Source organism: Cebus imitator, unplaced genomic scaffold, assembly GCF_001604975.1.
Source record: "Cebus imitator isolate Cc_AM_T3 unplaced genomic scaffold, Cebus_imitator-1.0 Scaffold406, whole genome shotgun sequence".
NCBI lineage: Eukaryota > Metazoa > Chordata > Mammalia > Primates > Cebidae > Cebus > Cebus imitator.
Window position 1 is genome coordinate 2,946,236 of NW_016107721.1, and position 71,807 is coordinate 3,018,042.

At 47.4% G+C, this 71,807-nt stretch overlaps 2 long non-coding RNA genes across 2 annotated transcripts; one reads left to right on the forward strand and one right to left on the reverse strand.

The window, feature by feature from the left end:
• The first annotated feature begins 25,105 nt into the window (after nucleotides 1-25,105).
• Nucleotides 25,106-26,569, forward strand: LOC108289611. The gene is made up of 2 exons (XR_001819242.2): nucleotides 25,106-25,189; nucleotides 26,307-26,569. It is a non-coding gene; the product is annotated as an uncharacterized LOC108289611 (long non-coding RNA).
• A 4,706-nt stretch (nucleotides 26,570-31,275) lies between these two features.
• LOC108289612 lies at nucleotides 31,276-38,093 on the reverse strand. Its single transcript, XR_001819243.2, has 3 exons — nucleotides 38,079-38,093; nucleotides 33,096-33,101; nucleotides 31,276-31,355 (listed from the first exon to the last, which is right to left on the reverse strand). It is a non-coding gene; the product is annotated as an uncharacterized LOC108289612 (long non-coding RNA).
• Nucleotides 38,094-71,807: the final 33,714 nt, after the last annotated feature.

Consider the following 71,807-nt stretch of genomic DNA (forward strand, 5'->3'; position numbering starts at 1 on the left):
GGAAGAAGTTGAGAGAAGCCAGGGAAAGCTAGGAAAATAAGAACTCTGGAAAGATAACCATCAGCTTGTCACTGGAAAGAGCCCAGGCTTCAAAGTCCAGCAGAGCTGGGATAGAGAAAAAGCTGGCTGACCTTAGGTAAGTCCCTCAAGCTCTCTGAGCTTTGCTCACCCACGGGCAAAAAATGGGGATAATCACAGAACCCCCTTCCTAGAGTTGTGATGAGGTCTGATATGGTTTGGCTGTGTCCCTACCCAGATCTCATCTTGAATCATATTTCCCATAATTCCCACATGTTGTGGGAGAGACCAGGTGGGAGGTAATTGAATCATGAGGGTGGGCCTTTCCTGTGCTGTTCTCGTGATAGTGGGTAAGTCTCCTGAGATCTGATGGTCTTACAAAGGGGGAGTTTCCCCTGCACGTACTCTGTCTCTTGCCTGCTGCCATGTGAGGCGTGACTTTGCTCCTTCTTTGCCTTCCGTCGTGATTGTGAGGCCTCTGCAGCCACATGAAACTGTGAGTCCTTTAAATCTTTTTTTTTTTTTTTTTTTTTTTTTTTTTTTTTTTTTTTTTTTTTTTTTTTTTTGAGACGGTGTTTCGCTCTTGTTACCCAGGCTGGAGTGTAATGGCGCGATCTCGGCTCACCGCAACCTCCGCCTCCCGGGTTCAGGCAATTCTCCTGCCCCAGCCTCCTGAGTCGCTGGGATTACAGCCATGCACTATCATGCCCAGCTAATTTTTTTTTTTGTATTTTTAGTAGAGACGGAGTTTCACCATGTTGACCAGGATGGTCTCGATCTCTTGACCTCGTGATCCACCCGCCTCGGCCTCCCACAGTGCTGGGATTACAGGCTTGAGCCACTGCGCCCGGCCTAAATCTCTTTTTCTTTATAGGTCACCCAGTCTCAGGTATGTCTTTATTAGCAGCATGAGAACGGACTAATACAGATCTAAGTGAAATCACACACGTAAGGGGGCTTGGTACAAAGCTGCTTTCTGTTGCCTTCCTCCAAAATTAGTATTTAACATCCAAGATTCAGACAGCACCCATATCCATTTGTGTCTTTTTCTAAAGTCAGGTTGCAATATTTAACAAACAGAACACCCAGCTAAATTTGCACTTCAGATAAACAACAAATAATGATTTAGTATAATTATGTGCCATGCAAAATTTGGGACATATTTAAAGTAAACAAGTATTCATTGTTCACCTGAAATTTAAATTTGAATATCCTGCAGTTTATCTGAAAACCCTGTTATGAAGGTTTACTGGTCCTAAGAACATTAAGAAAGAGTGTTTTTGCAATCCAGTCCAGTCTTGGTAAATAAACTGTGCACTTGTATCACAGGCAGTTTAATGGCCTTGTAAAAACTAAGCCTAGAACAGACCTGGCATATAGTAGGTGCTCAATAAAGGTATACTGGCTGAGCAGGTAAAAGATTAGAAGATCGTGTTACAAATCAATTCGATTTGGTACGTGTATACATTTTAGACATGCCTTCTAGATCAAGTATCTCCTTTATCTGAGGTAGGTGAGAACACAGGTCCCCACCTGCTACCCCAGCCCCCACTTCCCACAGCCAGAATCACCCAGAATCCAAAACAAGGACAGTTTCTAGCTTTTGTTGTCCCTCTCAGCCACCTGTAGCCATTCTGGAGCCAGGTTTGTGCAATTCACATCTGAGTTTCTCCCCTTAGCTCCCCCCATGGCTTCCCCCAAAATAACATGGGCTGCAGGAATATTTCCCACCAACTCATTTCACACCTTATTTTATCTAAAAAGAAGGTAAAACTTCCAAGTGCAGAATCCACTCTTTTCTCCCCCTTCCTTCTGGCAAATGGGGGTCGTGTGGGCTGGGAGCTGGGGATGGGTGGAGTTTCTGGCTGGGAGAGGCTGCTAGGGGAAGGTAAAGACAGGCGTGGCCTTTTGAGCCTCCCAGGCCGGCAAATGTCTACATTTCCTGGGAAGTGTGAGTTCGAAGGACTTCCCCGGGAATCTAGGCTGGACTTGTAAAGAAAGGATCCCAACATCAAGAAAAGAAGGTGGCCAGTAAATTCCTAGTGAACTCATTTTCTAAGACTTCTGAATGTGTTTTGAATTTTCTCTAAATTAAGATAATCATAAAAGGTTAAGATATTTAAACAGAGTGCCACCTGATCCCAGGGCTTGATTTGTATGCTTAATTAGTTCCCGAACATATGGTTCAGAGCTTCTTATAAAAACAGGGTAATGACTTGAGGTATATTTGGGTATTAGATTGAATGATGTTAAAGGGACATTCAGACCCATCTCAAAGGCCTTAACCTGCCCTTGATCTGTGCTGGAAGCTTTTGCTGACATCTGTTTCAAAGAGATATCAAAAAACTTTCCAGTGGCCTCATGATAAAACAAAAATCCATGTGGAGATAGATATCAGGCATTAAAATACTTAGGATTCAGCACAGCCTGAGGAATGTGTGGCCCTAGAATATAAGTGGGGCGGGTGGGGAGGGGGAGGTTGTGGAGGGGCTCCTGCAAAGATGCAGAAACGCTGAGAACTGCTGAGAGTGCAGTGCCTTGGTGCAGTGTGGAATGAGAGCAGATGGGTCACAAATGTCCCCAGGGCTCTTTGTTCTTTTGTGTGTTTCAGTCCCTGATAATAAATCAGGTGCTCCTGAGTGTGGAACATAATTCAGGTCACTAAGAGTCACTTCCTCAGTTCCTGCATAGCCCCAGTCTTCCCCTACCCCAACCTGGGAGGAGGACGTATGTCACTGACTCACCCTGAGTCTCTGATCTAGTTGTGTGATGTGCCTCTAACCCCCGTCACATCCACAGTGAAGGGATGTTATGTGTATGCATGTGTGCATGTGTGTGGGGGGTTTGTTTTTGTTTGTTTAGAAAGGGTCTTGCTCTGTTGCCCAGGCTGGAGTGCAATGGCACAATCACTCACTGCAGCCTCAACCTCTAGGGCTCAAATGATCCTCCCATCTCAGCCTCCCAATAGCTGGGACCACAGGCACATGCCACCACATTAGGCTAATTTTTTCTTTTGTATTGACAAGTTCTCTCTGTGCTGGCCAGGCTGATCTCAAACTCATGGGTTCAAGTAATCCCCCCACTTTGGCTCCCAAAGTCCTGGGATTACAGGTGTGAGCCACTGTGCCCAGCTATACTTAATGTTTTAAAACATATGCTTGGTCTGCATCATACAATATCCAGACAAGCCCACTCCCCAACTTCCAATCAGATTTCTGCCCCTAAACCTTCCTTATAGAGGTGAATGGATCTATCCTATTTGTGAAAATTTGGGCCACGTGCAGGAAACGGCTGTCTATTAGGCACAGTCATCAAGGGCCGTGAAATGGGTCCCTTGATGGGGCCATCCCTTTGGCTTCAGTACGCCACCGCTCTTCCCAGATTCACTCACTCATCCACCACTGTCCCATCCTTTTACCAAGTACTCATCAAGCTCCTGTTAAGTGTGGAGTACGAGGTGCGATGGAAAAAGCAGAGCTGATTTTGGTATTGCCCTGCCCTTTAGAAGCTCCCAGTCAAAGGAAGGAGACAGCAGATACAGGAAGACATGTCTGTGAGAGGTGTGATGATCAGATACAGGAAATACACACTTCAGGCAGAATAGTCAGGACAGCCTCACAGACCAGACACGGCATCTTCCCTGGGCTCTGAATGCTGTACCCATTTGGACAATGATAACCATAGGTGACAAGGAACTCCAGGTGGAGGAACCGTATGGTCCCCAAACAGCAAGTTGCTTTCTAGGTTACAAACAACATATACATCCCCATTCATCTGATCCTCAAACATCCTTGTGAAATCAAAGGTGTAATTATTTTCATTTCACAAATAAGAAAAGCAAGGTGCATACAGGTTTATGCATTTCCCAAGGTTTCACAGCCCAGATGCAGTGGAACCCATATTCAAATTCAGGCTTGGACTTCCCAGATCCACATGGGGCTGAAAGGTTAAGACAGAGGTCAGATTGCAGAAGGTCAGATTGCAGAAGATCTTAAATAAAGACTAAGGAGGTGGAGTATATTTGCTGCATAGTCCCTGGGAGCCATGGAGGACTTCGAGCAGAGCTGGAATATTCCTCAGGCAGCTGTAAGCAGAAAAAGCCTGGGGGTCAGCTATGGGGGTCCCTCAAAGGTCATTGGCGCCAAACTGGGCCAGGCACCACAGAAGGAGGAAAACACAAATGCAAGATGGGGCCAGGGCGGGGGGGCGGGCTCCTGTTATGCAGAAGGCAGAGAAGAGGCTCCAAGCACCATTGCAGCTGTGCTTCCAAGGGCTAACTCCTCCCAAAGCCAGCAGAGACTTCAGTGTCAATGATAGCTACAGTTTAGAGAGAGTCCAGTGAGCCAGGCATCCTCATTTAGTCCTCATAACAACCCTGTGGAATGCCCCTTCTTATCTCCATTTTACAGATAGGCAAACTGAGGCACAGAGTGAAGTCAACAAGGCAGGTATTACTAAGGAACTTGACCATGGTTACTCAGGGAGGAAAGGGAAACTCTTGGCCACTATTTCCTACTGCCCCCATTAGGCCTCACATGCCACTCAGATGGCTAGAGATGGGGGGGCTCCCCATCGTCTGTCAGACCACACCTTCCCTGAGATCCCAGGCCTATAAAACCCTACCCTCCCCAGTCTGGCCCAAAGTTACCTTGTTCCTTTGTTACCTCTCTCTGGGTCCCAGAGTGACCCCACTGCCACAGCCCAGCAGGCAGGAGGCCAGATCTGGGCTGTGGTACAGAGAGGGTGAGTCCCTGTGAGCTGGAGAGCCATCCTGGGCATCGCAGCAAGAGATCTCAAAGCCAGGCCAAGCTGAATGGGACTAACATCAAAGCCAGCGTGGCACAGCAACAAGGAACAGAAGTGAGCCTTGGCAAGGCCAGTCCCATAGGAACTTTGAGCAGGGGCCTCTCTGCAGGTCTAAGACATCTCAGCCCAGAACTCAAAGCAGAGGCCTCCAGCCCCAGCTATGCCAAGACCTCCTCCTATCCCTAAGTCCCCATGCCAGGGGCTGGGGAGCCAGTAAAATGCGGGTTGAGAAGTTGTCTATGAGTTAATGAGAAGTCAGGCTCCCAGCCCAGCTGCTGTGGCCTCTCCTCCCGGGAACCCCTTCAACCCACCGCCTCTCTCTCAGCAGCACGTTGGGACACTGTCACATCCACACTCTCGGGTATTGCTGCTTTCATCTTTCTGCACGAGTGTAGATCCCTCATGGCTTTGTCTGTCACAGTCCTCGGGGCTCCTGGCATAGCACCATGCTCATCGTAGGACTTCCAGAAATCCTTGAGAACCGTCTGACACGAGGCACATCCTCTGTGTGGCCAGAGTTCCATAAAAGTGTTCAGGAAGCCATTTCCTGAGAGGCAGGACGGAATACAGCATAGGAAGAGCACTGCCCAGGGAGCCCAAACCCAGAGTTCTAGCCTGGCTTTGCTACTGACTTCTTGAGCAACCTCAGACAGACCACATCGCCTCAGTTTATCTACCTGTGGCCCTAAAGCAAAGCTGGCTAGTTCTTACAAAGCTCGGACCTGCCAAGCCTAGGCAGAAAGTGTGCTTCTCCTTCCTTCACCTTGCCTCTTGAAAGAGCCGAGTGTTGGAATTTCTCATCTTTGCCTCCTGACCACCTCTTGGTCAGGCCTTAGTTCCAGACCACCTCCTCTAAGAAGCCTTCCCTGACTACCTGCTATAGCAACCCTCTCCCATCTCCCTGTAAGTCTTGACCATGTCACCCCGTTGGATGTTTCCATCCGACCTTTTCCTGTTTGGATTTTTTTTGCCTGCATTTGCTTCTTAGCTGCCTGCCCGGATAGGATGTAAGTTTCAGGACAGAAGGGAGTTGGCCTGAGCTGGCCTCTGCTCTTCCTTGCTCCGTCTCCAGGGCCCAGGGTAGTGCCTGTGTGAGACAAAAGCCACCATCTTAAGCACTCAATGCATGATAATTAATTCTAGTTATTCACTGTTTCCGATGAATAACTGTCATGTATTGAGTGCCTAAGGAGGTGGCTTTTGTTTCGCTATTGACTGTCTCCTGCAGTAAGCACGTCAGCTCCGTGGGAGCAAGGACCTTCTCTGTCTTGTGTGTCACTGTCCCCAGCACTGAGCATAGAGCCTGGCATGCAGGTTCTGTTCAAAGGTATTTATTAAATAAACTTAGTGTATTAATTTGAATAAAGGGCTTTCCTCTCCCAAAGAACACTTTCAATTATTTGGCCCTTCCCTCTAGTTCTACATTTTGAAAGTTGTTTGTCTACCAAGCCAAGGCACTTATTATGTACTGATTGTTTTCCCTGTATTAAAAACTTAATTCTAACTTGGCCAGGCATAGTGGCTCATGCCTGTAATCCCAGCACTTTGGGAGGCCGAGGGGGATGAATCACCTGAGGTCAGGAGTTCAAAACCAGCCTGGCCAACATGGCAAAACCCTGTCTCTACTAAAATACAAAAATTAGTCACGTGTGGTGGCGGGTGCCAGCTACTAGGGAGGCTGAGGCAGAAGAATCGCTTGAACCTGGGAGGTGAAAGTTGCAGTGAGTCGAGATCACACCAGTGCACTCCAGCCTGGGCAAGAAGAGTGAAACTCCATCTCAAAAAAGAAATTAATTCTAACCTAATTCTAACTGCAATCCTAGCTTTCAGGCAGCTTCCAAGTACCACAGGATGTTCAGCATCACCATGTCCAACTGATGTCATTCCAGATTCCTGCAAGGGAAGGCAACATGTCAGCCCAAGGGATCTTGATGGGAGTAACTATACCATCTCCATTAGATGTTAAGAAATTGCAAAAATGCTCAGGGGTCCGCAGAACAATCTCAGCCAACCCTGGAGCCCCAGGATCCCTGGACTGTCTCAACCCCATTCCCACCAGCAGTGCTGTGTCTCCAGAGCCTGAGACAGTGCCTGTGACAGACTGGGTGCTCAACTAATATTAATATTTGTTGAATGAATGAATAAACGAACCATGAGCACTTTTCTGTGTCATTAGACATTCTTTTATCCCTCATGCCTGAGAAACTACCAGGCCTTCATCCCCATCCTGTCTCACTGCTGCAGAATCCCACAGGCCAGGCTCAGCACCAAGTCAATGTAGAGAAGGGGAATAGGACAGCTTTGGGGTACTGTCCAGTTGGTGTCTGGCCCCCAAAACATGGAGCACCAGAAACCTGGCGGGGTATAGAAGTTGCTCTGGGACTGTGTGAAGCAAGTTCAGATGCATGAGATACAGCCTCACTGATGCCGTGAAACTCTGGCCATGCCCTTGGGATGCTCACATTGCTGCTCCATGTGTCCCTCCTAGCTATTGGTGCTAGCAATCTGACTTCCTTGGCTTGCGGCAGCTTAACTTCAATCTCTGCTTCCATTTACATATGGCATTCTCCTCTCTGTGTCATGTTTTCCAAATTTCCCTCTTCTTAGCATGACCCCAATCATTAGATTAAGAGTCACCCTAATCCAGTATGACTTCATCTTAACTTGATCACATCTCCAAAGGCCCTGTTTCCAAATAAGGTCACTCTCATGGGATCCAGTGGACATGAATTTGGGGGTGACACTGTTAAACTCAGTATCTCCAGCCCCAGAGAGAGGTTAGCTATGTTGGCACTTCAGCCTGAGGAGGAATCAGAATGGAGGTAGCAGTGAGACTCTTCTCTAGCAAGTGTGCTGTGAGCTTTGGCCTGAGATTCTAGAACTCAAGACCCTTGGAATAGAAGGGACAAGTTTCAGCCTATAGGAGACTTCTTTTGGACAGTCCAGTCTGGCTTACATAGGCAGTGCTAAGACTTGGGCCATTCTCATGGATTCTGATGTTTTTTTGCCTGAAGGACATTCAGAGCTCGTACCCATCATTTTCTCATCCTATAGTTGAAAACACCGAAGTCCAGGAAAATTAAAATATTTTCCTTAAGTTGCACAGTTGATGAGTGGTTGAATCAGGTCAAGAGCCCAGCCGTTTCACTCTGCTCAGCGCCCTTCACGTGTGGTCACCTGTCTTAAATATTAATTTTAGCAACAGTGGTGTCACCTATGGAATCAGGCACCTATGGGATCAGTTTTCAGGGATCAGGGAGACTTGAATTCCTCCAAAATCTTCATGTGCCTCTCATCAAAGAAACTTCAACTCAAATAATAATGTTATTTGATTACAAATGTGTTTTCAACCCTATAAAAGTGTGAATAAAAGCATGTTTAGAAAACTTTGTCTTTTTTATTGTAACCTATGACCTAAGTAAGCTGAGGCAGTAGGCATCATTTGCAAATGTAGCTTCAGGACACGACCCCTGGTTAACCACTTCCTTTTCAACCAGACTGCCCCCCAAACTCCTCCAGCATGGAATTCTAGAGTCTCAAAAGAATAATGGCAATGCCCACTGCAACCTCCTGAGTGCCTGGAATATTCCAAGCTCCATGCTAAGTGCTGAAGATGAATTATCTCATTTTTCCTTCCAATAGCCCTTTGAGGGAGGAACTTCTGTCTAGCAGATGGGGAAACTGAGGCTGAGTTTGGCTCACAGGCATGTTTTTATTTTCTATCTGAATGCCTCTAGGTAACCACTCTCCAGTTGTCAAAGGCTCCCTCATCCCGTTTTTATAACAACACTCACCTAAAAGAAGTTTTCTTTTAAATAGCTTTAAGTTATAATTCACATCCCATACAAGTCATTTATTCAAAGTGTATATAATTGAATGGTTTTGAGTATATTCACAGATATGTGCCATCATCACCACTGTCCATTTTCAAACATTTTCATGTCAAAGAAGTCCCATACCCTTGAGCTGTCCCTTCCCCATCCTCCTATCCCCTACCAGCCCAAAGCAGGAATCTGCTTTTTGTCTCTGTAGATTTTCCTATTCTAGATAGTTCATATAAATGAAATCATACAATAGATAGCCTTTTGTGTCTGGCTGCTTTCAGTCAACATATCCATGTTCACCACATGGTACTGTGTATCAGCACTTCATTTATTTTCATGGGTGAATAATATCCCATTGCATGAATAGACCACACTTTCTTTATCCGTTTGTCAGCTGATGGACATTGGGGAGATAATATTTTCTTGGTACTTTGTGACAGTCCCTGTTCTTAGTGCTTTATCTCATTTAATCCTCACAACAACCTTGTGAGATAGGTGCTATTGCTACTTCTATTTTACAGAGAGGGAAATAGGAGATGTTACCTAACTTGTCCAAAGTCACACATCTAGTAAAGATCTGGCTGGCCACGGAGTGTGATTCCCAGAGGCACACAGTCCTCTTTTTAGTCGTCTTCAGGGGTAATGTGTACACACCTCAGCCTGCTCATTTATCCCTAAGTGGAATCAGAAATGGCACACAGAGGGGTGGGTGTGGTGGCTCCCACCAGCACTTTGAGAGGTGGAGGCAGGTGGATGACCTGAGGTAGGACCTCGAGACCAGCCTGGCCAACAGGGCAAAAACCGTGTCTCTACTAAAAATACACACACACAAAATTAGCCAGGTGCGGTCGTGGGTGCCTGTAATCCCAGATACTCAGGAGGCTGAGGCAGGAGAATCACTTGAACCCATGAGGGGGAGTTTACAATGAGCTGAGATCACATCACTGCACTCCAGCCTGGACAACACAGCAAGACTCCATAAAAAAAAATGGCACACAGAGGACCTCCTCTCTTCATTACCTGCCCCCCAACTTGGCTCCTTCTCTGGACTGTCCATACTGAGTAAGGAACATTCTAGAAAATCATTCCTGCAATACAAGCATCTTCTTTCAACAAATGATGCTGGTCAATAAACCCCCTCAATGTGTGATATTTGGGCCCTGTAAAATCCTCAGTTTGGGGGACCTCACTAATTCAATATTTGTGATCTTTTCAAGAAGTTGGGCTGGGCTAGAGTTTGATTCTGTTAGCAAAATTTTTTTTAGATAATGGAAATTCATAGTATATACAGGATTGTAGAAGTCAGGTTTAAACAAAATGTTTTCAAGCCTTCTTGAAAATAGCAGAAGTACCAGGATCAACCCAAGGGCTGAGATGCAAGTTGCACACAATTCTTGTCTGTTCTTTAAGCAGGTCCCCTAAAGACCCCACAAGCAACCTTGCCAATGGGATTGTGAAAACGCTCTTCGTACTGAATGTACCATGATCGCCTCCCTTCGAAATATGTTGTATTTCAGACTCACCCTCGAATTCTCTGAACCTAAGAAGTCTTGGTCCTCAGTCTTATTCTTCTATGGAAAAGCTTTTTCCACCAATCAGATATTCAACAGAACTAAGTAGTGAGCCTCAAAATCCCCCTTGAGCCACATCGGGCTGAGAAACACTGAAGATTAGGTCCTAGCAAGGAGCAGCAGCAAAGAGGTCTGGAGGGAACTTCTGAACTTGAAGCCTCCTTCCTTTCACAAAATCCTGTTATTCTTTCCACAGAGAAATTCTGCCCAGCTGAAAAGCCTGAGAGCCGGGGTGACAGCCCCACAGCCGAGACAAGCCCTCAATACCTTAAGCCTATTGAGTCCTGGTTGCCTTTGATCTAGGCATTTCCTGTGGTCCAGCCAGTGAGAGAATGAGGAGTGTCTACTGATGCCAGTGTTTCCAAAATGAAAACTTCTAATTCTTTCTAGAATCTTAGACCCTGGATTGTAACAGATATGGGCTCAGGCTGCCCTACTCCATCCTGGTTTAGGGTTAATTATTTTAAAGTCACAAAGATTTCAGTCTTCTGCAGCCTTCAAAAAGATCTCTTTTATCCTGTCTGTAGAGCAGCTTCAGTGACGTTCTATTGCAGGGAAGGGACAACAGCAGAAACCCAGCAAAATACAGAGGTTTCTGACCCACTGCACCCTGGCTGTGACCAGCCCCATTTGTATGGATGCTGAAAATACTGGGCAGAGAAAGCCAGAGATCTGAGGCTGGGAACTGACCGTCTCTGATTGCTTTTATAGCTGACTTCTTCTATCTGGGTCTCTTTTTCTCCCTCCACAAAATGAAACATTCAACTAGGAGGGACTGCAAACAGCTTTCAACTGTTTTTGCTAATTTGGATCTATTGGTAGAGGCTGCCTGGAGTTCTGTGTTGAGGATTTTGAGGCTTAGCAGAAGAGAGAGCTGGGATCAATTAGTAATGTCTGCTGTGAGCAAGGGAAAGAGTACAGTGACACATTTACTTACTACATATTTGCCACTCCTGACATTGACATCCAAAGTCCTCTTTGGCTCAAATCTTGTGTGTTTTTATGATTCCTCTCATCTGTGCTGTTTTCTTTGCACTTTGCAAGGACCTCTTTCAGGGGCTGTTGCCACCTCCTCCAACCAGGAATTGACAGTGGTCTAGAGATGACTGCTTATAAGGTTGGGTCATGTAAGTTAGAGGCAGCCAAGGCCAGAGGAGGCCAGAGCTCTCCTTGAGACTAGAGCTAAGCCTAAAGGAGAGTGTTTCTCCAATCAATACTGAACTAAAGCCTACAGGGATAAAGCATAGCCAGTGTGGATAACGAAGATCACCCACCACTAGGCAAATGTAAGACGTGGCCTCTGGTATAGGCACAGAGGACTGAGAAAGCAAAATTCCACTGGAAAAAGTGAAAAGAATTTTGAGCAGAGACCTGCTGGGAATGGGGCAGTCTCCCAGTCTATAAAGTGGTGATGGCGACAGTACTTCCCCCAAGAGCCGCTGTGATGATGCAATGAGATAATGCATTCAAAATGCTCAACGCAGTGCCTGGCACCCAGTAATCAATGCCTAAGCAAAGCGATCCAGTAGTTCACGTAATTATCCTCTGGGCTCACTCTTTGGTGGCGCTGCGCCTGAGGATATTAAATCTATTCTGAAACTGGCCCTCCCATCAGCAGGGCGGGAGCTTGCTATCTCACCACTGAGGCCCTGCGTTCGCCAGTTCCAATAACACGATTAGTCATTTTTCATTCCTGAGATGTCTACCCATGGGTGGGTGCATGTGTGCATGTGTGAGTATATATGTGCCTTGCAGAGAAAGGGAAAATCCATATTCTCTCTCTTCTGACCGAATTAATCAAATAAATCTTCTATAAGGAGCTGCTAAATGAATCACAGATGGCTCTGCCCTTTTACAGGTTGCAGAAAGCACCCGTTACAGTTCTTTTAATTTATCAGAGGAAAAAAGATGCCCTCGTGTGCCCCTTCCCTCTTGCAATAATAATCAGAACCAGTCTATTTTCCAAGGGTCCGAGACTCATTTTCAAAAAATGTGTATCAATAGATGTAACAGCGGGAAGATTATTTTGCCAAGTTCCAGCCTCCAGCATGGGGAAGGTGCCCTGGCTGGGGAGAGCATTTATAAACCACATTTAATAAAAGAGAGTGTTATATTAAGTATGTTTGCTAGTGTATTTAAGCATATGGTTTCCATATCAGGCCTAAAGATGCCAAACACATGCTTTACCTTCTTCCTAACCTTTCCTGGAGACGTCCTTTCTAGGGGGTGGTGGGATGGGAGGAATTTTTGTGGATGTGAGTGAGTATGTTGTTTTGTTTTGTTTTGTTTTTTACAACTCTGGCTCACATGAAAAAGCACCGAGGAATGTTCAGAAAACATGTAAAGACTCTGCCTTTTCTACGTATGTAATTAGCCCAAGGAACTCGCCTCTCTTATTTTCTTCAAGTGTCCCAACATTCTCCCCAAGCTCCCTTTCCAAGGCACTAGGGGCTGGCTGATTTCAAAGTGTGAATCAATTTCAGCTGCAAAGAACTTGAGCTCCTGGATTTCAGACATGAACCCTTTGGTAAAAGCAAGAGCTCCAAGGATGGCTGCCCAGCTTTGTGTCCACAGGAGTCCCTGCTTGCAGCAACCCACCCGTCTGCCCAGAGATCCCCTTTTAGTTCCTGGGCTGAGCATTAGGGATTTTATCTTTTTCCTATAGGTCAGAGGCAACTGGTTATGGCCCTGTAGGCAGGGGGTCCCTGGAAAGGGAGCTCGAATGGGTATCCACAACCCCCCACCATAAAACAATCCCCAAATTCTGAGACCATCCGTGAAGCCAAAATGCCAAACTAGGAAGGGGGTGGGGAGGGGCATCTGTAGGGAAGCCGCCCAGCCCACCCCCTCACACCGGCAAGCAGATTTGCCTGGGCGAGTTATAAATCTACTGGTACCATTTCTTTTTCGTCACTTGCCTAATCCTGTGCCCTTCGTTTCATGTGCTGTAATTATTAACATCTGCTTTCTGAGCCTGGGCCGCATGGAGTTTGCAAAAGCAGTTTTCAGTCCAGAACAATGGTGACAGCTGTTTCATTTAGCCTCAGGCCAGCACTTCCTGTTCAGTCTACATCTGCCCTCCTGTGTCCAATTTCTGTTTCGGGGTTTTGTGTTTTGTTTTCTATTTTTTTTTTCACTTCATCTGACCTTGCTATATGTTTAAGAAGAATTTCTAACTTAGCACTGCAGCTAGGATTTCTAGCACATATGCTTATTACATTGGCGACAGCCAGAGAGAGACAGGAGAAAGCCCAGATTGTCTCCAGCAGCTAACACTGTGGAGGGCAGGGGCAGAAGGGAGGGCTGGCTGGGGACCCAGGAACCAGGCTCGAAGGAAATTCTTGGGGCTTGGAGGTAAGCACTCATGTGACCTCTCTAGAACTTAGACAGAGGAAAGATGGGCCCAGCTCATCTGTGCCCAGGCCCAGGGTCATCTCTGCAGCTTATTTGGCAAGGGGTCACCCAAACATCCCATGGAGAAAGCCCACATCTGTGGGTGGCCATCAGCATGCAAGGGCCCTTTTTTGGAAGCCAAGCAAATTACAGAGACCCAGATTCACTTTTTCCCATGGCGTCACCAGCGTGCCATCAAAATTCCTTTTAATTTGCACAGGGAGATCCACAGAATGGGAAAAGGAAATACTGTGGGTAGGAAAATAAAGGACTCCAGCTTTAAACAGTCTACCCAGACCCCTTTTGCATACCTGGCTGCATGTGGCTGTGTGTGACCAAAGAGAAGGGAGACTGCAGCCCACTCCTGCCCCCACCATCCACCCCACCCATCCTAACTCCATCTGATCCAGGCTCAGAGTCCCCAGCTCGGCTGGCATACAGATGTCGAGTTATTAGCCAAGACCCCACCACAAGCGCCAGGTTAGAGACCTCAAGATTTGTGAAAGCTGCCTTCAGGCATTGCTGGATACTTCTTGCCAAATAGGGCAAAAACCAATCTCTGCATGGATAACAACTTTCAGGAAGGTGTAAGTGTCCCGTGAATGTGGCGAGCAGAGCTTGGGAGTCGGGGAGGGAGCTATGAGTACTCAAATCAGGACACGTGGAGTCTGCGTCTGTGCCTTCCATTGGATCTTGGAGTGTCAGGATTGGCAGAGACCCTGGAGACCCCTTGCCCCACTTCTTTAGTTTTCTTAACAGGTGAAGAAACTGAGCATCAGAGAGAGGAAGTGACCATTCTCTAGCTGTGGCTGGGTCTTGGTTTTATTCAGAGAGAAGCACAGAAAGTTCAGTCTGTGTCAGTTCTAGGAGCTTGAAGTGCTTTTAGCATCTCAATATGAAGTGTCTCCTTCAATCTTAGGCCCTGTCCACCTTTCTAAATGGCTCACATGAAAATAACTCAAGGCCCCACTCTCAGGTGGAAAGAGGGAGGCAAGTCGGGGGGGACCTCGGCAGCAGCCATCAGTGCTAAAGCCCATGCCAAGCCCACAGCTCCTGGTGGCCAGAGGGCAGCTGAACCCACCAGGTCCCAAGTGCAGAGTCAGTGCTGACCAGACACAACCTGAGGTTCTAGATGGATAGTGGAGAGCCCATGTCCTCCAGAGGGTAGGCAAATGGAAGGCAGAGGAGCCAATGCCAGGGATAGGGGTGCAGAGCTGGGAAAACTCAAACCCAAGGGCATTCACCATCCCCAAACCTTGATTTGAGCCTGAAGTGGCCACGAGGCCTAACCCAGGCTGGCAGAGGCATCACAGGGCCATTCCCTTAACTCCAGAACCACAGCCAGCGGGCGCCCCTCCACCTGCTGGGAGCCTGCTGCAGCCCCTGGGCTCCTCCCGGCCTGCCATCCCAGGCCCCTGGCCCTGCCCCCATCCCCAGCCCCCGGCCACCCCCTCCACTCTTCCTTCCTTTTCTCACTCACTCTTTTTCTTAAAGTTAATTGCAACTTTTTTCTCACCGCCTTGATCTGGATAAGCCACATCTCATTAGAAAAAGATTTAGCTGGAGCCAAAGCAGGCTAGAGAAGGAATCCCTAATCAACAGAGAAAAGATTTGGGTGTAATTGCTCTCTCCCGCCATTCTCGCCCCCTCCCTCCTCCAATCTTTTTCTGCTCATTAATCTGAAAAGAAAGTCGTAGTCTAATGTCTTGGTGTTCAAGTATCTGTCGCTGCATAAAACCAACTGAAGCGCTTTGGGGCTTTTGAAGGGGGTTCTGTATGGAGAGCATTGGCTGTCCGGGTGCATGGGGGTAAAATATTTTGGTTGTTGGGAACTGTGTATGATGCACTTTGGTTGTCTTCTCTTTTTTGAGATGGAGTTTTCACTCTGTCGCCCAGCTCAGCTCACTGCAACCTCCGCCTCCCGGGTTCAAGTGATTCTCCTGCCTCAGCCTCCTGAGTAGCTGGGATTACAGGTGCCTGCCTCCACCCTTGGCTAATTTTTTTTTGTATTTTTAGTAGTGATGGGGTTTCACCATGTTGGCCAGGCTGGTCTCGAACTCCTGACCTCAGGTCATCTGCCCACCTCGGCCTCCCAAAGTTCTGGGATTGCAGGCATGAGCCACTGCACCCAGCCAATGCACTTTGGTTGAAGGAGTAAAGCTTTTTGGGTATGTGTGTGGCTGTATGTGTGGATATGTATGGCTTTGGGTGTTGGGGAATGTGAGTGTGTGTGTGGACCCTTTGCTTGGAGTGTGTACGTATATAAAGCTCTGTGTGTGTGCGTATTAAGTGCTTTGCTTATTGGGTAGATGCATGAAGCCCTTCTGATTTCTGGGCTGTCTGTGTAAACTACTTTGGTCATTGGGTGCATGTGTGTAAAGACTGTCGAGGTGTGCGGAGTGCTTGGTTGTTGTGGTGGCATGTGTTGTTTGTGGGTATAAAGGGCTTTGGGGTTGGATGTGGATAGGTGAAGTGGCTCATTTGTTAGTATGTGGATATGAAGTGGTTTGGTTGTTGAGGGGTGCATGTGTAGTCCTTAGCTTGCGTAAGTGTGTGTGTGCATGCGTGCCTGTGTGCACATGTGTGTGAGAGGGAAACGCTATGTTTAAAGGGTGCATATGTGTTACATGCATGAGGTGCTCCTTTGGTGTTTTCCTCTTGCCCCAGTTAAACCCTGACAGATGCTTACATGGTGAGACATGGGGAACGAATTTCAGAGCAAACCATCTTCCAGGCAGGGACCCTGGGTCCTCTGACACCCAGCAATGAAATGGTACAGCAGTTTCAGTCTCTCTCTTCAGAACTGGAAAATTTTCTACATATGACATTTATCATGATGGGGGTAGTGGAGGATATTTGAATTAGTTTATTTTTTAATTGAAAAAATTAATTCATGTTCAAAATGAAAAAAAAAAGCAGGAATACATACTCCTGGTAAAATGGGAATATTACAAGGGGCTAGAGAATGAAAAGTCAACCTCTCTTTCACCACTGTCCCTGGCTCCCCTCCCTAGTCACTCATTACCAGTAAGTTTTGTGCCATCCCAAACACAGGCCACACATCTATGTTCCATGTTGGCTTCTATCATATGCTATTCTGCACTTTGCTTTTTTCACTTCACAATACATCTCAGAGATTGTTCTCTATCAGAATAGATTTTATTAATGTTGTATTTTTTACCTATAAAATTAATTAATTGGGGAAAGTAAGATGCCTCTATTCTGGACGAGCCGAAGTATTTGGAACCAGGTCTCTCCCTGTAAAAGTAATCACAGTAGCCTGGTCTGATGCTGAGTCTCCTGGTTATTGCCTCATTTATTCCTCAGAGAATCGTGAGAAGAAGTTACCACCCCACTCATAGAGGAGGACACCAATGCAGAGAGAGGTTGGGTAACTCACCGAAGCCACAGGACATGGCAGAGCTGGAATGTGAACCCAGGCAGGCTGAATGCAGAGCTCCGGCCCTCAACCTCTGCCTTCCAGAAAAAATAAAAAGGAAGGAACTGTCTGGGAGCTGGGAGTGAGGGGAAAGTTAGATGGGTCTCTGCCACCCTCAGACCTGCTGGAGAGCCCAGAGCCCTGTGTCTGAGCTACCACACCTGCATTTGCCCCTCTCCACAAGCCCCAGTGACCACTGAAGTCAGGAGAACCCAAGTAAACGCTGGCTCCAATCTCCCAGCCCAGGCCCCGGAGGGTGAAGTGTGGCTTGAGCCTTTTCATGTTTCTCTGAGCACAGCCCATGCACAATTGCACCCCTGACACCTGCTTATTATCAAATAGAACTCGTGGTTGGGGAGGTGGGGCACTCCTGTAATTAGGGTGTTTCTGTTGAGTCCACAGAGCTCAGCTGGGTGCGGCGAGGGGAGGCTCTGAGCTGGCAAGCAGAGACAACATTCCACAGTGACCAGAGTCCTGAGCCCCAGGATGTCACAAGGCCAAGCCACCCCGAGGGAGGACACGATCTCTCCAGCTCCCCCGTCACCCCACCATCCTCTGCATTCCTCTCTCTTTCTGTATCTCAGTCTGCTGTGCAGTTGTTAAGATCACTTCCACCACATCAAGGACAAAATGGACATGAATATTTTCAGAGAATGAGAGAGACCTATTTGTGGCATTGGAGGAAACTCATCTGGGAAGGGAAGGTTTTCAAAGGCAGCCCAGAGCCCTGCTGATGACATCAGAGTACTGGGGACTTACTGGGCCGGGACGAACGCCATCTCTGTTCCATCAGAGTCCCAGATGATGGCCATCTACAGACAAGGTGTAGATACCAAGATCCTCCCCAAGCCCAGAGCCACATGCTCAAAATGCTACGGAGGCCTAGAACCATCCTGTCCCACACAGCAGCCCCTTGCCACGTGGCCAGTTCAAATTGAGATGCACAGTAAGTGCAAAACACCCACCCCATCTTGAAGACTTCATATGAAAATGAAACAGTGTCCCATTAACAATTGGATGTTGACTAGATGTTGAAATTATGGTATTTGGAAGCTATTGCATTCAATGAAACACATCACGAAAAATAATCATGGCGTATGCTTTGGTTTGCCCTTTACCTTTTTTTTTTTTTTTTTTTTTTTTTATTTTTTTTCTCTGTCGCCAGGTGCCAGGCTGCAGTGCAGTGGCGCAATCTCAGCTCACTACAACCTCAGCCTCCTTACATAAGTTCGTGGATTTTTGAAGAAAAATCACCTTAATGAGGTATGATGCACCTGTTTTTTTTTTTTTTTTTTTTTTTTTTGGATGTGGCTATCAGAAAATTTAAAATTACATATGTGGCTACCATTACATTTGCATGGGACAGCATTGGCTTAGAATCTAGCCTTTCATGAATATTGTAATCCCCACTTTACCAATGAACAAATCAGCTCAAAGTTGAGTGGCTGGACCAAGGTGACCAGCTAAAAGCCACAGAAGCCAGAATTCACATCATGAGAGGCCAGTGATTCCAGCCGGAGAGTCTATTAGTTGATAAAACTCCTAAAATAAGAGAGGTGGTGTTGTTTTCACAAGCTCTTATGCAAAAGTGTTCAGTACCAGCAAGGACTGAAGCAAATGTGGAATCCGAGGAAAGCAAAAGCCTGTGATGCCGGGCATGGTGGCTCATTCCTGTAATCCCAGCACTTTGGCTCAGGAGTTCAAGACCAGCCTGGGCAACATAGCAAGACAGCATGGTGGTGCATGTGCCTGTAGTTCCAGCTACTGGGGATGGGGAGTGCTGAGGAGGGAGGAATGCTTGAGTCCTGGAGTTCGAGGCTGCAGTGAGCTATGGTCACAAGACTGCACTCCAGCCTGGGCAATAGAGTGAGACCCTGTCTCTAAATAAACAAACAAATAAATAATAAAAGCCTGTGCTTGAACTCCCGACATTGGTTGGGAATGTTAAAGGCACTGGGTTGCTCTTCCTGCACAGGGACTGGGCAAGCTTCTATGTAAACTTGGCCAGTCCCTTCCCCTCTCTGGGCCTCAGCTTCCCCATCTGTCAACACAGAGGGGTGGACTAAATGTTCTCTGAGGTCAATTAGGATACCTGGTACATCTCAGCTGATTCCTCCCCTCCAGGGGTAAGGGTAACCTCCAGAACCCCGAACTGGGTCCTTGGGCTAGTGACAACCTCTCTTGTGTCCTCTGTGAGTTGGGGATGAGAATAGGGTGGACTTCAGAGAGCTGCACTGAGAATGAATAAGATACTGCAGGTAAACATATCCAGAACATGCCTGGTACACAGGAAACGTTAAATAAATGCTAGCTCCTATAGTCACTGTGGTAGTTACTAGGTTGATCAGTTGGCGTGGATTGTTCTGGGCTCATAGACTCAGATTCTCGAGCAGTTTCTGCCTGGGAGCCTCCCCCTAAACAGACACACTCAAATGCTGAACTTGATGGAAGGCATGTTCACCTTGGACTTGGCTTTTAAAGAATTCCTTACCACTACAACTCAATTCCATGACTAGATGGGTAACAGAAGTACTGGGAGGAGGGCAGCTTGGCAGGGGCCCACAGGGAGATTCAAGGTTCCATAACAAAGCATCTTCTGGTGTGTTAAGAGTAAGACTAGGCTGGGCATGGTGGATTACTTGCCAGTAATCTCAGGACTTTGGGAGGCTGAGGCGAGTGGATCACTTGAGGCTAGGAGCTTGAGCCCAGCATGGCCAACATGGTGAAGCTCCGTCTCCACTAGAAATACAAAAAATTAGCTGGGTGTGGTGGCGGGCACCTGTAATCCCAGCTACTCAGGAGGCTGAAGAAGGAGAATCACTTGAACCCGGGAAGCGGAGGCTGCAATGAGCTGAGATTGTGCCACTGCCCTCCAGCATGGGCAACAAAAGCGAAACTCCGTGTCAAAAAAAAAAAGAAACACCCGCACCCCTGACAATGTGTTAAAGGCTCCCCTTTTCCCCTGAATAGTGGCCCAATGCCACTTTTTCATCTGCAGGTGTGATGCCAGTCTGTGCCTACAGGCTTTCTTCTGCCCTTTTTCCCCACGATGGGAGGATTCTGACCTTTCTTCTCAACGGCTGTTTACATATTTTTACCCCTGAATTGTGGGTAAACAGCCTCCTCTATTAGATAAAGGCTTTATCAGCTCACGGGCTCATCCCCTACACACAACCTCCAGTACAAGTATGCGTCAGGAGCAAGCTAAATGTGGTGAGTCTCCCAGCTTCTTATCTTGCACTTAATTGGAAGAACCTTGAGTTCAAAGTATAGGGACCCAGCCATCTCTGGCGTGCGTCGGCTGCCACCTGCTGGGAAATTCTGGTATGACGTGGTCTCCTCGGCCAGCAGGCTTGCTCGCTGGGGAAGAGGTTCATTCACTCAGCCAAGCGAGATCTGAGTCAGCCAGAGTCCTAGGCACTTGGAATGATTCAGTGAACAAAACAGAGACCCATATACCTGATCTTTTGGAGCTTATCATTTTTCAGAGGGTAACAGGCAATAGACAATATCCTACAAATACATGATACCATATGTTAGGAAGTGACCAATGTATGGGAAGATTTTTTTTCTTTTTAGTAGAACATGTAAGGGGGGTTGAAGTGCTCGATGGGGGAAGGTGAGTTGTAATTGTCAAGAGTTTTCAGGGTCAGCCTCATTGAGGAAGCAACTTTGAACAAAAGCTTGAAGGAAATGAGGGAAATTTCCATGGAGGAAGAGTGAGACTGGCTGGGGAGATGGAGTGCAAAGGCCCTGGGGTAGGAATGTGCTCCTCACATTCAGAGAATACCAAGGAGGCCTGTGGTGCTGGAGGGAGTGAGCCACGGAGGAGAAGTCTTGGCAGTGAGCAGAAAGAGGGGGGGCCAGAAGGCACAGGGTCTTGTGGGCCATGTTTAAGGGCCATGGCTATATTAGTCAGCTTGGGCTGCCATAACAAAATACCAGCTATAGCTGTAGCATTTAGTTTCTCCTTAAGAGAAAACCTGGTGGGCATGATGGCTCACACCTGTAATCCCTTTGAGAAGCCAAGGAAGGTGGGTCACTTGAGCTCAGAAGTTCGAGACCAGCCTGGCCAACATGGTGAAACCCCAACTCTATCAAAAAAAAAAAAAAAAAAAAAAAAAAAACCAAAAAAAAAAAAAAAAAAAAAAAAAAAGAAAGAAAGAAAGAAAGAAAAAAGAAAGAACTATGACAAAATAACTTCCATTGACTTCCTTTAGACATATAATTTCATTTACTAGATATATGAACCGATCCTAAAATATATGTGTTGTCCCTGTATTACAGACAGGTAAACCAAGGTTCAGAGAGTTATTGTATCTATCACATGGGAAGCTGGTAATTGAAACAGTCTGTCCAAATGTGAAGTCTTAGCTCATTTCGTTAAGTCACTCCTACCTCCCTAGGTATGTATATTCACCTCTGGATTGGATTTGCTAATATTTTGTTGAGGATTTTTGCATCTAGGTTCATGAGAGACACTAGTCTGTGATTTTCTTTTCTTGTGCAATCTTCATCTGGCTTTGGAATCAGGGTTAAACTAGCTTCACAAAATAAATTAGGAAGTATTCTCTTCTCTTCTAGTTTCTGGATAACATGGTGTAAAATTCGTGTTTTTTTATCTGGAAGAATTGTTCAGGAAAACCATCTCCGAAGCTTTTTAAATTATAAAGTCCATTTCTTTCATAGCTTTTGAGCTACTCAGATAGTCTGTTTCATCTGGGTTGGGTTTTGATAGGTTGCAGTATTTACAGAATTGGTTTGTTTCTTTTAAGTTGTTGAATTTATGAGCATATAGTTGTTCAAAGCATCTGCTCATCATATTTTTAGCAACTACAGGATTTGTAGTGATATCCTCTGTCCCATCTCTGAAATTGTGGTAATACATCTCTCTTTTTATTTTTGTCAGTCTTGCTAGAGATGTATCAATTTTATTGGTTTTTTTTTTTTTTTGAAGAACAATCTTTTTATTTTATTGATTTTTCCCTATTATTTTCCTATTTTCAATTTCATTTATTTCTGCTCCTATTTTTATTTCCTTTCTTCTGCTTGCTTTGGGTATAATTTTATTCTTATTTTTCTAGTTTTATGAAGTGAGAATTTTGATTATTGATTTCAGATGTTTCCTCTTCTAATGTTAGCATTTAGTGTTATAAATTTTCCTCTCAGCACTGCTTTAACTGCACCTCAGAGTCCTATGTGTTTTTAATTCCCTTTTAGACTCCCCCTTTTGCCCATGAATTATTTAGAAGTATGCTGTTTAACTTCCAAGTGTTTGAAGATTCTCCAATGGTCTTTCTGCCCTCTGAATTTTAGTAACTGTCTCTGATATTACTTCATCTCCATGAGAACAGGACTTTATTTATTCACTGCTACATCACTGATGATGGGAACAGAGCAATAGTATGCACTCAATAAATAAGGATGAATGCATGGTTGGAAAAATTTAAAAATCCATACATGGAAAACTGAAGCTTAAGAAGGAAGAGGGGGACATCAGAAAGTTGATGGTGATTATCAGTGGGTGGGGAAATACGGTTGCCTTTTATTTTCTTCTTTTTATCTCATATTTTCCAAATTCTCTGCAATGAATGAGCATGTCCTATTTTTACCATTAGGTAAAGGAATTATAAAAGTGGAAGTTGCCACTGCTGATCATTTTCACCCCCTCCCTGGCAGGTCATATCAGAATGTGAGTTGCTGAAAAAACTGAAGATGACAGGCAGGACCTCAAAAGGGCCCTTAAGATGGTTCCATAGCTGAATAGACCCAGACCCCCTCAGAAGACAGGGAAGGTCCCTGCTAGCCACCCAACTTTTGTAGGCTTTTAAGATTACTGTCACAATAACTATCATTGAGATCATGCACGTCTTGAGTCACAGGTCATTCTCATCTTTCTCTTCTAGGCACACAAAGCTCCTTAGAGATCTCATGAATTAGTGTTTATCCCAGGAAATCTGGTTTGCTGTTGTAAATAAAACGTCCATCTGCCTAAGTCCAGCCATCAAAATTACTTTGACAATTTACTCTGAGGAAGCATTATTAGCATTTGCTTTCAGGGTTCATGGTGTGCAAAAGATTACTTAAAAACAGGAGGGAACAGAGAATAGATATCATAGTTCTTTGGTCATTTGTTTTTTTAAAAAAATTATTGCCATCATTTACATCTTTAGTCCCAGGCTCTTCATGATTTTTCAAGGCAATTACTTTGGGAAGCCAAGTGGCTGAGACAATCTTATAATAACCTGGCCAGCCTGCATCACTACGTAAACAGTTTTTAGGTATGGACAATTTCTGAAGATGAGTGAACATACTTTTCTGCTTTTTAAAATAATCCTGAAAACTTGGTTTCAATTTTTCAACAAAGTGATTGCTCAGATCTGAAAATGTTTTTTCACCCTTTTCTACTTTTGAGGTGAGGTTATTTCCTGTAAGATCCAGGGATTTGGGAGGGGCTTAGGATAGGGCCGTTTTATAGCCTGATGCCTGGGGATAATGCAGGATGCCATGCACGGAGATGTCCCACAGAAGGCAGGGAAGCAAGTGTGGCAGTGGCTACATCCCCTTTGGAGCTGAGCCAAAGAGGGCATCAGGATCAGTGAGATCTTTATTAATCTATTCAAGTCTTAAAGAATAGCTGAAGACATAAGAATCTGGAAAAAAATAACATAATCAAATTGGGGAAGAATTCCCCCAATGAAGAATCCACATCCCAGGCACAATTCATGTCAAACAACATAGGCTACGCTGAAACCAGCCAGAAATGGGGTATTGTAATATAAACCAGTCTGTGTCCTACAAGTCATTCAATTTCTATAATTCCTGGGCAGTTGATTTGCTGATTTTTTTTTTTTTTTTTTTTTTTTTTTTTTTTTTTTTTTTTTTTTTTTTTTTTTGCTGTTGCTGAGTTGACTGATTTGAACTATGTCAAAAGGCACAGATTTGTTTATTCATTTAATTTTTATTGATACCTACTGTTCAGTTTAATTCAAAATTATTAATCACTCCTCCGTGGCTCCCTGGTAGAGACCAACCTCAGCCTCTTTGGGAGACTGTTCACCAAATAGTTCAGTTCTCTGCTTTCTGAGCATGGGAGGCTTCTACTTCCCTGACTGTGAAAGTTAGGCATGGCCACAAGCCCACTTTGGCCCATGAAATGTGTACAGAAGGGACACATTGGGCCAGTGAGTAATTCACTCCATATTCTTTCTCCTGTTGTAATTCCGGATGTGTGTGTTGAGGCAAAGACATCATGGGTCCCAAACTAACTATGACAATGCAGAGCACTCCATGCTGACCCGCAATAGACAGGCAATGTGAACAAGAGAAAACGTTTATTGTCTAACACTGCTGAGATCTGGTGGTTGTTACCTGCAACGTCACCTGGCCTCTCCTCGCTGATGCGCGCGCACAAACATACACACACACACACACACACACACACACACACGTGCATGTTTTGCACATATGTTGTGCTTAGGAAGAAGGCACTCTCTCTTTGCCGCAACTCTCCCAATTGGAAATTCTCTTTTGTCCTGCCGTGGGATTCCTGTGGCTGATTCACTGGATTTATTCATTTCTTGGTTGGTTCTCCATGTAGAAAGCCAGAGGAGACTTGGAACGTATGTACCCCAGGGCGGTGGGTAAATCCAAGAGAGACACAATCTCTGTCTCTATGGGCTTACAAACTGGCTTGGCAGAAGAGAGATCCAGGCAATATATACTGATGACAGCCACAAACGGGTGCTTCAGAGCAAAGTGACGAGATACTTGCATGGCAGCAGTTTTAAGAAGGACTGCATCAGGTGGGGTGCAGGGGGAATGTAAAAGCAGCACCAGTGCCAGGTGGCTCCTCTCAGCCTCTCCAGATCCACCCTTTGCCTCTCTCCATGCTGCTCACTACCCCACGAGACTGACCTGTCTGTCCCACAGTAATAGGCTGTGCCACCTCTGGTTCTAGGCTGAGTCTGGTCAAGGGGGTCTCTGGCAGACTAAAAGGAAGCTGGTGAGTGAAGGTGGCGTATTTCTTCCTCTGTCTCTTTTTTCACAGGGTCATCTCAGGCTGGCTGCACACCTCAGCTGAAGATCCCAGCTCCTGTCAATGCCACAGTCCGCTTGACCGTCTCCTCCCAGATTCAGTAATTCTCTCCTGTCTGCCCCTTAAGGCCTAGGGGTGGTAAGAGCCCTGCACTGAGATCCCAGCTCTAGGATATGCACCAGCCCTCTTGGTTTCCCTATACCCTGCCCTTACCTTAGTCAAGGCAGGTGTGGGCAGGATATGCCTTTTTCTATTTTAGGGACTCCTTAAAGCATCCTGATTTGAGTGTGCCATCTGTTTCCTGATAGCCCCTGACCACTAGGTCTTGCTTTGGAGAGCCAGAAGTAAAAAGGAAATGAATGCTTTGTCTAATTATAGGGTCAGTTGGTAAAAGAGGTGGGAAGCTTTTTAAAATGATCCATTCTTCATCAAGAAATGAGTTATGAAATGGCTTTGCTTCTCCCCAACCAAAGTGAAAGATTTTTCTCTAGAGTTAAAAAAAGGGTTGGAGGCCAAGTATCAGCCTCTTTGTACCTGTGATGAGCAAATGGGCTGTCCTGGAGCCTTTGTCTCCCAAAACCCTTCACCAATACAGAGGCCAGCCAGGATTTCACGTCACCAGCAAGGAGCTCCCCCAATCTCCTCTTACCTGGCAAAGTTGACACCAGAATTCCAACCACTGTTTTTAACTTGAACCTGAGAGCAGAACCTAATTTCCAGATGCCCAAGGAAAATTGTAACTTTTCTTCAGAGTTTCCATATTTAGCACTAAGCTGCTTGGGAAGGAGGCACACTCTCCTTGCCACAAGTCTCCCAACTGGGAATTCTCTTTTTCCCTGCAGTGTATTCCTGTGGTGAATTCACTGGATTTGGTCATCTCTTGGTTAGTTTTCCATGTGGAAAGCCAAAGGACTCTTGGATCTGGGAGTGCTCTAGGCCCTGTCCTGTTCCCAATCCCCAGGGACCCTTGCTCCTTAGCTGTATCCAACTCTGGAGAGGTGCAGCCAGGCAGAGGCTGGTACCTGGAGCCCCAGCGTTTCCCAAAGCAGCTGGAAGAAGCAGACACATGATTACAGCTGCTGGGGGGCGGGTCAGCTCAGGCATGCCAGGATATAAAGAGGGAGGAAGTACAGACAGCAATTTGGAAGATTTAGGAGTTCTTGGGCTGTCATCGGATTTTATGCGTTGTCATTGACATATGTTTGTATTATCTCCAGAGCAGGTACGAGCTGGGAAATAGGAAGGCAGGGCATGCCCATGTGCCAGGTCTGCACAGCTGGATAGATGAGGAAAGATGTGGAGGAGGGGCCGGTGATTGTCTGGAAGCCTAAGGATGTTGTTTGGCCCTTGGGCTCCAGAATATGCATACCAGGACCTGGGGTGGCACCCACCAGGAAGCAACAGAGAGGAGATAAAACTCACAGCAGACAGACTTGCCTTAACAAAAATTCCCTTGAATTAAAACATGCTTTTCAAGAAAACAAATATCAATTCAATCAGCAAACAGCAGAGAAGTTTCTCATCATAACAGCAAAGAAGGGCCAGGTTGCTGACCAGTGTAAGAGCTTCAGAAAAGGAGATGGGAGATGAGCTGGCCAGAAGGAGCAAGAGCACCGTACATCCCTGGACAACCTCATTCTAATTGGCCAAGGGCTGGGATGTGCATTTGGGAGTGCAGGAGAAGTGGCACCTCACAAAGGCTAGATTTTCTTCTAGAGATGACCAAGCCGTAGGTTCTCAAGGCAGTGGCACTAGGGCAGAAAACTCTCACACTTTGATATGCACGCACAGCCCTTGGGGATCTTGTTGAAATGTAAACTCTGATTCCATGGGTCAGGCCTGAGATTCTGCATTTCCAACAAGCTCCTAGATTAGGTCCACTTTGCTGGTCCATGGAACACACTTAGAATAAGTAGCAAGGCATCAGAGGACACGGACTTTTCTCAGTGATGCCTGTGCTTCCCTCCAGACTAAAACAGAAGCAGACATAAATGACCCAATTCAACAGCATGGCAAGTTTGGTGCTAATGACCCAAGCCCTGGCCTGGTGACCAAGTGGCTGCTCAGGGAACTCCAGCTCCAAACTCCTCCCCTTCCTACCTCCCGTCCAAGAGTGAGTAACATGCCAGGGTTGATTGGGGTTCACTGTCCCCAGGGAAAGGTGGCCCAGTCACCAAGTGTAAATATATAGAATGGCTTACCTTTGCAGAGCTACCACAGTCCTGGACCTATGGGCCTAGAAACATGACTTGCCACTCACTCACTCACAGTCATTCATTTCTGCAACAAACAGTTCCTGAGCATCTGCTATATGCCAGGCCCTGTGCTCAGCCATGCTGCTTGCTGGCATTTCTGTAGGATTTTCAATGTACTAGCCCTGGGGATGAACAGCAGATCGTGCCCTCAGGAGGCCTAATGCAGTCAGCCCGCTGGAGCACATATGACAAACAATACAGATGTTTTCATTTATTATCATATTAATCATTATGATGGTAGCTTATACTTTTGGAAGCCTGCCATATCCTAGCCATTGTGCTAAGCACATTATATGGGTCATCTCATCAATCCTCACAACAACCTATGTGGCAGGTACTATTATTAAACCCACTTCAAAGAAGCTCAGGGAGGGTAAGTAACTTGCATAAGAACACCAGCTATTGAGGAGAGGAACTGGGAGGTATGGCTGGGCAGGCTGCCTCCCTCTGTCCCTACATGCTGGGTCTGAGTGTCTACTCATGGCCACATTCCCTCCCTGGGGGGAGAGCTCCTGGGGAGCTGATGGCAGCACTGAGTCTGGAATTCAATGGGAGTGCATTAGATGACATGGGTGATCCGCGATGAGGACGGACGTGTCACATTGTAATGACTATGCACACATCTCCCCTGAATCCACAGAGATGTGGCGGAGACCAAGAGCTCCAGTTCCTGGCCCAGTGTCCCCCTCTTTCCCAGAGACACACCACTTCACTTTGCTACACCTTGCTAGGCAAAGGCCGTATGCTCCCCATCTCCTTGGCCTCCCTGGCTGTCCACATATCCACATCCACACATCCACACCCACTCACACACACATGCACGCGATCATACCCATTCCATGAGCCCACATGCCCAGAGACATGCTCGCACCCATATACTCACATGCATACACTGCCATGCACAACACACACACACACACATGCATTCACACACTCTCACGCACACACACTTCTGATGGCCACAGTCTACTCCTGCATAAATCTGTTGCCCACCGCATGCTGACCCATGCTGCTTGCTGGCATCCTGTTGGATTTTCAATTTACTACCCAACTACCAGTCCTAATAACATCAGATAAGAGGGCTTCTGCTGTGCTGTGCTTGTGTTCAAAAACTAAATGCCGTTGAGCCGGAGTTAAGTCCAACCTCAGAGAAACAGAATATAAACACCCACGTGGCCCTGGGTCACTGAGTTCCTCAGACATTATGTGCTATGGGAGTTCCAGGAAGGGGGGATTGCATGAGTTTGATTGCCAAAGGCTTCCTGGAGGAGGTGAGATTTCTGATTGGCCTCTGTTATGAGCTGAATTGAGTCCACCCCAAAATTCAGATGTTCAAATCCTAACCTGTAATACCTAAGAATGTGACCTTATTTGGAAATAGAAGCATAGCAGAGGTAATTAGTTAAGATGAGGTCATAGTGGAAGAGGGTGGGACCCAATCCGATATGACTAGTGACTTTATAAAAAGCAGAATTTGAAGACAAGCACACAAGAAGATGAAGGCGGAGACACAGCTGATGCAGCTAAGGAATGCCAAGGAATGCCAAAGATTGCTGGCAAAGCACCAGAAGCCAGGGAGAGACCTCAAACAAATTCTCCCTCCCAGCAAAAAGGAGGAAGGAAGGAACTGCCAAAAGAAGCAGGCCGGGCACGGTGGCTCACACCTGTAATCCCAGAACTTTGGGAGGCTGGGGCAGGCGGATCACCTGAGGTCAGGAGTTCGAAACCAGCCTGGCCAACATGGTGAAACCCCACCTCTACAAAAAATACAAAATTTAGCCAGGTGTGGTGGTGGGCGCCTGTAGTCCCAGCTACTCAGGGGGCTGAGACAGGAGAATTTCTTGAACTCAGGAGGCTGAGGTTGCAGTGAGCAGAGATCACGCCACTGCACTGCAGCCTGGGTGACAGAGTGAGACTCCAACTCAAAAAACAAAAAAGCAGCAGCCCTGCTGACACCTGGATTTCAGACTTCCAGCCTCCAGAACTCAGACGGTACATTTCTGTCATTTAAACACCCAGTTTGTAGTACTTTGTTACAACAATCCTAGTGAACTTGCACAGCCTCGGAGGACAGGTAGGAATCTGTGATGCACAGAGAAAGCAAACTGACCATGGTTGTTGAAATTAATAGAATCGAAGCATCCCTGTCGCTACCACCTGGGGCCAGAGAGAGGCCTGGCTGTTGATGCAGCCATGTGAGAAGGTCAGAAGGCCAGGGCAGGAGATAGGGTCCAGGTGGGCCCGGGCTGCCTGCCAGCTTGCCCCGCCGCCTGGTTGCCAATGACCATCTGTGGCTAGGAGGAGGCGCCCAGGAAGAAAACTTGGCCATATCCCTGCCTGCCTTCCTGGCCAGGGGTGATGCTCTCTGCCAGCTGGCCCAGCTCCCCCACCACATACCTGGCTGGCAGTCAGTAAACAGTGTGTGTTTGTAGGGCTCTGCGCTGAGGGGCATTAGATCCATGCAAAGGCTAATAAATTAGAGACAAGCGGGATTTGCCGATTGGCTGGAGGTTAGAGCCGCAGGACCTGACATCGGCTCTAGGTCTCTTCCATGGCCCCAGGCTGGCTCAGGTGTGAGCTGAAGAGGGAAAACTGTCTATTTAGATTGATGGGTTCCCCTGAAAGATCTGGTAAGTCCTAACCTTGGGTACCTCTGCTTGTGTTATTTGTAAACAGGGTCTTTGCAGATGTCATCAAGGAAAGACAGGCAACGCTGGATTCAGTCAGGCTCTAATCCAGTAGCTGGTGTCCTCTAAAGACAAGGGAAATCTGAACACAGACACAAAGAGGAGAAAGCCATGCAAAGACACAGAGACACACGCACACAGGGAGGACGCCATGGGACAAGGCAGGCAGAGATCCGAGTGGCGCACCTGAAGCCAAGGAGCACCAATATTGCCAACAACCCCCCAGGGCTGGAAGAGGGCAGAAGGAGCCTCCGCTAGAACCTTCGGAGGGAGTATGCACTGCCGGCACCTTGATTCCAGACTTCTGACCTCCAGAAGCATGGGAGAAAAGATTCCTCTTGCTTGAAGGCACCCAGTCTTTGGTCCTGCATCATGGCAGCCTTCAGGAATAGATCCAGGTTCTTCCCTGCCTGCCCGGTGGAGCAGCCTCCACCGGGAACCTCTACCAGCAGGGAGAGGCCCCGTGTGGAGCTCAGACCTGCCGGAGGAACTTCTCTCAGCCTCCTCTCTCCACACACCCACCAAGGTGTGACTCCCTCCCCTTTACTGTTGGAGCTTGCAGGTGCTGGAGCTGTCCCCGCCTCTCTGTACAGTGGGGAGCAGCCCTCTCTGCTCTACTTCCTTTTCTTTCTGTTGAGACAGAGTTTCGCTCTTGTGGCCCATGGCACAATCTCAGCTCACTGCAACATCTGCCTCCCAGGTTCAAGCAATTCTCCTGCCTCAGCCTCCTGAGTAGCTGGGCACCTGCCATCACACCCAGCTAATTTTGTAGTTTTAGTAGACCCGGGGTTTCACCATGTTGACAAAGCTAGTCACCTGACCTCAGGTGATCCACCCACCTCAGCCTCCCGAAGTGCTGGGATTACAGGCATGAGCCACCACGCCCAACCTACTCTCTCTACTTAGAAGGCTTCTTGTGACAATGTAAGAGAAAGGAGGTGACAGAGCTTTGCAACCTGCAGAGGCCTATGTGCTCTGGTGACCAACTCACTGTCTGGTGTTGGGACAGGAAGAAGCTCCTGATACGGCAGTAGGCTGGGAACCAGGGAGGAGGAAAGACCGCAGGTTACTCCCAGGTACCTGGCCCTTCTGCACCCCGCGGTCTCCTTCCAGGTGCCATAACAAGATGGCACACATCCTTGGCACGGTGCTAGAGGCTTTTCATTGGCTGGCTTCACTCACCCCTCCAGACTTACTGCCTGGCACCAATCGTTTTCCACCCACCCAACTCCACGCTGTCCGCAGCCTCTACCCCCAGCCACCTGATTCTGCAGGCCAATGTCACACACTCCCAGTCCACATTCTGTTCTGACATTTCATGTCACTTAGCCCAGGGCCTGTCTGATCCATGATGGGTGGTCTAGGCTGATTGAAGGAATAGCATTGAGTCTTTAAAATGAAAGCGTGTTGCCTAGCTTGGTTATTTTTGAATTCCATAGTTCATCAAGGACTCTGTTTACCTGAATATCCTCTGCAGAACACCAGTTCCATAATGTGCTTCACATACACAACCCAGTTCCATAACTTAATACATTTTGTAAAGGCTACATACTACTATAGCCTCTTTTACAATTAGCATGCCCATTAGCGCGCTAAAGGCTCAGATATTCTGCAGTAAAGAAACCTGTTTAACTTTGTTTAACCAAGTATGTCTCAAATTTATTTGAACCTATGTGGCAGAAAATGCTGAGTGTCTGTCTGGCATTCTTCATTTCCCTCTTCTTCCTTTAACATGGAACCCCTGATGGCTTTAGCTTGGCACATCACCACCCAGAATAAAAACTAACTTTCCCAGCTTTTCCTGCAGCTAGGTGCAGCCCTGTGATATATTCTGGACAATGAAATACAGGCAGACATAAATCATGTATGATTTCCAGGAAGGAACCTTAAAGAGGGGTGTGTCCTCAGGGAGGGGAGCATCACACACTGGGGTCAGTTGCAGGAGGCTAAGGGAGGGACAGTGTGGGGCAGGGAGAGAGAATGTGGCGAGAAATGCCAAATATAGATGATGGGGGAATGGAGGCAGTAAACCACCTTGCCATGTATGTACCTATGCAACAACCCTGCATGATCTCCACATGGACCCCAGAACCTAAAGTACAAAAAAAAGAAATATGTCCTTCTCTTCCCCATGCATTCCTCCTCCTGTCTGAAATGCAGATGCAATTGCTGGCATTTGAGTAGCCATCTTGGGCCATGCAGTAGCTTCTTATGGATGAGCTAGGACTTATTCAGGAGTCCAGATTTACCTCCAAACTTTGTTTATCTACAAAAAATAAAACTCTTCTTTAAGCTATATTAGATGTATGTTCTGGTGTTTTCTGTCCCAGGCAGCCAAACATGATTTTGCCTGATGCACCCTAAAGCCCCCTTTTCCACATCACCTAATTCTGCAGTACGTTATTGCAGAACTCTTGGTCATCTAGAACATGGACAAGGCACACGAAGCCTGGGGCACTGTCGACTCAGTCCTGGTTTTCCCTGCCTCCACCTCAGCATGGGTGAAGTAAAACTATTTCTGCAAGATGTTGTTACAGAAATCTTGATCCTCTACAACATATGTCTTATGATGAGCAAAGCCTTTGGCCAGGGAAGGAACTGATATCAGGGTCTCATCCTCCACTGGAGTTATGGAGTGGTTGAATCCAGCTGGAAGAGTGGGGCAAGAAAAGGCAAATGCCAACCCTGAGAAGGTGGGTGACCCATGGGCCTGACTGCCACAGTCAGGGCAGCAGGAGCATGGTGTTCCTACCGCCTTCCCACCAACCTCACCTGGCTGCCCATCTCTCACATGCACTACTCTGTGGCCACACCGGCTGCCCTTCAGTCCTTCCAGACTGTCCTCCATGGCCTCCCAACACAGCCCCTCCACCTGCCATTCTGCTCACTCCTGGCTGCCACCCACCTCCCCCTACCAGCTCTTTTTTGCCTTTTGGATCTCAGCCTGGACATCCCTCCTCAGAAGCCCTCCATCCTCACCCTGTATGAAGCAGCTCTCAGGCCCTCCTGTCCCTCTGCATAGCCTACTTGATCACAACTCTGACCGTATTGGGGGGTTGTTCACTTATTTCTTTTCCTAATCCCCACTGGCTATCCAAGTTGAAGAGGGCACAGTCTTTGCATGTTTTGCTCATCACTGTGTACTTAGCACCTAGCACAGAGTGTGTTGCTCCATAAAGATTTGCTGACAAGCCATCCATGGGTGAATTGCAAAAGCCTCGGGGCCCCAGCTGGGGGACTGCACCCTCAGCCAGAATTTCATTGCAGTCTTGCAAAAGTACCAATGACAAATCTGTTCATCAGCATAAAACAGACACTGGTGTGCTGGGTGTGTCCTCACCCACACTGTCACCTAGGGGACATCAGTCAGGCCCTGTGTCCCAGGCCTCACTAGCTTAAGCCATCACTCCCTCCCTAGATTGCAGCTGTCGTGGGACAGCAGTGGGGGCATGAAAGAAAGATCTGATACATTGTGCACGGAACATGCTAAAAGTAATGTAAGCAATCCAAGGACATACTGTGAGAAGTGCATCCTCCTCCCTCCTAGCACCCAGCCTCCCAGTCATCTTCTCAGAGGCAACCACTGTCCCAGCATCTTGAGTGTCCTTCCAGAGGTGTACATGCATACACGGCACACGCATTCAAAGGCGAGCATGTAATGCATATTATCCTGTACCGTGTTGTCATTCAATTGCTCTGCTTTTCAACCTAATATATGTTAGAGATCCACCTATATGAGGCCACCTCATTCTTTCATCTGGATCACAGGCTGGCATTCTATTGTATGACCGACACCTTGGTCCCCCAGTGAAGCGGGCTAATGAGATATCTCATTTCTCACCTAAGTAAAGAATGCCTTGTGAATACCTCTTTGCAAACATGCAGGAGTGTGTCAGATAAATACCTGTAAGTGGAGTTTCTTGGCCAACAGGCATGTGCCCTTTAGCTTCTGTTAGAGAGTGAGTGCCACCATGCCCTCCTAAGAGGTTCTGCCAGTGGGCCCTCTCATCCAGAATGTATGTGATCGGCAACGTGTGTTCTCATCTCCAGCACGTGGGATCTTCTGACCCTACTTCAATCCTGTTTGGTCTGGTCTCTGCTCCCTACCCACCACTGCCCACCTGCCCTCCCTCTGTCCCTGAAACCCAGGCTCCTACCTGCCCTCTGGCTCTTGAAATTCTATTAGTCCTTGCCTTCAGGCCTGCATGCTTTGTCTAGCATCTCCCTTCAACACTGGGAGGCCCAAGAGTGACCAAAATCCTGTTACCTGGGGAAGCAGGTAAACTCCCAGAATTCTCTCACTGTGAAATGCACTTTGTCTGGAAGATACAAATGTCCATAAAGTTCTGGAAAGAAGCCCCATGCCAGGGAAATATGCCCTCATAAAAGTGTTTCACAATAAGCAGTTGAAGCCAGCAGAAGGCATGCTCTATGGCTCTCTACAGTGTGGATCTGTCATCACCTGACCTGAGTCACTGGATGTGGAATGGCATAGCATCCTGATGATAACTTGACCTTTGACCTTTAACTCCCAATCTGTTGGTGAAGAGTCTTCTCTTTTTTTTGAGACAAAGTTTTACTCTTGTTGCTCAGGCTGCTGGAGTGCAATGACATGATCTCAGCTCATTGCAACCTCCACCTCCCAGGTTCAAGTGATTCTCCTGCCTCAGCCTGTGGAGTAGCTGGGATTACAGATGCCCACCACCACACCTGGCTAATTTTTGTATTTTTAGTAGAGACAGGGTTTTACCATGTAGGCCAGGCTGGTCTCTAACTCCTGACCTCAGTAAACATGGCTCAAACCTCCAAACAGAGGCCGCAGGTAAAACTCCCTCCCAGCCGCCAGCACCCCAGGGAAAGCCCCACCTCTTGTTAAGGACACATCTCAGGGCAGCCACTCTGAAAACAGTGTCTGGGGGCCCAATGGAAGCATCTGCTCAGCCAGGGATCATTTTGGTCGCCAACACTCGGCAGGACTCCCCCAGACAGATTCTGGAGCCCAGCCACTGTGATCCCTGAGGAAATATCAGCCTGAGAGCAAAGCCCCATGATGGAACTAAGCCGTTGTGCCTAGAAGGGAGGATGGAGATGCCTGGGGTAAGGTGGCCAAGACCCACCTCAAGGAGGGTCCCCAGCCCAGAAGGCTGCTGGCCTGCAGCTCAGCCAGAGAACGTCAGGGTTCTAAGTCCCTTCTGGCTGTAGGTGACGTTTGTATCTTTGGATCATTGGATACAAAGATACAAGCCTGGAGAGGTGGAAGCAGGCAGGCATGCTCTGGGGTGATTGGGATGGTGGTGGGAGTCAGATTCCTAAGGACAAGCATACCAGGACTAGGAAGGTCATGCCTGGTCTTCAGGGAAGACACTGGATGGATGCAGCTAGGCTGCAACAGTTCCACCTGGTGCAAATCCCCTTTTCTTCATCTGTGAACTGGAGAGAAGCTCCCTGGAGCCACCAGACAGGCAAACGGGCTAGCTCAGTTTAAAGCCCTCGCCACCAGATGGGCAAACGGGCTAGCTCAGGGTTAAAGCCCTCACCACCAGACTGGAGAACCGGCTAGCTCAGGTTAAAGCCCTTGCCACCAGACTAGGGAACAGGGTAGCTCAGGGTTAAAGTCCTCGCCACCAGACTGGGGAATGGGCTAGCTCAGGTTAAAGCCCTTGCCACCAGATGGGCAAACAGGCTAGCTCAGGTTAAAGCCCTCACCACCAGATGGGCAAATGGGCTAGCTCAGGGTTAAAGCCCTCACCACCAGACTGAGGAACTGGCTAGCTCAGGTTAAAGCCCTTGCCACCAGACTAGGGAGCCCTTGCCACCAGACTAGGGAACCCTTGCCACCAGACTAGGGCTAGCTCAGGGCTAAAGTCCTTACCACCAGACTGGGGAATGGGCTAGCTCAAGTTAAAGCCCTCACCACCAGATGGGCAAATGGGCTAGCTCAGGTTAAAGCCCTCACCACCAGACTGGGGAATGGGCTAGCTCAGGGTTAAAGTCCTCACCGCCAGACTGGGGAATGGGCTAGCTCGGGGTTAAAGTCCTTGCCACCAGACTGGGGAACAGGCTAGCTCAGGTTAAAGTCCTCGCCACCAGACGGGCAAATGCACTAGCTCAGGTTAAAGGCCTTACCACCTGCATGGTACATTCACACTTGGTATAACAATGCCTTCCTTTTTCTCTAGGCCTGGCACCTGTGTGCCCAAGTTCTGGATTCAAGCTAGTCTGCGCTCAACACCCAGCCCCTCTAGGAACAAGCTGTTTGGCCTCAGAAAGCCTCTCGAACTCTTTGAGTCTGCTTTCTCATCTGTAAAATGGGCATGATAACAGTGCCTGCCCCATAAGACTTGTGAGAGTCAACAAGAAAATGCACACACAATGGTTGGTGCCCTGTGGGCACAGAGGAGGTTACTCTCTTGCTAAAGATTAGATGCACTGTTGCTTTTTGGGGAAGTGCCTCCTTGCTGCTGCCATTTCTGCCCTTGCCTCATCCTGCTGGAGACTCGAAATATCTGAGGGGGCCTGGGTGCAGTGCCTCACACCTATAATCCCAGCATGAGCCTTTGGGAGGCTGAGGCAGGTAGATCACTTGAGGTCAGGAGGTCGAGACCAGCCTGGCCAGCATGGCAAAACCCCATCTCTGCTAAAAATACAAATATTAGCTGGGCATGATGGTACATGCTTGTAATCCCAGCTACTCAGGAGGCTGAGGCAAAAGGATTGCTTGAACCCAGAAGGCAGAGGTTGCAGTGAGTTGAGATCACCCTACTGCACTCTAGCCTGGATGACAGAGTGAGATTTCATCTCAAAAAAAAAAAAAAAATCATCTGAGGGGCCCTCTCATTCTCCTGCAGAACCAAGCAAAGCCCTGGTTAAGGGGGCTGCTTACTGTCCCCAGCCTGTGCTCTCTGGAGAGAAGAAACACTGCCTCCCCATATGTCTGAGGAGGGAAAGAGGAGCCTTCCAAGGGAGCACTAGGATGTTCATCTCTTTCCTCTTCCCTGCCTCTCTTTGCTGGGCTAATGTTCACTGAGCCCTTGCAGCAAGCCACGCATTGTGGGGGAAAGAGGACAAGCATCATCAGGGAGAATTCAGACCTAGTTGGAGATATGCACCCAGAGAGGGAGAGAGAGAGACAAATGACACATCACAAGACAGCCATCCCTCTCTTCAACAAAGAGGCACAGCAAAACTCTCCAATCAGTTTCCGCCTTAGGAGTTGAGAATACGAAAATGAATGAGCCACTGTCCCTATCTAATAATATAATTCCAGTCAGCAACTGAGTGCTTCCACGGCTTCTCATGCTTTGTTTCATTTGTAATCCTCTCCCACTCTCATGCAGAGTCCTAGTATCCCCATTTTGCAGATGAGGAACCTCACACTCTGGCAGATGAATGTGTCCAAGGTCTGAATAATTGCCACTCGGCATCCAAAGTGCTCTAACTGGAGCCTGCACATGTCGCCTTGGGAGCTTCGGACTAACTTCAGAGCAGTGCAAGTTGTGGTCAGGAAATAGTGTCTGAGCTGCTTCTTAAGTGACTTGGTCTCTGGCAGGTCAGGGAGGGCAAGTAATTCCTGGAACAGGAATAGTATATGCAAAACACCTGGTATAAACAAGCACAATTAAGGGACATGAGCTATTTGCTTCATTCTGAAATCTAAGAGGCTTTCAAGGTAATGGTGGGAGACGTAGTTGCAAAGGTAGGCAGGAGCAAGGCTTTGAACAGAAACCTAAAAAGTACAACTTCTGGAGGTAATAAGGAGCCATTCACGGTTGTTAAGCAGGGGAAACAGCATCTCAAAGATCACAGGTCAGTAGAAGTAAACCATATTATCAGGGCTCTGAGTGATGCGAGAGAAGAATATGGGTAGGGCAAGCCAAGAAGTGTCCTAGAGGCAGGGCACTCCAGCTAAGATGAAGGTAGCATGTTGATAGGAAAAGGCAATTGTCAGATTAAGCCACAGACAAGGCACACGAAACCTGGAACATTTTAGACTGAGTCCTGGATTTCCCTGCCTCCACCTCAGCATGGGCAAACCAAAAAAAGAAACAGCTGAGAAAGTGTCAGCTGTATAAATCCACTGAGTTCCTGCCTCTCTTGGGCTCTTGGGCTCTGCCTTTCATGCAATATTTAGATGTCCCCAAATTCTCCTCTGCTCAGCCATGCCCTACCTCCTCAGAAGAGTGAGCATGTTTCCTGGGCTCCCCCAGCCTTTGCCAGCCCCACTAGCCTTCCTGTCTGACCCCAAGATACATTTTCCAACCAGGGTTTTGGGGACTCCACATGGCCCAGCCCCTCTTCTCCCTGGGATTTGGATTCCACAAAGAACCAGCCAGAACTCAGCATTATTCTCCTCCTGAAGAAAAGAAAGCCTCAATTCTTTCTTTGGCTGAGCTTTTCACCACGACTGGTTCTCATTAGCTTTTCAAGTGAAAAATAAATTTTCCCCGATGGAACATTGCCATTTATGCAGAAAGCCATTGTTCATTTCATATTTTTTATGCTGAATGATCCAGGACTGAGTCTGCTGGGGCTCTGTCCAGGGCCCCCAGGGAGTGTGATTTAGAAACTTTCCTGACAGACATCGTTTGAGGAGACAATGTCCAGTTGCCTCCTGTTAAATCTGCAGGGTTGAGGAAACTTACTTTCCCTTTTAGTCCAAGTCCTAGTTCACCTGGCAAAGAAACAGCTTCTCAAAGTCTTCTCTTCCTCCTAGCCTCTCCTCACTCTGGTGCTAAAAAGAGAAGGAAAAAGGAAACAAAACCAGGAAACTAATCCAGCTGATAAAACGCTATACGATGCTCTTCTGAAGAACCAGAGGGGGGCCACCTGGGCACAATGCTCCCACAAAGAAGCCAACTCTGCAGGGACTGAGACCAAGAGCTGTCTGAACTCCCAGGCCAGCCCCAGGGCACTGAGCAGCAGCTTAGGATACTTAAGGAGAGGCGAGTCAAGAAAGAAGTAGCAAGATAGGAAGTGGAGAGACAGGAAGCGGAGAGACAGGAAGTGGAGGGACAGGAAGTGGAGAGTCCAGTGGGCCGATCTTGGACGACATTCCTTTGCCAGCTGCGTGCCCCATGTGAGGGGATGAGGAGATTTTAAGCTTCTACCAGAAAAACTCAAGTCTGGAGATAATTTAATTTTTCCTGGGTCTCTGCCAGCCATCTACAGAGTTTTGTGAAATTTTCCACCTACTTCCTTTGTGGGTGGGAATGCAGCCTCCATTTTAGAAACCCCATTCCCAACCGTGGTTTGGTACTCCCCCTCCCCTCGCTCCATGCTATTGTCGTTGTTGCTATCCTGGAGGTTTTGTGGATGAAGATGAAGATGTGTGAGATGAGGGGTTTACAGGGACTGGCTGGAGGTATGCCCTCTCATACACTTACACACACACACACACACACACACACACACACACACTATTGTGGAGAAGGGAGAAGCCATTTCTTGCCGGGTGGCTGAACAAAGAATCAGGTATTCCGGTGTTCTGATCTGACCCCCAAAAAATAGCCATCCACAGAGCTCTGAAACAATTCCCACTGCTTGGAATGGCAGCTCCTCCTCAGAGTAAGTTGGAAATTTTTCTACTTTATTGCATAAATATAGAACCAAATCACACACTATATAAAGTATTATATAGGAATATATAGATTTTAAAGTTCGTGGTTTTCTCCTCTTTCCTTCTAATCCCACCACTCTCGGATTACTGTTTTGATGTGTATCATTGATTTTTTTATTCATGCTTTTTTAACGTAATGCTTATGAATACGCATTCCCCTGTTGACTTTTCTTCCCAGAACAAAACTAGGACAAGCAAGTAGCTTTTTAAAAATTTAACAATATATCCTGGCCATTATTCCAGCTCATGAGATATGGCTCTGACTCTTTTTTAACAGCTGCATAGCATCTTATTGTGTGTATGTACCCTGATTTTATTAACCAGTCTTCTGTTTATAGACATTCAAATTGTTTCAGGTTTGGGGTTTTTTGTTGGTTTGTTTTCTATTATTATAAATGACCCTATAATAATTACTGTCCATCTCTCCTGCTTTACTGGGAGTTTTATTTTGTAAGACAAAGGTCTAAAAGTGGTCTAAAAGATTTATGTGTCAGAGGAAATGTATGTTCAAATTGCAGTGGACACTGCCAGATAGTATCTCAGAAAGATCTTGCAATTTACACTCCTTCAGAATAAGTCTTCAACTCCCAAACCAGAGGGTGGTAATTTCTCAGGGAAGGCCTTTTTTGGATTTCACTTCATATTTAGATAAAACATATGAAATTAGTTTATAAACTCTAAAGCATTTACAACTCAGATGTCAGCTGGTGATGACTTATTCCCTAAATTCAAGTGATAGCACTTCCAATCCCTATTCTACAGAATTTCCCTATGCCATTGCCTCGTCCAAGGTTTTGGAAGTTCCTGATGCATGGTGAAAAGTGGGGGAGTTTATAGTTTTAAAGTCACCTCTAGCCCCTCACTCTATGTAACCCTGAAATTATTCCATTTGGGTTCATTTTGCAATCCCACACATGTTGTTGTGGCCCATGCCAGATTAACCCAGACTTGGAACTGTGCCCTTTTCTGTATTACACATAGGCACACACCCTCCTCACATACAGTTATTCATAAGTGTACAGACTACTGAAGCTTCAGGGGACCTGGAAGGACTTACATCTTAGGATACATACAACTTAAAATTCAAAGTTCAATAAACCAGTTTCTAAAAATGCCCCATCTTAGTCCTTTTAGTGTTGCTATCACAGAATAGCTGAAGATAGGTAATTTATTAAGAAAAGAGGTTTATTTGGCTCACAATTTGGTTGGCTGGAAAGTGTAAGATTGGGCTGCTGCATCTGGTAAGGGCCTTAGGCAGCTTCCAGTCGTGGTGAAAAGAGGGGAAGGAAACATACAAAGAGATTACAAGACAAGAAAGAATGAAGCTGGAGGAGCCAGACTCTCTAACTACTTGCTCTCTCATGCTTGTAATCCTAGCACTTTGGTAGGCCAAGGTGGGTGGATCACATGGGGTCAGGAGTTCAACACCAGCCTGGTCAACATGGTGAAACCCTGACTGTACTAAAAATATACACACAAAAAAAAATCATCATTAGCCAGGTGTGGTGGCATGCACCTGCAGTCCCAGCTACCCAGGCAGCTGAGGCAGGAGAATCTCTTAAACCTGAGAGGCGGAGGTTGCAGTGAGTAGAGATCACGCCACTGCACTCCAGCCTATGTAGCAGAGCAAGACTTAATCTCGAAAAAAAATTATTCCCTTTTCTTACACAGTGAAATTCATTTCTGCCCAGCCCTTATTCCCAGATTTTGCCAGAGCAAGACAAAATGGTCTTTCATACAATGGACTCTACCCTCCTTAAAAAGAAGCAGGGTTGTAAGTAGCAAAAAGTTTTCACTTCTTTCCACACCAAAAAGGTTCATTCATTTAATCCATTCTCCATTCTTAGCATAGTGTTCTTTTGAAAATGTAAATCAGATTAAATCACACCCTTGCTCCATCCCCAATGGCTGCTCCAAGCCATTAAAATAGAGTCCAGACCCTACTTTGGCTTTCCAACCCCCACCCCAGATGTGGCCACTGCCTACCTCCAGGAACTCATCCCCCTCAACCTCTCCCCGTCATTCATGGCAGGCCATACTCACATTGGCCCAAGTCCTGTGACCTAGGTTGGTCTAATTACAGCAAAATTCAGGACTTTTGTCCAATAATTAGAGGGAAAGAAATGCAATCTCTTTCTCTTCTGTTTCCCCCCAGATATGAGCAAGGAAATGTGTGGCATCTTACTACCATGAGCTGAAGACAAAGCCAACATGGGGAAAAGTGCAAAACCAGGAGAATGGGAGAGAAATAGAGCCACACACTGATGCTGTTGTGAAACATCTGAATCAAACTGCACCTGAAGACAACCCTATCCCTGTGTTTTTTATATGAATCAATACACTCTCTTTCTCATGTAAGCCAGCAGGAGGGGTGTTTTCTGTTACTTGCAAGATAAGCATCCCAAATAATATACAAAATTGTTCTCTGTCCTGTTTGTCTTCAAGGGGGTCAGAATGAGGGGCATCTGGTCCTGTTATCATTAACTATGCAAATATTTCTTCCACTTCACATCACCGTCGATGGAGGCTCACTCTGGGATTCTGCTCCTCAGCTTCCCAAACCTATATCAAGACCCCACTGAATTCCCTTGCCTTGCCTCTCCCTGCTAAAAAAAAAAAAAAAAAAAAAAAAACACACAGGGGCTCAGGTCGCAGAGGAAGAGACCTCAGATAGCTGCAGCCTTGTGTTCCCATGCCCTCCCTCCACCTACCCCTTGCTGGGCATACTTGATCTCCTCTCCAAGAGCAAGGGAACTGGCTTGGGGTGATCAGTTTTCCAGATCTTTTATTCCATACTTGGATCTTGGCTTTCAAAACTCAAAGCCAAACATTTAGCTCTCATTCTCTGAATTGTCCTCTAATGACCCTCTCTCTAGGTGATGATCCATCTGCCCAAATGCAGGGAGTATCATGGATAACAGGAAAAACCAGGAGCAAACGTGGAATGAATGTATCAGCTCACCCTCTCTTGTCAGTGACCTCCTCACAATAGCTGACTGCTTTGGGTGAATGTTTTGATAAGCTCTTGGAGCGGAGGGCATGGGCTTGGGGAGACACTTTCAGGGACCACATGTGAGGAGCAAGAGATTGTTTCTATCCAGGTAACCATTCTGCTGACATTGAGCAGAGGTGAGAGCTGAGAGCAAAAGCGGGATTGCGTGGGATAATAAAGAAGTTTCTGGAGACTGTAGATTCAAAGAAAGAGGAAAGGTGAAGCAGGAAACAGAAGCTTTGAGGAAAGAACAAAGGCATTTTGAGGGCTGTCTCTGGCATTTCGCTGTGTTGTGCCATCTTTCACCGAGGCAACTGCCCCAGCGTCCCCACTGATCTCCCACTGTGTCCCCCACCAATGCGTCCTCTACACACTGACAGAATGAGCTTCCTGAGATGGAAATCTGATTGTTCTCTTTCTGCATAAAACCTTCAGTGGCTCCCCATTTCCTTCAGAAAAAAGTCCAGTCTGTCCAAATAGCCATGAGACCCTCCATGATGTGACTCCTCACCTTCCACTCTATACTTGGCAAATTGAACTCCCGCCATCTCCTCAGCCTCCGGTGGCCTCCTCTCCCTCACTGCAGGGCCTTTTGCAACCATGGACCACCTACGGAAGGTCCCTGCCTTCTCCTCCACAAATTTTTTTAATCCTCACAACCACCCCAATGAAAGGATCTGTATCCTAATTGTAGAAATGAAGAAACTAAGTCTCGAAGCATTTAAGTCCCATGCAAAGGCTACATAGCTTCAAAAACAGAGGACCCAGGTTCTAAAACCAGGCCTGTCCAAAGTCTATGATCTTTCCAGTGTGCCACTGCCAACAGGACTGGCCATTACAACACACAAGCGACATGGTGGAAGAGCATGGTGACACATCCTTACAGGACAAGAGCTCTCAGCTCTGGTATTGCATCGCCCCCCTGGACCCTTAGGCTAGGTAGTTTTGCAGATGGGAAGGAATCAAGAAAGATCTAGGAAGACAAATGCTGTCTATTTCTACTTACATGAGGTAAGTGAAATCTACAGACAGAAAACAGAATGGTTGCCAGGGGGTGGAGGTGAGGGGAAGGAGGAGTTACCATGTAATAGGCAAAAAGTTTCAGTTTTTCAAGAAGACAGCTCAGGAGATGGTGGTGGTCATGGCTGCACAACAGTGTGAAGATACATAATGCCCCTGACCTGCACACTTAAAAATGTTGAGGATGGTAAATTTTATAATAGGTGTATTTTGCCACAATCACAAATAATTTGTTTAAATTGCACAATGAAAATCACAGGATTTGTGGGCATAACAGAATTGGCCCATAACATTAGAAGACTGTCACTTACATATTTTGAAAATATAGGAATCTAATAACAATGATAGCACAGTTTTGCACATGATCAGTTGTGAGAAAGTATGTAAGAATCACAATGCATGTGGCACTTTATCTTGAAGGAAAAAAAAAATTCTGGAACGAGGTTCTCAGACTTACTGGCCTCAAGACCTCTTTATACCCTTAAAACATAATTAAGAACTCCAAAAAGCTCATGTTTATGTGGTGTATAGCTATCGATGTTTTCCATATGCCAAATAAAAACAGAAATGTTTAACCAATAAGAATACACAGGTGCAACTTCCATCCGCCATCAGAGTGATGACATCATCCCATGTCACGTAGGCTCCAAAAACCTCCACTGCACACTTGTGACAAAATGAAAGGGGAAGAGGGCAAATAACAACATCATATTCCTTTTTTTTTTTTTTTTTAATGACAGAGTTTTACTCTTGTTGCCCAGGCTGGAGTGCAGTGGTGTGACCTTGGCTCACTACAATGTCCACCTATTGAGTTCAAGCAATTCTCCTGCCTCAGCCTCCCCAAGAGCTGGGATTAAAGGCAGGCACCACCACATCCAGCTGATTTTTTTGTATTTTTAGTAGAGATGGGGTTGACCAGGCTGATCTCAGACTCCTGATTTCAAGTGATCTGCCTGCCTCAGCCTCCCAAAGTGCTGGGATTGTAGGCATGAGCCACCGCGCTTGGCAACATCATTATATTCTTATGAAAATAGTTTTGACTTTACAGATCTGAAGGGGTCCAAAGAACTCCCGCACATTTCCAGAATGCACGTGGAGGATCTAAGGAAAGGCTGGTGGGCTGCAGAGAAAACAGCCTGAGAGATCCCGCCATGCCTGCTCGACCGGCGTACAGTGTCCTCTCCAGCTTAGTGCTGGCCCCAAAGCTGCCTACACTCCACCACTCTTTGGAGCCATGGCTCCAGGACCTTCCCAGGGCCCTGGACAGCAGGGAGGCCTCTGGGTTATTCCCAAACTTGAAGCAGGCAGAAGCAGTTGTTTGAAAGCGGCTTTGCTGTGTCTGCCAAGCCAAGGAAGTCAAAGCCTTACCCTGCAATGTTGCTGCAGATCCTTCATGAGTGGCAGCCAGTTTTTAATAAGGCTTATTTAAAAACAAAAACAAATCAGCTTATTTTCAGTGTGAAATGAGTTGTGTTCGGCCCTAATCCCCTGTGGTCAGTCAGCACTCAACACTTAACGCCAGCCGTCCTGGTCCCCGCAGACCGCCTTAGTGAAGGTTACGTCCCCTTTCTAATGACGAGAAGCAGAAATCCAGTAATGCATTCAGTGCAGTGAAAACTTAATCCCAAATATCATTTTTACCCATGTGAGGAAAGTTAACCCACTGAAGATTCAATTCAACAAACACTGTCTCCAAATTGAGGTCATCCATTTACTTAATTGTAACATTGCTCTCTCTCACATGAGCTTCCGACCAAGACTCAGGTCAGGACTCTCTGATGGGTTTTATTCATCGGATTTGTGGCTCCTTCCTGGTCAGTGAAGCCAGGAAGAAGCAGGAATTGGCAATATGTTCCCACCAATGCCCAGCAGAGCTTCCAGAACACTCAGGCATTTAAGGGTGAGGAGAGGCCACAGGCATAGGGCATCGGATGCATACACCTTTGGGAGCATTGGGGCACCAGAGGAGCCTCTTATGCAGAGAGGCTCCTGGGCCTCGTGGGAGAAAGTGTAGAAAGGCTGTGACCCTGAGAGGAGGGCCTCCAGAAGACCACTCCAGGGCACCCAATTAGTCAGGGTTCTCCAGAGGAGCGGCACTAAAATGATGTAAAGATATAGAAAAGGAGCCAGGCACTGTGGCTCTGCCTGTAATCCCAGCACTTTGGGAAGCTGAGGCAGGTGGATCACTTGAGGTCAGGAGTTTGAGGCCAGCCTGGCCAACATGGTGAAACCCTGTGTCTACTAAACATACAAAAAGTAGCCGAGTGCGGTGGTAGGCGCCTGTAATCCCAGCTACTCAGGAGGCTGAGGCAGGAGAATTGCTTGAACCTGGGAGATGGAGGTTGCAGTGAGCCGAGATCGTGCCACTGCACTCCAGACTGGGTGACAGAGGGAGACTCTGTCTTAAAAAAAAAATAAAAGTAAACATAGAAAAAAGGTTTATTATATTGGCCCCACGATAATAGAGGCTAAAACGTGCCATGATCTGCAGGCTAAGTTGGTAAGCTGGAGACCCAGGAAAGCCAACCGTGTCGTTCCATTCCAAAGGCCAGCAGGCTGGAGGATGCCCAGGAAGAGCTGATGTTTCTGTTCTAGTCTGAAAGCAGGAAAATGCTGCTGCCCCCATTTGAAGGCAGTGAGGTGGAAGGGATTCTCTCTTTCTCGGGGAGGCAGAAGCCTTTTTGTTCTAGTCAGGACTTCAACTGATTGGATGAAGCCCACCTGCATTAGGGAGGGCCATCGGCTTTCCTCAGTCCACCCATTCAAATGTTCATCTCCACTAGAAACACCTCCACAGACACACCCAGAACAATGTCCACCAAATATCAGAGTAGCCCATGGCCCAGTCAAGTTGGCATATAAAATTAATCATCCCAAGTACCCAAAGAAAAGGGAGGTAAAGATTATCTGCAAATCAGGAGGGAAAGAGTGGCACTCACCCTGAAGCAAGGGAGAGCTGAGAACTGGGTGCCCCACTGCAGGCTAGTGGTAGTAGCCAGGACTTGGAGACTTTCATCTGTGAGATCTTCCTGAGTCCTGCAGCAGCAGGGACCATGGCATGCAGAGAAGTTAACTCTGTCGGGCCTGCAGGGCCTGGGATGTGACCATTCATAGACCAGACATTTGAGCTACAGTTTCCACTGCCAACCCTGAAACCAAGCAGGGCCTGACCCCAGCAGCAGGGACTTTCAAGACAAGGCCACATCTTAGACTAACAACACTCCTGATGACACTTCTATGGCATAAATGATTAATGCTGAGTCTCTAAACAGCCGACAATGAGAGAAGAGAACATTGACCCAGGAGAATAGGAAGGAATGAGAATTCAGAGAACCTGCTCCAGAGCCTGACAAGGCAACACCTGTGAAATGGTTTGGCTGTGTGTCCTCACCCAAATCCCACCTCCAATTGTAATCCCCGTGTGTTGAGGGAGAGAGATGATTGGCTCATGGTGGTGGTTTTTCCCCATGCTGTTTAGTGAAACTGAGTGAGTTCTCACAAAATCTGATGGTTTTATAAAGCAGTTTTCCCTGCTCTCTAGCTCTCTCGCTCTCTCTTGCCTGGTGCCATGTAAGATGTGCCTGCTTCCCCGTCTGCTGTGATTGTAAGTTTCCTGAGGCCTCCCCAGCCATGCAGAACTGTGAGTCAATTAAACCTCTTTATCAATTACCCAGTCTCAGGCAGTTCTTTTTATAGCAGTGTGAAAATGAGCTAATATTAAGATGCCTGCAGGCATCATCTCATTTAACGGAAGAGAAAACCCAGAGAGGTCATGGTGGCCTTTCTAACTAGTCACAAGCAATTATGATTTCATAATCAGCAGAATCAAGTGCCTATTATAAGCCTGCCCTGTGCTTTATGTTATGAATTATTTTAATCCATTAATGACATTAACTGGAACAACCCTGAAAGGGGGAACCATTATCCTTCCCATTTTATAGATGGAGAGAGTGAGGCACACAGAAGTGAACTATGTTGCCTGAGGTCAATGAGCTTCTAAAGGGTAAAGCTGGGATTTGCCTCCAAGCAGTCCTAGAACTAACCACTCCACTGTGCTACCTCCTTTGATAAGTGGGTCCCCTACTGGGGGTTCCCCAGGTCTGGGTTATACACTGGCCAGCATGGCTGAGTGACATGAAAGCAGGCTTCCCACTGACTAAGAAAGCAGACCAGCCTTCCAACTTTCTTTTCTCTGGCTCTCGAATTCCTCTTGCCATGGGCACAGGCAGCCTCTGGAAGAAGAAATAGCTAATGGGGGAAATCCAGGCAGCCACCTAGAGCAAGGCTACGGAGGAGGCAGCAGCTATAAGGATAGAATGTGGGTGCCCTGGCCTGCAGAGAGAGCTGACAGGCAGGAATTGGGTGGGTAGGAGGCTGCCTGAGGGTCCTTTAGCCTCCCATCCCCCCTCCAGGCTCCCCTGTTGCATTTATAAACACTATGGTGACATTGAAGGGGACCCTGTCTCCTCTCCACATGCAGTGGATAGTCCATCAACCCAACAGACGCCTGATCCAAACTGCCTTCTCAAGCCAGCCTTGGCCTTTTCTTTTTCCCTGAGGGAAAGAGCTAAGTCTGCCCTTCCAGTCCAGAACAAGCTCTGAATTTTAATTCTGGATTGAATTCCATGCGGGTTGAGCCCAGAGCTATTCCAAGACGGATTAGCAGCCCTGACATTCAGCCTCCAGTCTTTGGGAAAAGCGACCTAAATCAGCACCCACTAAACCCAGCTCACACAGAATTCTTCCTGTGGCTCTGGTAAGGCTTTTGAGAAGGCCTCTACGCAGGTTCACCACCTTTTCAGAAACATACCACCCACCCAGCCAGACCCATCAATACAGTGGGGAGGCAGTGAGAGAGGAAGGGCAGAGAAGAGCAAAGAGCTAAAATACCAGCAGCCACAATTGCCTGAGATGGGAGGCTTCTCTCCTCTGCCATTGCTGGGCACTGACATATATATGCCAAAGCTAGGAACCTGAAGAATTAGAACTTGGATTAGCCAGGGTTCTCCTGAGAAACAGAATCAACAGGAGGTTTTTATATATACACAGAGGGAGAGAGAGAGAAATGATAAGGAATTGGTTCATGTGACTCTGGGGGCTGAGCGGTCCCAAGATCTGCAACCAACAAGCAGGAGTCCAGCACAGCAGAAGGGGTAGATCCAGCCAGAGTTCAAAGGCCTGAGAACCAGGGAATTCAATGGTGTAGGAAGTTCCAGTCCAAAAGCCAGCAGTCTTGGGACCCAAGAAGATCTAATATGTTTGTGTAAAGGCAGGAAAAGACCCATATTCCAGCTCAAAGCAGTCAGGCAAGAGGAATTCCCTCTTTCTATTGAGAGGGTTAGCCTTTTGTTCTATTCAGGCCTTTTCCTGATTGGATAAGGCCCACCCACATCAAGGCCAACTGATTTCCTCAGTCTGCTGCTTTACATGTCCATCTCCCACAAAACACCCTCATACAAACACCCAGGATAATGTTCAACCAAGAATCTGGGCACCCTGTGGCCCTATCAACTTGACAGCCATCAGGCCAGGCGAGGTGGCTCACACTTGTAATCCCAGCACTTTGGGAGGCCGAGGCAGGCAAATCACCTGAGGTCAGGAGTTCAAGACCAGCGTGGCCAACATGGCAAAACCCCATCTCTGCTAAAAATACAATTAGCCAGGTGTGGTGGCACACTTGAACTTACCAGGGAGAGGTTGCAGTGAGCCGAGATTGCACCACTGCACTCCAGCCTGGTGACAGAGCAAGACTCCATCTCAAAAAATAAAAAAGAAGAAATTAGCCATCACAGACCTTAAGATGAAAAAAGAAGGGTCACTGGGCCACTTAGCATTAAAAATAACATAAGTGCTATGCAAGAGAAAGCCTGATTGTCTTGCAGATGCCCCACCTGCCAAAGCAGGTGCCCACACAGGTGCCCCTGAGTAACTACAAATTAAGAAGGTCCCATGGAGAGGGATCCCAGGAGCACCCCAGGGTCAGGGGATATGTGAGGTATTTACAACCTGGGCAGTAATTAATTCATTAACATATCAATCAGAATTTTAAAGAATCTTACCTCCTATCCGCTAAATAAAACCATTTATGCTGAAACTGCTTGTTAGTGATAAACACTGCAGCATAAATTATTCATTGAATCCTTGTAATAATTACCAGCTGATTTGCAGGAGGTTCCTGTCTGAGCCATGCTGGCTATGGGGACTGCCTCAAACTCTTTCAAGGACACTCCCAGTAGAATGGTGGTCACTAGGTCCCTGGCATCTGGTGCTCTGTTGCAGCCAGAGCTGCACGGTGCCTTGCCCACACATCTTGCCGGGGAATACACACCTGCTACGTGGTCTGGACATGGAGAGCCTCTGGCACAGTGGCTGCCTACTCTACCTCCTGCTGTGTCGCATCCACCAATGCTGGCTGCCCTGGAGGGGTGGGCAGGTATGGCATTCACCCACACAGTACCTCCCACAGCTGCCAGCATCCTCTCCAGCATGACTCTCAGGCCTGGTGACCTCCCTGAGGCTGCTGTGGGCAATGTTATTTGCTGGTTGATAGTCTCATTAACTCATATATTTTGCCACCTGGTACAAGAGGTTTCAATATTCTAAACACAATGAGGCCTTAGCAGTATGTTCTCATTCAACAGCAGCCCTGAGTCCAAGGAACAGAGCAGTAATAGGAAGACGGGGAGACAGAGGGGTCCCAAAGCAGAGGGTTTGTCCTACTGGCTGGAGAGCAGCAGCTAAGTGGGGCAGCCCCAGGAGGCTAGAACTGAGGCCTCTTATGCCCACTTAGGAGATTGGGAATGAGCTGCAGAGAGAAGCTAGGAACACAAATCTGTTTTGAACATCTTCTAGACTCTGTTCGTAACCACCCAATGGTAAGAATTAAAGATATATATGCCATGGACAAGGCCAGCCCCTGTAGAAGGTGTTTCATAACATTTCCCTTTAAATTTATTCTTTTAAAACTCTTTAAATAATATATTCTTATCTCACATTTCATAAGGGTGGTGAAGCTCAGAGTTTGAATTTGTCCAATTATTCATTCAACCAGAATGTGCCAGGCACTGTGCAAAGCACTGGGTGATAACTGACCCCAAAAGATGTGGGCTCTGCCTTCCTGGAGCTTGAAGTCAGCTGAGCAAATCTGGCATTAAGGAAACAAGCCCGCAAATAAATATGCAATTAAACATCACTGTGAAATATAGCAAAGGAAGGGCTGGGGTGCCATGACATGGGGGTCTACCATGGGTAGGGACTCAAGGAAAGCTTCCTTCTGGGGGAGGCTGCGGTCACCCAGTTCTGAAACCAGATGCAAGCCCAAGGCTTTGTCCTTTCTGCCATGCCCACCAGTGCCCCTTAATACACAAAGGAAAATTGGATGGGGGAACTCATCAATTTCCCCTTCAACGTTCTGTCTACATGCCTTAGATGTACCTTGAGCCACCACAGCCCAAACTTCTCACTTCTACATCGCCACTTTCAAACCTCCCTCCTTCCATCCGTGTGTGAGGTTGTGACAAGTCACACATGAGAAGTTGGTGATGAGACCATTTAGAAAATGTTGAATGATAGCAAAATGCTTTGAGGCCCAGATTCCCTTCCTGACTTTGCTACTTACCAAGAATGAGGCTGAGATGTGTGGCTTTATACAAACTGTAAGGAGTCGTGCAGTGATCATAGTTGCCATTTCCTAAGCACCTACCACATTCCAGAAGCTGACATGCTTTGAATGAGGCATCTGTGGTTGATTGAATTATCAGTCCTGACTCTTTACTCCTCCCTGCATCCATCCTCTTGCTTGTGGCTTAACTATGGTCAGAGTGTACTTCCCTATCCCTGGTTTTGGGCTTAGCCATGTGACTTGCTTTAGCCAATGGGAAGTGACTAAATAAGATGCAAACAGAGGCTTGAAATGTGCTTGAGCAGTGGAGTTTGCCCTCTTCTTGTGTCTTGCCTTTGCTATAAGAAGAGATTCCCCCATGCAGCTGCTGCCACCTTGCCCTGTCTCACAGTGAGATTTGTGGGGTAGACCTGAGCCAGCCAGACCTGCTGCTGGAAGCAGACTTGGTCCTAGCCAACCCTCAGAAACATGAGAAATAAATACGCATTGCTGTATGCCTCTGAAAGGTGACGACTGGTTGTTACACGGTAACTGATACACTTTCAAACCTCACAACTCTAAGTATGATTTCTCCCATTTTACAGATAAAAATAAAACAGAATTGAGGTTTCTACATAGGTTTGTGTCATAAAATTAGTAAGTGACAGAATTGGGATTTACATCTAGGACTTTCTGGGGCTAAAGTCCAAAATGTAAGTATTGGTGCTGCTCCCACAAAACCCTGCGTTGATGCACACCTGTGATGATGTAACTTTGGATGCAATACAGTTGACAACAGACCTCTAGAGCCCAGAGCTGCCCAGCTACAAGGTTCGCCTAGTCATCCCCAAAACTTCTCAAAGATGCCACCTCACATTTCACGTGTATTAATTTTTATTTTCCCTTTAATAGCATTACGGTAGATCTCACTGTATTATAATTAGCTAGAGAGCAAGAGTAACTTTCAGAATAAAATGTCAGTGTATGTTGGGAAAGTGAATGAAGGAAATGGTTTATATTTGAGAAGGTAAACATCCCCCCCAAAAAAAGAGAGACGATTCTCATTCTTCCATCCAAGGGGCCGGAGTGTAGCTCTCACTCCAGCAGGAGACCAGTGAGGAGATTTTTGCAGTTAACCAGCCCAGTGCCAGTCTCCCGTCAACCGGGCTCCTCATTTCTTCTCCAGCCTGAGTAGGGGCCCTTAATGAGCCAGAGAAAGGACCAACCAGCAGGTAGTGGGTCCCCAGGTCCTTGCAGCCTCAGCCAGCAGGAGGGGCTGCCCCACAGTTAGGGCTCCTCATTGCCCTGCCCCACCCCTGCCCCTGGGCTCTGCCACACACAGCTGGGCAGGGGGGCTGTTGCCACTCCATCCAGGCCTGCTGCAGCCCCAGGGAGAAAGAACCACAGTGCTGTGTCAAGGCTAAAGAGATTCTGGGGAAGCTGTGGCTTTAAAAGAGGCCACATGCAGGGAGAGCAGGTGGGTGGGGGAACAATGGGAATTGGAATCTGAGGTGAAAGGGCTTTGGGTCAAGCTTTGGGCTTGCATCTTTCACTTACGACCTGAAAGCCAGGAGAGGGCGTGAGCTGTAAGTCAGAGGCTGAGTTCTCAAGGAAGGCCTGGGGGACAGGGGATCAGATGTCCTTGCTAAGTGTCAGGCTGTCTCTGCAGGCAGACGGCCTCTGCTTCCTACACCCCACGAACTCCGTAGTGGAGACTTGAGGAAAATAAAGGACAACCGTGTGGATCACCAAAATACATCTCAACTGGCCACCGCCTTGCTGTCTCCCCGGACTTGGCCCCAAGAGCCAGCTCTGCCCAGGGCAGGGTGCGCCTTTCCCAGTGTCAGCATCTGGGTCACAGCTTTGCTATGCATTTGTTTCTGGGCAGGCTGACTTAAGCAGTGACTAAGACTGAAAGTCATAAAACTTGATAATAAACCTGTCAGTGAGGCTGTCAGCTGGGCCTGGATGTAGAACCTGGGTGTCTTCTGTGGCCTGGCAAGGCCTCTTGCTTCCAGCTCCTTCGAGGGTCCTAGGTAGCCCCTGCCTGAAACCTGCATATTCCCCAGGTCCTTTCTGCTGGGCTGGGAGCACCCAGCTCTACCGCAGTTTCAACAGCAGGGCTGACCCTGTGTAGGAAGAGGGGCCAAGATCAGTGTGATCTGAGGAATTTCGCTCAGGCATTCTCTGAAGCCCTTTTTGAATCTAAGGGCAAGAAGCCCTGGGATTTAATGATGGGGACAGTCTCTCTGGGGAATCTTCTTCCCAGTGGTGGTATTTACACAGATTGTCCACATAACCGAGAATCTGAAGAGACCGATCCCATCTCAGCTCAGTCCTGTGACTTGGGCAGGAAGCAAGTCTCTCAGCTCTCCAAGCCTGAATTTTCCTTAGCTATAAAATGAGAATGACAATACCATTTGTCCTGCCTGCCCCGGAGGCATCTGGCAGGGCGACGTGGAATACTGTACTCAGAGGATTTGGAAAAGTGCAACATGACACAAAACAATGAAGAATAGCCGGTCTTGAGTTCAACCCAACAGACCTTTACCAAATACCAGCTTTGTGCCAGGCAATGTGTGGGCACCAGAGATGCAGAGATGAGTGAGAGAGAGACAGTTCCTGCCCTCTCTGGGCTCAGCACTCTGCAGGATTCTTGGAGGAGACAAAAATATATATCAATAGTAACACTAACAAGCATTAATAATAGCTTCACTCACTGAGTGGCCCAAGCTTGAACTGAGTGCTTCACACACATGAAGTCTTTTAAATGACTAGGTGAGCTGGGCATTGTTATTTCCAGAAGACTCCATGGGATGAAGTCATTTACCCTTGGTCACTTAGCTGAGAAGAGCGGGTCATCTGATTTCAAAACCTCTCCTCTCCAGGAATGCACCGTCTTCTACATTTTCTAGCATGCTTATGTGCTGATGTTTGCTGTCTGTTTGCTCTGTTGGATTTTTGTGAGTAGGGTGCAGTGGTACAATCTTAGCTCACAGCAACCTTTGCCTCCCAGGCTCAAGCAATCATCCTGCCTCAGCCTCCCAAGTAGCTGAGACTACAGGCATGTGCCACCACACCAGACTAATTTTTGTTTGGTTTTTTTTTTAATAGAGACGAGGTTTCACCATGTTGCCCAAGCTAGCCTCAAACTCCTAGGATCAAGTGGTCCTCCTGCCTCAGCGTCCCAAAGTACTGGGATTACAAGCATGAGCCACTGCACCTGGCCTCATGTTTTATATGTCTCCTTTTGCAGCCTTTAGCAGCAGAACTAAAGAGCTCTGTGCTTTGTTGTATCAGTAGTTAAAGGAGATGTGTGTATAATCATCACCTTTGCTGTTGCGTGTCCTTGTTCATATCACACCACCAGAAGTAGAAGAAAAGCCCTCCTGGGCATTCTCCCCAGCCAGCTCCTTGAACTTGGACACATCATGACGCTCTCTGCTCTCCAGCTCACTCATCTGTACAGAGAAGGATTTGGATGAGGTGATCCCAGAGGGTCTTCCCTGCTCTAAAAACCTGTGCCTCTCTACATAAACATCTCCCATTTGGACAAAGATGGGGGAGAATTTGCAGTACTTGTCCCAGCTCAGCTTCAAATTGGCTGTGTGACATTGGGAGAGTCACTTAACCCATCTGGGCTTCAATTTCCCCATCTGTGAACAGGGAACAAAATGCTATTACTCTCCCGCCTCACAGGCTTGTAGTGAGGATTACATAAGACAGAGGCCATGAAAACAGTTTGAAACTGCTCTAACAATGTGGGGATGAGGCATGACTACTACCTAACTAGTTATCACTGACAGAGGTAGAGAGATGGCCCCAGAAGGTGACTGGAAGGAAGGAGAGTCCTACCTGAGGACCTCTGCTTCCCTCTGCACAGAGCTCCACCATGTGGAGGAGAGCAACCTTCCCTCTGTCCACATCAGGACCCTACTGGAAATTGTTCCTATTATATCATTAGTTGTTTTCATTACTCTAATAGCTGACAATCATTTCATGCTTACTCTGTCTGTGCCAGGCACTCAGCCAAATGTTCTGTGTTACTACAGCCGTTCGAGGTCAAATCAAACAAATCTTGGTCATTGAAACATTCTCTTTTAGTCAAAATAGGCCCAAAGAGTTTATGGGAGGTGGCAAGGTTAAGAACATGAGGCAGACAAACAGGGTTCCAATCCAGTCTAAGCTGTTAGTAGCCAACATGACCTTAAACATCATAACTTTCTAAGCCTCAGCTTACCCATCTGCAAAACGAATGAAGAGAATGCTACTAATCTCGAAGAGATACTGTGAGCATTTCATTAGGTTGTGCTTGTGCCAGGTGTTAGGAAAGGGAGTTCCATGAGGGTAGATAGAGTTGGGGGCCCACGTGCTGCTGGGAGGGGACAAGGCAGGGCTCAGGGTGTGATGAGCAGTCAGGCAAGGTGGTGATGAGGCAGCTAGGGGCAGAACAAGCCCTAAACCCTGTCGACTCAGGAAACACAGGCAGGATGGGCAGGGTGGACGGGAGTCTCCCTTCTCCCAGGAAGCCCTGCAGATGACCAGGAGTTTCCTCTGCAGACACATTTTCCCAGTCCATCCTCCTGTTCTCCCTCCCTCTCACCTCCTCCCTCTCTTCTTTCCAAACTCCAGGATCCAGGGGAATCTTATGATTTCAACAAACCTGCCTCGACGATGTCATATCAGGCTGCCCTGCCCCAGGGAGGAATGGGCAGTGACCAGGACCACCATCAGAGAGGGAGGAACCAGAACCCAGCTGCTGATGGAAAAACACAGATCTTCTGGGGGGAGGAGTCCAGAGGGTGGTTCTGTAAGTGAGGCTTCTCTCTGAGAAACCCTGGCAGTTGCAGCTCCAGCCCTTAAAACCTGGAATTGGCTTTGTGTCCTCAGCCGGTGGCGGGGCGGGGGGGCAGCCCTGAGGAGTTGATTCAGGACATCTAAAGCTGGGCCTGGGGACATGTGTGTAACACAGTGCCCAGGCTGTTTCTGTTTAGCATTTGTCACAGGGCTTCCAGAAGGAAGCTGGGGCATAAAGGAAGTTATTGAAACCCTCACGTCCTAGACTTTGAAAAGTGACCTCATTTAGGGCTCTTTTGCCATAATTACTTTGGTCTCCTTTCTTCTGCTCAATGGACCTGAGACAATAGCCATCAGAGTGAGGGAACGGAGGGTGATACGGCAGCACCTTCTCCACCCAGAGCTGCCAGCAGGGCTTAGGGACCAGGGGGAGACAGGTGGCTCCTTCTGGCTCATCTACATACAATGAGTGAGCTCGTAAATCAGCCGGCTATTCTTCTCCCCACCTAGCTGGCCTCTGTGCCCTGGGTGACTTGTCTGCTGGCCCCAGGCTGGCTAGTACTCAGGAGGGCAAGCTTGGGGTGGGGCCCAAGAGTCTTGACTGGTCCAGCCTGGAGGTGACCCCATGGCTGGAGCACGCTCCTGCTCACGTGGACCTATCTCCCCACACAGGTGAGCAGCTTCCCTTTCAAGCTGGCATTCAGAAGTGATCACAGCATTCCCCAGCCCAACCTTCTACTTATTTGAAAACAAAGAGACTAGCCCATGCCAGGCATCGTTTTCCTGCTGTGGAGCCTCGGACAAGCTCTCCCACTGAGCTGGTGTTTACTGTGACCTGGGGAGAAGAGTGACATCTGCTGAAGGTTTCATGAACATTAAATGAGAAGATGCTGCATGGTGAATCCTTTGTCTCTTTGGTTTCCCGTGGCATCCCCTTTCCTCCTGCTCCTTCCCGGCTCCTCCCCTCCTGAATAGTTTCCAGACCCTCCCCAGGACAAGGCTGCCCTCAGCCCTCCCAGCAGAGCTAAGCTGCTACTCTGGGAGCTACTCCCACTTCTGAGAGGGCTCTGTGCCTAGCAGAGGTTGGCTTGTTTTTACCTGTTGAAATCAGATGATGGTGGGGATTGGGAGGATTCGCTTCCTCTGGGCTTTGGCCCCCAGAAAGGTGGAGGGACTCTCCCACAACACAGATATTTCAGATCTCGCTCTAAACAGATGTCCAGGGAAAACATCATTCAGTCAGTCTGCAAACTCTGAATGGGGCCCCTGCTGCTCAGAAGGCTCAAGGAATATAGAGATAAGCCCTTTACTCAAGGGGCTCTTCAGGGCCAGGGGAGACACATCCCTGGAGCCCCAAAATAAAGGGCTGCCACTGCAGGGATTTGGGACCTCAAACGCACTGTGCCAAAGGGAAAGTTAAGCTTGAGAATGGAGTCACCAACAATGCCTTCCTTTTCTTCCCAAACAGATAGCTATAATTTCACAACCTGGAGTCATAGCCTTGTTTCCTGCACTCTCTACTCTCACACACTGACTATTTATTTATTTATTTATTTAAGACAGTTTCACTCTGTTGCCCAGGCTGGAGTGCAGTGGCGTGATTTCGGCTCACTGCAACCTCTGCCTCCCAGGTTCAAGCGATTCTCCTGCCTCAGCCTCCCAAGTAGCTGGGATTACAGGCATGTGCCACTACACCTGGCTAATTTTTATATTTTTAGTAGAGATAGGATTTGGCCAGGCTGGTCTGGAACTCCTGACCTCAGGTGATCCATCTGTCTTGGCTTCCCAAAGTTCTGGGATTGCAGGCGTGAGCCACCACACCCTGCCCATATTTACTTTATCTTATGTAAAATGCAGATTTATTGAGCCCAAGACAAGGCATAATTGACTTTTTCCTCTAATTTCTCTTTTCACGTGTAAAATGTAGATTTACTGAGGCTCATCAGAGCCTCACAAGGATGTATCTGTTTGCCCCACCGCCCACCTTCCCTCCTTTCCTCACCCCCTCCCGCTTGCTCTTTCTCCTTTAAATATTAAGTTCCAAAAAAACACAGGTCATAGATGCTCCTGTGATTTGTGTCCCCACCCCCACCCCTCTGTGGGTCCTTAATCTTGGCTAAATAAACTTCTAACTGATTGAGACACCTGCATTAATCACTTTTGGGTTTACAGAAGTCTTCATGGGTTTAGTTGGGGCCCAAAGTGGGGAGTGGGTGTCCCTGCATGGGGTAAAAGGCCAGGACTGGCTTCCTGGACAGAAGCCCTCATTTTTAAGAACTGGAAGATGAGTTCAGGGTAAGGAAGTGGTGCCAACAGTGGCCCAGAGGCACGATGCACATTTGGGGAACCACAAGGTATTCTGTGTGGCAGAGCAGAGGGGCAGGCAGATGAGCAGCTACCCGGAGTACTCATGGGAGCAGGTTCCAGAGGACTTGTGGGTATTCTGGCCTGGGGAGAGCCCGGGACTCAGGGACAGGAAGTGAGCAGACTCATCACTCATGCAGCACAACCAGACAGGAGGCTGTGGCCCCGAGGCTGGAACGCAGTGATTGGAGCAGGCCTGGCCTGGCAAGTCACTGTGTTCAGCTGCCTATTTCCATGTCACTTATTCCAGGGTAAAAATTCACTTATCAAAAAGTAGAGACCAATTAATATTTCTTCCAGTATTGCAAGAGAACCTCAAAGGACCACCCCCACACCCTTCCACACACACAAACATCTACACACACAGGCACGCTCATGCACTTATGCACATAGTCACACAGTGACCCCAGACACCAGCCTTGCACCTTCCACAGGCTGGGTGTCCCAGGCCACCTCTCTCGGCCCAGCACATACAGCTTCTCCAGGTGGCAATTCAGGGCCTTGCTGAGGACACCTCCAGTGAGGACACCTCCAGGCAGCTCCATGGGCAACAGAACACTCATTTTCAGAGTCACTTCTTTTTAGCTCCATGAGCCAGCTTTGAGGCCAGCACTTTCCATCTTCCCAAATCAGTAGGATCCAAAAGAAAATGATAAGAAAACTAAATTCACCCTCCTGGAGAAATGGAAAACTTTGAGCACTTTTCTTCTTTTCTGTTGCATCTAATTACATTGTTCTTAGGCTCAAGGGCGTATAAGAATCACTTGTGTTTGTTAAATGCCAATCTCAGGTCTCACCCCCAGACGTGCTAGCTCTGTAGATCAGTGTAGAGCTCAAGGATTGGCATTTTTAAGGTACCCAGATGGTCAGAGACCATTCTTTGAGAACACAGAGGCAAAGGAGCCATTTTCTCCCTCTCTCACTTTCTCCTTTTCTGTGGGACCTTGGCTAGTCATTGCATCATTGAAGCCATCATAATAGGCAGGAAAGAAGTTTTCTAACTGTGCTGACTTCACCAGAACTCCTGCCTCCCTGAGCAGGGAGAGGTAGGGGTGGCAGTTGTTGTTGGCTGCCTACCCCACAGCCATCCCCTCCCCCGTTCCATGCTGCTATGCTCTTTCTTGCTGAATAGAACCCCCATTCTGTTCAGGAATGAAGGACTATGTGTTCCACAGCAGCCTGAGCCCCAGTCGTAGCCCCCGCCCCAGGGAGGAATCTTGATTGGCAAGGCGAGGGGTAGGTCTGACTCCCTGAAATGTCCTGATCCCAGAGGTGAGCAAAGTCACAAGTTCAAGGAGTTCCTAGTACTTCCCCTAGTACTACAGCTGAAGCCCTTTGTGCAGCCTCTGGCATCTAAGGCTGATCCCAGCAGAGGACACCAGTGGCTGGAGATGTCTGCCTCATCCCCCTAGGGTTCCAGCCTTTAATTTGGCTTTACTTGCTTTGCTGCTTTACTTTGCTTGCTTTACTGCTCACTATGGCTGGCTCTGAGGGGTAGGTTTAGAGCCCAGGAAGTGAGCATGTCCATGTTTTACTTTAATCACATCTGGCTGACCTGGTTGCAATGAAAATGTGCTCTCTGAAATACTGTTTTTCCCTTAAAATAAAGGTAGGGATTGGTGGAGAACAGGATGGGGTGGGTGGGTGGGATCAAAAGAGGCTTCCAGAACTTTGCCTGCAGCGAGAACATCCTGGGTCAAGGCAGGTGCGGGAAGAGTAGTGCCCAGTCCTTGGGTTTTTTCTGTGTCCCTTCTTGCTTCCAAACCCTGGCTTTGTTACCCACAGGCTGAACCCACTGGTATGGCTTAGCTCTGTCCCTGCCAAAATCTCATCTTGAATTCTCATGTTTTGTGGGAAGGACCTGGTGGGAGGTAATAGAATCATGGAGTGAGGTCTTTCTTGTGCTGTTCTTATGCTCGTAAGTCTCATGAGATCTGATAGTTATTTTAAGGGGGAGTTCCCCTGCACAAGCTCTCTCTTTGCCTGCTGCCATCTATGTAAGACATGACTTGCTCCTCCTTGCCTTCTGCCATGATTGTGAGGCTCCCCCACTCATGTGAAACTGTTAGTCCAATTAAACTTCTTTCTTTTGTAAATTTCCCAGTCTTGGGTATGTCTTTATCAACAGCATGAAAACAGACTAATACACCTACCCTTGCCCTTTTATGTCTTGTTTCTTCTGTCCATGGGGCTTATTCAGAGGCTGTATTCATACCCTAACTTCAAATCCAGTCTGGGGGCAGAGCCTGGGTAAAGCCAAAAGTTGCCACTATTTGGTTCTTTTCTGTACTACTCATGGTCTTCCTCTGACACTGTTTCTACCATTGCCTTTTTAAAAGAGCTAATAAATGATTCTTAGATATGCAAAAGAGGTATAAAATATAACATAATTCATACCCGCATGCCCACCATTCAGCCCAAGAAACAGAGCATTTACCAATGAGGTTGAAGCAGACCCATTCTCTTCCGCGTCCTCAAAATCAGCTGAATCTTGTGCCTATCATATGTATTAAGTTTGACTACAAATAACAGAAAACCCAAAACAGTTAATCAAGTGAGCTAGAAGTTTATTGAGCCTTGTAAGAGAGAGCTGGAGGGAAGCACTTCAGAGCTGCTGTGGGGGCTCCACAGTCTCCAGGACCAGCTGTCCATGAGCTGCCACCCACAGCACCATTTCCCCCTCCTGGACCAAGGGAGCTGCCACTCCACCCATCTCATCTGATTCAAGCCGGCAAAAAGGAGAAATGAAGGGAAGAAGGGCATGTCACCTGCCTTAAGGTGACTTATTGAAAGGTGCACACTATTCTTTCCTTACATCCTATTGGCCAGAACTTGTCACAAGGCCACACCCAGTTATGGGAGAAGCTAGAAGATATCATTTTTATTCCAACTGGGTATGTGAAAAGGAGAGTGAAATTGGGAGAACATAGTAGTCTCTGCCACATCATAGTCTTAACCAATATGCTGATATAGGACCTTAAATTGCTGGAGATGTCGCTTTTTAATTTTTTAAATTTTATTTATTTGAGATGGAGTTTCACTCTGGTTGCCCAGGCTGGAGTGCAATGGCTTGATCTTGGTTTACTGCAACCTCCACCTCCTTGTTTCAAGCGATTCTCCTGCCTCAGCCTCCTGACTAGCTAGGATTACAGGCATGCACCACCATGCTGGCTAATTTTGTGTTTTTAGCAGAGACAGGTTTCACCACATTGGCCAGGCTGGTCTCAAACTCCTGACCTCAGGTGATCTGCCCACTTTGGCCTCCCAAAGTGCTGGGATTACAAGCATGAGCCACCGTGCCCAGCCAGATGTTGCTTTTCTAAAAGACATTTTTAGTATATGTCAAAAAAAAGGATATAGCTAATACAGCTCAATAAAATCTCATACACGAATCATGATATAGACTGTAACCAACATTCCAGAAAGGCCACCTCATGCCGAACAAGAGTCTGATTAGAAAATAAAATCCCAGGTTAGTAGCTGTCTCATTCCATGGTGGTTCATGAGAATTTAGTTTACATCACTCCTTGCTCTTAGAAGACTACGTTTCCAGTTTCTGGTAATACTGATAAGTCTTTCTCCTGATAAACAAACTGAAATTGAAGGTGAATTTCCCTTCAGAAAAATCCTGATCCACAGTGGGTTTTATCCATGGATTTAGTTACAAACTACATAAAATAAACAGAGATGGCATTTATTGTGCGCCTATTGTGTCAGCTTCTGTGCCAAATGAAGATGTTGCTTTTGAAAACACAAGCAATGGGAACACTGCTGTCCCCATTCCTGGATCTGTGTGATGTCATTGAATCTGAAGTCACTTAAGCTGGCTCTGCCTTTATTTTCTCACCTGCCAAATGGGGATAATAAAGTGATGATTAAAAGAGGAAAACTTTGCCAACATGGTTTATAAATATGAAGCTTGGGCTGGGCACAGTGACTCTAACCTGTATTCCCAGCCCTTTGAGAGGCCAAGATGAGTGGATCACCTGAGATCAGGAGTTCAAGACCAGCCTGACCAACATGGTGAAACCTTGTCTCTACTAGAAATACAAAATTAGTCAGGTGTGGTGGTGCATGCCTCTAATCCCAGCTACTCGGGAGGCTGAGGCAGGAGAATCCCTTGAACCCTGGAGGCAGAGATTGAAATGAGCTAAGATTGTGCCACTGCACTCCAGCCAGGGCAACAAGAGTGAAACTCCATTTTAAAAATAAATAAATAAATAGCTCAGCGTAGATGCTGCTTCCTTCCGCTTAGGAGGCCAGGTTTTTGACCGAGCTCTAACTGTACAATATGTCTTTCCACTGAGCTTGCCACCTGGCTCCTAAGCACCGTGAAGGCAGAGGCCATCCCCACTTCCTATCCCTGAGCTGATGACAGAGTGAGCACTGAGACACATTCGATGGAGGGAACCAAGGGCTGGCTGTGTTTCCTTTTTCAGCTGGATCTGAGTCATGCCCACCCCCCTTTGCCTACCATAAGAAACACACAAACACCCAGGCTGTCTGTGTGTTTTAATTTGTGCTGCCTTCCTCCCTTCCTTTCATTCTCTTTTCATACTCGCCAGCCCATATATTTAGCTCTTTCCATCTTTCTTCATAAATCACTCCTACAAGTCAAGTCCCTGAAAATGTTTCTCCTGAAATCTCCCCACACAGTATTTGAAACACTTACCTCCTGATAAATGCGTCATGAACAATTTGGCCTGTCACTGCCGCCTTAGTGCCAGGAGAAAGACAATAAGGAAACTGGGGTGCAGGCTCTGGCACTCCATATGGGATGCTTTGGCTCCCTGCAACTTCCACCTCCCAGGCTCAAGTGATTCCCCCCCCCTCAGCCTCCCAAGTAGCTGGAAGTACAGGTGCGCACCACCACAACCGGCTAATTTTCTATATTTTTAGTAGAGATGGGGTTTCTCCATGTTAGCCAAGCTGGTCTCGAGCTTCTGACCTTGTGATTCACCCGCCTCAGCCTCCCAAAGTGCTGGGATTACAGGCATGAGCCACCGTGCCCGGCCTGTATCCCTTTTCTTTTAAAGATGCTGATGGCCAAGTGCAGTGGCTCACGCCTGTAATCCTAGCACTTTGGGAGACCAAGGCAAGCAAATCACTTGAGGTTAGGAGTTCAAGGCCAGCCTGGCCAACATGGTGAAACCCCATCTACTAAAAATACAAAAATTAGCCAGGCATGGCAGTGCATGCCTGTAATGCCAGCTACTCAAGAGGCTGAGACAGGAAAATTGCTTGAACCCGGGACGTGGAGGTTGCAGGGAGCTGAGATCACACCATTGCACTCTGGCCTGGGGGACAAGAGCAAAACTCTGTCTCAAAATAAAATGAAATAAAATTTAAAAAATAAAGATGCTGGAACAGCACTGAAAGGCCTGGGGTGTCGTTTACTTGATGGTCTTCACAATGAAGGAATCATCTGGTGGTGAAGGGTCTGGGCTCTAGCATCTGAAAGTCTGAGTTAAAATCCTGGCTTGGTCACTTATTTGTTGTAGAATCTTTGCCACGTTACCTGACTTCTCTGTGTCTCAACATCCTCAGCTGTAAAATGGGAATGAGCGTCTACCTCATGGACAGTCACAAGAATTATATGAGTTCATTTACATCAAGTTCTTAGCATGTTGCCTGGGACGTGGTAAGTGCTCAACAGATTCTAGCTTGTTGAAGTGTTTTTTTCCTGGGGCCTCCCCAGTCTCCATCCTTTTCATCATTATTAGAAGAACACTTCTTTTATTCTAGATGCCCATACAACTCGAGTTTTAAAATAATAACGTTTTCTGCCTTTCCTTGCAGCCAGAGGTAGTCATGTGACACAGTGCTTGCCAGGGAGATGACAGCTGGAATCATGAATAGTGCACCCAGAAAAGCTTCTTAAAGGGAGCAGACTGAATGGCCATGTTCCTGTCTGCCTTTCTCCCTTTCCTCCTTTTTTTATTTAGAATGTGAATGTGATGTCTGGAGCTACAGCAGCCATATTTGGACCATGAGCCCAATTTGAGAATGATAGTCAAGTGCTAGACTCAGGCTCCTTTTCTCTTTCTGTCTCATCCAGGATGATGAGACAGAAAGAGAAAAGGAGCCTGAGTCTCTCCTCCCAGGTGGCGCTGTGGAGCTGCCGTACCAGCCCCGGACCTCCTGCCTTTGGACTTCTTGTAACCAAACAAATGAATAAATAACCCCGCCATCTGCATAAGCCCCGATTTGTCAGGTTCCTGTTAGTAGCAGCTATGCTCAATTCCTAACTGCCTCAAGCAGTCTCCTAATGGGGAGCAGCTCCAGTCAGAGCTGGATAAGATCCTGAAATGGTTTGTAAACTGCGTTCTGCAGGAGCTGAGGGGTCCCGTGAAGCCGCCTCTCAGACGAGTGGAGACCCAGGGTGGGAGGAATATGGGACCACGCTGCCTCTGCCCACCCCGTCTTTGTTCCAACTTTGTTTTAATCTACTGTCGGGGGAGAGGTGGGCCGGTTAGGCCTTTCGGAAAGAACAGATTCCAGGACAAAAAAATAAAAGGTTTGAAAATCACTCTTCTTGTCCAAACCCCTCATTTCACAGATGAGTGATCTCAGGCCCCCAAAGCGTCTTGCCAGTCAAGCTCAGCCAGGCAGAGCCAAGAGGGGAACCCAAGTTTCCTGCTCTTTCCGGGGACCCTGCCAAGTGCTGGAACTGCCACACACAAAAAAAGCCGATCCAAAGAGGTTACAATTGCTGACGAATCCCAACCCACGGAGCCCTGATGGGCTGCCTGCTCTTGGGGGAATTGGACGGGGCCCCTCCCGTTAAAACTAATGAGGGCTGGGAATGCCCTTTCAGGGCCCTGGGCAGCCAATTTGCCCTCCTGCTGAGAGAAAGTTGGACCCGGTTTCTCTTCTCTCTTTGTAGTAATTCATTGTTTGTTTATTTTGTTAAAGCACACACACATTAGATGTGTGAAGCAAAGGGGGTGAATGGGTGGCGTGAAATCCTCAATGCATGGGGCTCTTTGTCCCTGTTCTTGTAGTTCTCCTTTGCAAAATGCTGGCTTAATCAATTCAAGATCAATGGCTGCTAAGTCGCAGCTGTAAACACCATCTCATTCAAGGTCAATTAGAGCAGCCCAGTGTTCTGTAGCAGGAAGTTTAACTGTGGGAGGGGTGCAGGGAGGACCTTTATCACGGAGGGCCTTCCGTAAGTGTTTGCAGAGCCCGTCCTTGTGGATTTGCTGTGTGGGCACATTGGTCAACTTGGTAGAAAATCCATCGCCACTTGAGTGGAATAGCTAGCTGCTATAATAATTCAGAATATCTCATTCCAGGACTTTCACCAGAAACTCTTCTCCTCATCCTTCCATTTTATCCATCCATCCATTCATCCATCCATCCATTCACCTACTCCACAGTTATTTCTTGAGCAACTACTCATGAATCTAGCACTGGTGCAGAAGAAAACAGGCAGGGTCCTCGCTTAGAGCTTTTTTGGGGAGAGCAGAGGGAGACCAAGAATGAACGTGTAAATGAGTGGACAGAGAAGGGAGCCTGTGACAGAGTTGTCCTCAGCTGGGGAAGCAGCCCAGAGGCCACACCGCACCCCCTCCATGGGACAGCCGGGACACTGCAGGGCCCCTTACCCTCAGCCCCACCCCACCCTGACCCCAGGGCTCTGCTTTCCAGCCATGATGAACTCACAGGGCCTCTCAGAGTGTTCACTGAGTATCAGGGGCCAGGCTCAGTGTTAAGTGTTTGGCTTGGACTCTTCTGCTGAATTCTTTTTGGAAACAGGCTTTTCCCCCCTACCCTCAGGTGCCCACTGGGAGACAAGGGCTGCAAAATCTCTCAGAGGAGCCCAGATACCAGGGTGAGGTTTGCAGCCCTTCGCTTTCTGAGCACTGGGCAAGGCCAGAGATTGCTTAAAGACTCTTATTTGTAAACTGCAGAGGCATCAGAACAGCTGTGTGATGCAAAAGAAAAAACAGGCGTAACGCCAGCTTTTGTAAATTCATTCAGCTACTATTTTAAGGCATGGAGGGGACCAGAATAGGTGCTACACTTAAAATTAGAGACCCAGCTGGGCGTGGTGGCTCATGCCTGTAATCCCAGCACTTTGAGAGGCCAAGGTGGGAAGATCACCTGAGGCCGGGAGTTTGAGACCAGCCTGGCCAACATGGAGAAACCCTGTCTCTACTAAAAATACAAAATTATCCAGGCGTGGTGGCACATGCCTGTAATTTCAGCTACTCGGGAGGCTAAGGCAGGAGAATCGCTTGCACTGGGGAGGCGGAGGTTTCGGTTAGCCGAGACCGTGCCATTGTACTCCAGCCTGGGCAATAAGAGTGAAACTCTGTCTCAAAGAAAAAAAAAATTAGAGACACAAGTTCAAATCCTTCCAGCACCCCTCATTCTTCAGAAACTCCTCAATTTATTGAGGCTCACTTTCCTAGCTTGTAAAGTGGTGCTAATACTATCCCACTCGTGCAACTGTGATGAAGATATTTTACATGGGGTTCCATGGCTGGTGACTGAATCTGCCTTGGAGGCAGAGAGATCCACTAAGAGACTGGGAGAGTGGCTTAGGCCAGAGGCACTAATGGAACATTGCAGATGAGAACAATGGCTGGCAAAGATACTGAAGTGCTAAGATCAATGGGACTTGGCAACTCCCTACAGAGGGAGGGGTATCACCATTCGTGAAGGCAAGCAACTGGGAGAAGCTTGGGAGACTTGGTGGACAGTGATGCCATTGATGAACACTGGGGACACCAAAGACACTCTGGGAGACCAGTGGGCCAACCAGGTAGACATCAGTAGGCATCTGGCAGCTGGAGACTGTGGAAGTCATCCACAGGTGGTAGCTGTGGGTGGGGTCTGGGAGGAGATACACGCCATTTTTGACTATTCAACATAACAGACACCTTCAAAGGACTGTTCCTCCATTGCCCTCATGAGTGTTTGCAGGACTGACAGTCCCCATAAAATACAAGAGGAGATAAGAGGCCTGGGTCACCCCAGCAGGTGGCTCCCTTGGCCATGTGATTGCTACAGTGGTGAGGATATGACTCAGCATGGGACATCCAGAGCCCTTCCTGGAGATTTTTTAATTTGGAATTAAAGGAGAAGGGGCTTTGTCTTTTGTGTCCCTGAGTGGGAAGGAATTGAGATGTGCCAGGGCCATCTTCTGTGGAATATGAAGAAAGCTAATTTGCTGGAGAGAATAAAGCCAATCAGAGGAAACAGAACTGAGAAATCGAGACGGGGAGAATCCTGACTGGAAAGTGTTCCTGATTCCAGTCTCAGAAACTCCCAAAGCTGCAGTGCTTTCCACAGCACTTCCTTCAGTTCTTTGAACCACTCCAGAAATGAGAGTCATTAAATTGTCTCTTTTCAAGTCAACTTGAGGTGGGTTTCTATCACTTGCACCCCAAAGAATCTTAGCCAACTTGGCTCTCAAAGGCAGAAAGATTACATAGCTGATTTTTAACACTCTACTATTCATATAGTATGGATGAATGCCAGAAAGGTCATCTACAATCTCAAGGTAAGGGAATCTCATCAAAGAGCCCAGCCGTGGACTCCTAGAAGCTCTAGGATACAGGAAACAGGAAACAGCAGGGAGCCTTGGGCTGACCTTGCGAGACAGTTCCTTTTCAGAAAACAAGAGGAGAGAGACTAGGGCCAGAGGCATAATAAAAAGATCGTAGAGATGGAAGGAGAATCAAGAAGGGGCAGCATGGCGGAAGCCAAGGCAGAAGCATGCTCAGAGGAAGGTTCTGTCCGTGCATTGATAAAGGCTGTGGAACTGCATAATGGATTTCTTGGCGAGTTCACAGAAGCCAGGTTGCAGAGAGGGTTCCTAAGAGGGAGTGAACCTTGAAAACATTATGCTCAGTGAAAGAGACCAGATACAGGGACCACATATTCCATGATGACATTTATTTGAAGTACCCAAAATCAAATAGGGAAATCCGCAGAGACAGGAAAGAGATTGCCAGAGGCTGAGGAAGGAGGAATCAGGAATGACTGCTTAACAGGTTCAAGATTTCTTTTCAGGGTGATGAAAATGTTCTGGAATTAGATAGCGGTGGTGGCTGGACAACACAGTGAGCACACTAAAAACCACTAACGTGGCCGGGCCCAGTGGCTCATGCCTGTAATCCCAGCTCTTTGGGAGGCCTAGGTGGGCAGATCACGAGGTCAAGAGATCGAGACTATCCTGGCCAACATGGTGAAAGCTCGTCTCTACTAAAAATACAAAAAAAAATAGCTGAGTGTGGTGGTGCACACCTGTAGTCCCAGCTACTCGGGAGGCTGAGGCAGGAGAATCGCTTGAACCTGGGAGGTGGAGGTTGCAGTGAGCTGAGATCTCACCACTGCACTCCAGCCTGGGTGACAGAGGGAGACTCTGAAAGAAAAAAGCCACTGAAGTGTACTTTTTTTTTTTTTTTTTTTTTTTTTTGGAGACAGAGTCTTGCTCTGTCACCCAGGCTGGAGTACAATGGAATGATCTGGGCTCACTGCAACCTCTATCTCCCAGGTTCCAGGCAGATGCCACCACACTGAGCTAATTTTTGCATTCTTAGTAGAGATGGGGTTTTGCCATGCTTGCCAGGCTGGTCTCGAACATTTGACCTCAAGTGATCTGCCTGGCTCGGCCTCCCAAAGTTTTGGGATTACAGGCGTGAGCCACCGCTCCCTGTCTGAAGTATACATTTTAAAAGGGAAATATTATGATATGTAAATTTGATCTCAGTTTCAAAAGCGAGTGGGGGCTGGTGGAAGGGAAGCAGCAAGAATAGAGCCTCCGTGGAGGTGCTTGGTGGAGGCTCCAAAAGGAGCACTGGGTGATACCTGAAGGCAAACAGCAGGATCAAGGAAATGATTTTTTAGGGTGAGAAACCCTGATCTCAGAGAGAAGGCGGTGTGGTGGGCAGAATGATAGCACCAAAGATGTTCCTGTCCTAACACCTGGAACCTGTGAGTATATTACCTTACATGGCAAAGGGGACTTCAGATTGCGGGTGGAATTAAGGGTGCTAATCAGCTGACCTTAACGTAGGGAGATGATCCTGGGTTATCTAGGGGGCCCCGTATAATCACAAGGGGCCTTAGAGATACAACTAGGCGGCAGAACAGTCAATGTCAGGAGGTGTGATCTGAGCAAAACTTAACTGGCCGAGGCTGGCCCTGATGGAGGAAGGGAGTCACAGGCTGAGGAATGTGGGCCACCTCTGGAAGCCAGAAAAGACAAGGAAATGGACTTGACCCCAGGGCTTCCAGAAGAAAAAGCAACACTGTACACACCTGTACTCAGCCCGGTGAGATGCATGTCAGACATCTGACCTACAGAACTCTAAGGTAAGTCTGTGCTGCTTTAAGCCACTGCGTTTTTGGTCATTTGTTACCACAGCCATAGGAAACCAATATGGTGGGATGTTGCAAAGACAGGGATGATTAAAAAGCGGAAGGAAGCCAGTGGCTATGAGATGGCAGTGACGTGGGGAGAACACTGGCCCAAAGCCAAGCGAAGTGTGAAACCCCAAGCTGCGATTAAGTTAACTGCACAGTCACAGGCAAGTCAGCCCTCCCTTTGCCAGCCCTCAGTTTTCCCACCTGTTAAACAGGAGCATTGGGGTGATGACCTCTAAGGGCCCCACCAGCTCTGATGCTCTGGTCCCTCAGGCTTTGCAGCTGCAGTCATTGGAACAGCATACACTGGGTCTGCCTCTGCCAGGGTTCATAGAGAGGCTGACCTGATCATTTTGGTTTGTCAGAGGGGCTGCCCTACTGAAGGATGATGGCAAAGGATGCTCAACTGCCTTCCACAGAGGCAGCAGGGTTGAGAGGATCCAGGATACCTCATAATATATGTATTAGTCCATTTTCATACTCCTGTGAAGAACTACCTGAGGCCAGGCCCAGTGGCTCACGCCTATAATCCCAGCACTTTGGGAGGCCAAGGGAGGCAGATCACTTGAGGTCAGAAGTTCAAGACTAGCCTGGCCAACATGGTGAAATCCCATCTCTACTAAAAATACAAAAATTAGTTGGACATCATGGCACATGCCTGCAATCCCAGCTACGCAAGAGGCTAAGGCAGAAGAATCGCTTGAACCTGGGAGATGAAGGTTGCAGTGAGCCAAGATCACACCACTGCACTCCAGCCTGGGCGACAGAGCTAGACTTCACCTCAAAAGTAAAAATAAAAATAAGGGCTGGTCACAGTGGCTCATGCCTGTAATCCCAGCACTTTGTGAGGCCAAGGTGGGTGGATTATGAGGTCAGAAGTTCAAGACCAGCCTGGCCAATATGGTGAAACCCCGTCTTTACTAAAATTACAAAACTTAGCGGGGTATGGCAGTGTGGGCCTGTAGTCCCAGCTACTTGGGAGATTGAGGCAGAAGAATTGCCTGAACCCAGGAGGCAGAGGTTGCAGCAAGCCGAGATTGTGCTACTGCACTCCCGCCTGGGTGACAGAGCGAGACTCTATCTCAAATAAATAAATAAATTTTAAAAAATAAAAATAAAATAAAGAACTACCTGAGACTGGGTAATTTATGAAGACCAGAGGTTTAATTGACTCACAGTTCAGCAGGTTTAACAGGAAGCATGGCCCAGAGGCCTCAGGAAACTTACAATCATGGCAGAAGGCCAGCACATCTTACCATGGCGGAGCAGGAGAGAGAGAGAGAGTGAGAAGCCACACACTTTTAAACCATCAGATCTTGTGAGCACCCACTCACTAGCATGAGAACAGCAAGGGAGACATCTGCCCCCATGATCCAACCACCTCCCACCACGCCCCTCCTTGACACATGGGGATTACAATTCAACATGAGATTTGGGTGGGGACACAGAGCCAAACTGTATCAACATAGATCTTCCCGACCCCCTGAAAGTGAGTAGGGGCTCTGCCAACTGTCTCCCACTGGCTGACATTATTAATGAGTTTTGGCTTCAGAATCCCCCTCAACACAGTGCCCCACCAAGCCACTGCCAACTGGGCAGGACTGGCAGATGAGGTGATGTCTACATGGCAGCCTCAGGTTGAGATATTGCTGACACCAGCATCTTCCTTGAAGCCATAAACACCTTTGGGATTAGGTAAGAGCTTAAAATTGCTTCAATCATAAATAGCAAACTGTGAGTTAATTAGTTCACCAAGGTTCTGGAGGAGATTCCTGATTTCAAACAATAGAAATCATCTCTGGCCAACTAAAGAGAAAAAGAAAACACTGAGTTGCTTACAAAGTTTAACAAGAAGCAGACAAAAGAGGCAAGACTGTAGAAATTAACAGAACAGTCACATTCACAACACAAGAAAAGCGTGATTGAGGCAACACTATTGGCACGGCTCCCCATCCAGGTCACTGCATTGTCACGTCAGCCGCCGCCCTGAATAGCCTCTACCTGA